Raw genomic sequence first — 72089 nt, forward strand, 5'->3', positions numbered from 1 at the left:
ATAAAAAGATCCTGACATTGCAAGAAAACCTTCACATACAAAGATCCATTGCAATGAAAGAGAAGGTACTCAGTGACCAAATCCATATAAGCAATAACTTTATGATCATGTTATCCACAAAAGCAATTACAAACAGAGATCCGAAACATAACCAGAATAAATAATTAATAAATCTCTCTCTCTCTCTCTTTACCCCTCTCCCTCCCTCACACACACACACACACACACACACACACACACGCGCGCGCGCGCGCGCGCGCAGACGAAAAACAAATGAAATTATCAAACTACACACACAACACAATCAAAAGACGAGTGATAAACACACAGCGACAGTTGGCAACACTACGCGCACAAAACACATATTTAATGCAAAATGTAAAGATCAAGTGATGCGTGCTATGTGTTGAACCAAATGTGGCTGAACGAACGTAGGAAATTTGTCAACTGCAACATGGAGATTAATGAACACATCTCCAAGAGCACGCACATGTTCTAACAGCACTGGAAATCGTAAGTAACACAGAACGATAATTTCACATCACGAAATTTGTGCCACAAAAGTTGATTTTAACCAAGAGAAAAATATGTGAAAATGTAACATAGCGACATATCGTAAGTACCACATAATACATTAATTACATGTATGAAGAGAAACATGTATTAGAGGCCACTGAAGATGATTCACAAATAAACGAAACGAAACGCATATGACAAATAAACAAACTGCCTTCAATTAGTTGCATAGGCAGAACATAACCCCAGGCATTGATAATTGCACTTGTAAATTCTAAAGCTTGTACTGATGGCTGGCGAGTATTATGTATGTCATGGCTTGGTGGTTTCTCATTACTGCCCCATGCAATTATTCCGTCATTTGATGCCAGCAGCTGCGCCCGCCGGTTCTGAGCGTGATGCCTAGGTCTGTTATTACTGTTAAACTTTGCAGCCCTACTAATGTTTCAAATTTAATTCCTTAAGTGACTCAAAACATAATTCATTAAATAGAATGCTGTGTAAGATTTTAACTGGTTTCTTACTTTGTTAGTGTCTCGCAATTTTACTTTGGTCGATAGTAAATTTCGTCGCTGTATGAACTGTTTGCTATGGCCCTAGTAACATTCTGGAGTTCAACGTTAACTGAGCTTTTCAAGGCTAAATGAGAAGTTGTGATTGAGTTTACCTCTGTAATGCTTAAACCCATTCCAGACGTTATCAATTGAAGAAGTCTTTAAGTTCCTGTTTCTCCTTTGCGAAATTTTATCTGAATAAATGTATGTGTTTATTATCTAATCCTGGCTCTCTCCAATCCACCACCTAGCTAGTGGATACTGAATCGTTACATACACATGTGGCCAGAAATGCGCGTAGTTATCTAAGAATCAGATTTTGAAAAAAAATATGTACAGCTGGCAAATTACACGGTGTGGAAAGATTAACAGAAATTTGTTATAAAGTACTAAGACACTATTATGAAAGAGTATTGGCAGTGTGTAACTCGTATAACTGAAGGAAGGGTGTATTCGTAACAAGTCTCCCTGTTACCAGTGGATAAAAAGACAGTCATAATTGTCCTCACAATCTCTGGAAGACATCAATATTTGAAAAAAAAAATTATGGATACTATACACTAGACTCACACTAAAGTCATGGCTGAATTGATAGATTTGGAGATTTTAGTAATCTACTTTTCATTTGTAGCCAGTAGGTGAGAATTGGTGTATGCGAAGTGGGCTCGAGTCCCTATAGCTGCTTTTTCGTGAAGGCGTAAGGGAGCAGTTGATATATTTACTTAACACCCCGACTACCCAGTACGTGCTCTCCATGCTATGTGTTTTCAGTTACGTTTATCACACTTTCTATAGTCGCCTCATTTTTCGATTTCGACAAGACCAGCAATCGTCTCATATCTCAGTTCACGCCATGTAAGTTTACTATCATGCTCCTCGAATCACTGTAGCACAATTCTGGCCTTGTGATACAGCCAGTTATCGTGCTGTAAAAATGCCCTCTTCATTTGGGAAGACATCAACCGTTATTTGCAGATGGACCGCAATAATGTTAAGGTCTTTTGCAGTTGTCACACTGCCTTCGATTGCTACCTGAAGAACCATAGAAGCGTAGATGAAAGCCCCCAATAGCTTAACAGCCCTATTGGCCTGCGACCGTATCGCGGTGCACGTTTCGAGCACACACACACCCCAATGATAGCATATCCTGACACGGCCATCAAAGTGGTGAAGCAACTAATATGGGTCATCCGACCAAGTAACACGTACAGTTTAAATAGGTATTGATGTTTTAGGATGAACCTAGGTACTCTTAGAGGTAGAGGTAGCCTGGTGTGGAGACCCGCGCTCAGGAATGTGAGCTCCGACATACTTGTGCCTGGAGCAGCACTGTTCTCTGTTGTCAGATCTGCCTCCGATTGCTGCAGTGTAGGGAAGGTAATCTCCGACTTCCACGATCAACGGTGAGGTGTGCACCTCCAACAAGCTGCTGTACAAACCATTCACGCTCCAACTTCCATGATCGATGGTAAGGTATGGACCTCCAACATTCTACTGTGCAGAGCAGGCAAGCTCAGACTTCCACGATCAATGGTAAGGTGTGGACCTCGAGTATGTGCTGTACAACAGAGGCCAGCTCAGACTTCCACGATTAATGGCGAGGTTTGGACCTCCAATACCTTATCGCTATATGTGATTTCACTGACCTTCAGCCACTCGCGACAGTAGCACACGAATGGTTGACCAGCTTGTGTGTTTCCGAGATGCTCCTTCCCAGTCGTTGTGCCATAACAGTCCACCCGTTGTCAAAGTCTCTTCTGTTAATACGTTTTCCCATTTGTGACACGTACCGTCGCTAAAATGTGCACAACCCGTATGTCATACAGAATAATCTGCTACGTATCATAAACAATTCCGCATAATACACACGCACCGCGATCTTGCAGAGTGTGTGTTCTTCTTAGGTCTTCAACCATCAGGTTGGTTCGCAGCGATTCGCCAGGCGTTTCTGCTTTCTGCCTTCGTCTCGAGAGCTGCGTAGATGATGCAGTTAATGTCCTCCATGATCTAGGTGATGTATTCCACTCTCGGCCTGCCTCTTTTGTTTTTCCCTGCTACTGCTCCTCCAATGACACATTTAATTATACTCTTCTGTCTCAGCACATGGTCGACTCATGTGTCCCCACAGCGTTCTATTACTTTCTGGGCGCAAGCCTTCTTTTCATTCACTCATTTGATATCTCGAGCATTTTGTAGTAACACCATATCTCGAAGGCTATTACTTTATGTTTTTGTGCTTCTCAGAGTGTTCATGTTTTGCTCCTGTACAGCAGCACACTCCAAACAAACGTCTTTATGCGATCTTTCTTGAGACGTTCGCCTAGGCTGCTGGACGTGAAAAGGTTTCATCTCTTGTTAAAAGCAGCTTTCGTCTAGTGGATTCGGGCTGCAATATCTTTTCCTGATCTTCCGTGCGATGTAACTTACTCCCTCGGTAGCTAAAGGAATCGACAGTCTCCACTCCATTTTTCAGTGAGCATTGGGAAACGATATTTTGTCTGCTCACCACTAAGATTTTGGTTCTACCTTTGTTAACTTGAGTGTGGTTTACATCTAGGCTACCATCGTTACTAACTTATCACTGCGACGTCATCAGCATAGTTCAGCTTGTTGGTTTTCTTACCATATATTTTAATTCCTCCTATACCTCCTACTTCCACCGTATCTTCATCTTTTTCCCTCTAAATGCATCCACTGAACAAGACAGAACAGAGTGAGCAGCTCTGTCGTACACCCTGCCGAGCAGCAACTTCTTGTTGATGATCTCCACACCTTACCACAGCCACTTCTTTTCTATACAGTCTCTGCATTACTCCTCATGCCACTCTCTCTCTCTCTCTCTCTCTCTCTCTCTCTCTCTCTCAGCATCTTCAGAAGCAGACACCTGTCTACCCTTTCAAATGTTTTTTTTCCAAGTGTATGAAAGCAATATCTGTGTCTTGACCCTTCTTTAGCCTTTCTTTAAGCAGAGCATTTCTTCTCGTGTACCTACACCTTCTCTAAAGCCGAATTTCTCGCGTCTTCCGTAATCATTGCATCTATCCAGCATTTTTTGGGGGTTTGAATGAGAGAGGTCAAGATCTTTGAGGCGTGTTTTATCAAACTTTGGGTCCCATATTGCTGACGTGTGTTTTCAGATGCTTTCCTTGTTACTGGCTCTGTGCTACATCTTCTTAAAGTCTGTTTGGAGCTCCCTAGTTTCGTATATAACTTGTATGAGATGGGACAGTTCTTCATGTAGATGTTCTCCAGTACCCTTGGCGAGTTCTGCTGGTATGTCATCGAGACCAGTGGCTTTCCCGGGTTTTAGCTGCATGACTGCAAGATCTAGCTCACCATGCAAGATTTCCTCTTCTTCCAGATCGATTTATGCAGCATCCTCTAGTTCCAGATCGTCATCATTTCCCGCATATCGTTTTCAAAGTATTGGTTACACCTTTCTGCTACGTCTTTTTACTTATACAATACTATTCCATTTTGATTTTGGACTCAGCCGCATTTTGTTTATTTCCAAAAAACTGTTTAACTGAGTACCGCCTTTAAACTCTATCGGCAGTATTCAGAAAACGTGCCACACGACTGTACAGAAATTTAAGACACTTAATCTGCGTAACTACCATTACAGCGATAGATTGAAGCCTAATCGTCCAAAGACAGTCAGTCCTCCATAGGGTTAATTAACCACCTATGGTAAGCTCAATTTAACCACACATAAACAACGCAATATCGGCCCGCCCCTGCAATAAACAAATGTAACTGGCGCTGCCAGCTCAGTACATACGATCCATATACCGGCAACAGCAGGGAAGCCGAAGAGGTATGAAAAGCTGGATCACCGTCAATATTTCTTTCAGAGAGACCGATTTTATAATCAGACCGTCCCCTCAGGTAACGACTTGGCTTGCTGTAGCTATACAGACGCTAAAGCTGACGCCGGATGTATCGTCGGTGCCCAGTTACATCAGTACCTCTCGTCGACCAGACTGGCGTCTTATGATGACGGACGTTGACTATGAAATTGACACCAAGCATGGTACGATACCCGTTGCTACCATAACCATACTGTTGCATGATCCGTCGCAGACAGCAAGAAATCCACTTCTGTTCTTACTTCCCGCCCACACTGCCTCAGACGTCTCTCTCGCATGGCACTCGCTAAGGCCCTTTTTCACCGCTACTCTAAAAACTGATCTTCCTCAAACAAATTTCTGGCACTCCTACCGCCCGATAGGCCTATTCTACCCAGAGGGAGACTACCCTTAAAAAATCGCTAAAATGAGTCCCCATTCACTTTAGCTTAGCTTAGCGTAAGGGGAGACGTAAGCAAAGTTCCAATACTTTGGGAAAAACCTTATAAAGTCCAAAGTTTACAAGGAAATGTAACTAAATATGGAACAGTTGTTAAAGACTGCCATGTGGATCGACACATACGTTTTCAACCTTATTGTAGTCATACGTTTCTAATTATAAACAATTGAAATATTTTCAATGTAAGTACTAATGCCCCTTTTTTGAAAAATCTGTCGGAACGAAATTAATGTATTTTTGTACAAACTCTTGATATACCATTATTAAAAACATCTTTGGAACATATTGCTGGAGTTTTTACAGTCTTCCCAATTTCTGCGAAAAAATATACCAAATCTTATGGATTTTCGCGTACATAAATGTCTTACTATTGTATTAAATGAAACTTCCTTCCACAGAATGTTTCACTGTAGTACTGCGAAACTTTAGTACTAAAATGTCAGAGGTTTGTGAGAAAAAGCTACATAAAGTTGTGAAAATGTAAGTTACGGAAAACCTCAATGAAATATTTGACAGAGTTCGTACTACGCCTTACCTTATGAGGCTAGTGCTAATCATAAGCGTTCTCCCCTTCGTCGTGAAAAAGTCTTTTCCTTGAATTTCCCCTTACGTTAACCAAATTTTCAAATTGATCTTCTGTTATCGATTTCCTTCAGTATCGACAATGTGAAAGCTCCTGGATGAAATCCTTGCCTCTCTGTAGGGTCTGTAGTCTGCCAAGATTAGGAAAGTTAAAATCTATACAGGATCAACATTAATAAAACCGACAAACTGTGGGGACAAATTCCTGACTGGAAATGGAAGAAAAAAGGCCCTATTAATATGTGACCAGAAATGGACGTTGTGAGTGCAACGACTACAAATTGTCTTTGGATTTAGTACAGAGCTGCATCGCATTTATCTCACAACTGATGATCAAATTGGCTCCCACGCGATTGCAGGTGATTGGGATAGTAGCGGTCGTCATAGACACAATCGTAGTTTGGCCTGTACTGGGAGGCCGGCCGTGGTGGCCGTGCGGTTCTAGACGCTGCAGTTCGGAACCGCGGGACTGCTACGGTCGCAGGTTCGAATCCTGCCTCGGGCATGGATGTGTGTGATGTCCTTAGGTTAGTTTGGTTTAAGCAGTTCTAAGTTCTAGGGGACTGATGACCTAAGATTTAAGTCCCATAGTGCTGAGAGCCGTTTGAACCATTTGAACATGTACTGGGGATTGTACTAGGATTTGTTTGTATATCCTACAGAAACGGGTCCTCCAGTGCGCCACCTTCCTGCGCGTTCGTCTGTCTGAAAGGACGCATGATCACGCAAACGCCCAAAAGAGACTTGAAATTTTGTGTGATGTGGTCGGTGTCTATGAGGGTACTTGTTTTGGTAGAGCCGTACTGCATTTCGACTGTATTCATGTGCTTCGCCGTTCACAAATTATATCTTGGTTTGTTCCGAACAGCAATACCGGACCATTCAGTTGCTTACAGTACGTTGCGTCAATCACACCCAGCAACGCACAAGGAAGACACGGCGCGTGGTCAGAGGTACTGCCACTCGTCACCGCCATCGACAGTGGCAACGACGCATTTCTGGACACATGTTAACAGAAGGTTTCTTCCTCCAGTTTCAGTCAGGGATCCACCCTGCAGTTTTTTCGTGCAAGAACTTCAAAACCCAACTAAATACCCAACTATTCCCCACCTTAAGGCTGCATAAAACTGGAAGAAAACACCGCAGAAATAAAGAATATGAGGAAACACAAAACAACCAGGCCCGGTGCAACCTTTTGTTAATTATAATTTTTTATCAGACTTAGGAATGGAATTGGAACGTAATATTGCGGAACGCAAATTTCAATACTGTGTAGTAAATGAAGCTAAAATTTAAAATTTTTCACAATTCTGATCACCTTCGCGTGCGTCCCCAGTTAATATGTCTGGGGCAACATGCGGCCTCAACAGTCTAAGTATGCGGTGTTCATAATGATGTAGATCACAGGTGTATTATGTATTCACACTGTCATAAATACTCAAATCTATTTAATACTATTTGTCATATAAAAATGGTTACTTCTTAGTTAATTACGATTTAAAGAGAGGTACTGTAAGTGTGAAACCCGGACCCGATGGCCCTAACTGAATAAAGTTAAATAAATAATTAAACTGAAATTTCGTTTAACGAGTGCCACAAATTCTACATAGGACAAACTTCAAAATTTAGAAAGAGCACACCAAAGAAAGTGAGAACAACCCATCCACATTTTTTCAACATCTGCAAACGGAAAAACATGACGTAAAACCTATAAACGAAGAACTAGAAATCCTCCATATAACGCAGAAGGGCACATTCGTGAACATCCTTGAGAAGCTGGAGATATACACTCCTGGAAATGGAAAAAAGAACACATTGACACCGGTGTGTCAGACCCACCATACTTGCTCCGGACACTGCGAGAGGGCTGTACAAGCAATGATCACACGCACGGCACAGCGGACACACCAGGAACCGCGGTGTTGGCCGTCGAATGGCGCTAGCTGCGCAGCATTTGTGCACCGCCGCCGTCAGTGTCAGCCAGTTTGCCGTGGCATAAGGAGCTCCATCGCAGTCTTTAACACTGGTAGCATGCCGCGACAGCGTGGACGTGAACCGTATGTGCAGTTGACGGACTTTGAGCGAGGGCGTATAGTGGGCATGCGGGAGGCCGGGTGGACGTACCGCCGAATTGCTCAACACGTGGGGCGTGAGGTCTCCACAGTACATCGATGTTGTCGCCAGTGGTCGGCGGAAGGTGCACGTGCCCGTCGACCTGGGACCGGACCGCAGCGGCGCACGGATGCACGCCAAGATCCTACGCAGTGCCGTAGGGGACCGCACCGCCACTTCTCAGCAAATTAGGGACACTGTTGCTCCTGGGGTATCGGCGAGGACCATTCGCAACCGTCTCCATGAAGCTGGGCTACGGTCCCGCACACCGTTAGGCCGTCTTCCGCTCACGCCCCAACATCGTGCAGCCCGCCTCCAGTGGTGTCGCGACAGGCGTGAATGGAGGGACGAATGGAGACGTGTCGTCTTCAGCGATGAGAGTCGCTTCTGCCTTGGTGCCAATGATGGTCGTATGCGTGTTTGGCGCCGTGCAGGTGAGCGCCACAATCAGGACTGCATACGACCGAGGCACACAGGGCGAACACCCGGCATCATGGTGTGGGGAGCGATCTCCTACACTGGCCGTACACCACTGGTGATCGTCGAGGGGACACTGAATAGTGCACGGTACATCCAAACCGTCATCGAACCCATCGTTCTACCATTCCTAGACCGGCAAGGGAACTTGCTGTTCCAACAGGACAATGCACGTCCGCATGTATCCCGTGCCACCCAACGTGCTCTAGAAGGTGTAAGTCAATTACCCTGGCCAGCAAGATCTCCGGTTCTGTCCCCCATTGAGCATGTTTGGGACTGGATGAAGCGTCGTCTCATGCGGAATGCACGTCCAGCGCGAACGCTGGTCCAACTGAGGCGCCAGGTGGAAATGGCATGGCAAGCCGTTCCACAGGACTACATCCAGCATCTCTACGATCGTCTCCATGGGAGAATAGCAGCCTGCATTGCTGCGAAAGGTGGATATACACTGTACTAGTGCCGACATTGTGCATGCTCTGTTGCCTGTGTCTATGTGCCTGTGGTTCTGTCAGTGCGATCATGTGATGTATCTGACCCCAGGAATGTGTCAATAAAGTTTCCCCTTCCTGGGACAATGAATTCACGGTGTTCTTATTTCAATTTCCAGGAGTGTACTTGCATGCATACAGCAACCACACAAATATAATGAACGAAGAAATCGACCTAATGCACACATTCACATTATAAATCAGGATAACGGGCAAAGTAATAAATCATAGACTCTAAAGAACACATACCCATAGTAACAGCGATAACAACATGAAGAATATAAAGCAGAAAGGTAAGACCAACGTAAATCATAGGCAATAACGAAACTATTACGAAAAAATTAAAAATGTAAAAAAAAAATTTGAAATAAAACGAAAATAAGCTCCAGGCGAAAACGTCATTAGAACAAAGCCTATAAAAATTATAAAAAACAACTGAATTCCACACATCACGTATTTATAATGGTAACTGTGTGTACTTGTAATATCGCTGATCGACTGAGATCCAAGCTGTCAGAAAAGTAGCATACATAGAAACCAACTAAAATCGGATATACTTCCCCTGTGTACACCTAGGATAATAATTCTAAAAAGACAGGACTTGACAGCAACGATGTTACATGCACGGTAAAAATACCTAACGATCTATTACAGCTTTTCTAATCAGAGTTATAGACCAATATATTACGATCATCCCTTACTTATGTATTTACAGAGCACCCGATGATGGCAATATGCCGCCAAGTGAGAGATATAAAATAAAATAAAAACAATTTACGGAGCAGTCTATCTGGCTATTATTCACACTAATCATGAAGTACTTTCAATGAAATGCGGTCCCGCCTAGAATGGAGGCAACCGCCACAACACAGCAGCACACCAGGTAGCCGTCTCACTCCCGGGCAGTTCACGCAAGCCTAGTGCTGTGTTATTGCATAATGTAACAGGTCTAACACTACTCATTAACATTCGACTCAGTGAAGACTGTCATTCCTAGTCTGGCATCCAAAAAGTGTATGATTTACTGAGCTGTGAAAAATCGATCATCGAGCGATAAAAACATAGAGATCACGACCGGGGAACAAAATTTGTTTGATAACGACCTTCGCCGCATATCCAATTCTTTTTCTTGAGAGAGTTATTGCTCAACCAGTGTTGTATTCGTACTGCCTTAGGATACTATGACACTCTTTAACACGGTCCATGGCGGTGCTGAGACCTGTGTCTACTGCTGTGCGGCCATATTCAATCACTCTAGGCTACTATTAGATTAGATTAGATCTACTTTCATTCCAATTGCTCCGTAGTGAGGAGGTCCTTTAGGATGTAGAACACGTCAGAAAAACAATAATACATAACAAATATTTATGACAGAAACAAATAAGTTAATGTAGCCTACCTTCCACAGGTCCAAGTGCACCTGGGTACGCCTTACAGCTCCATATCTGTTTGCAGAATCTCTGTGTGACCATGAAGATGGAACCTGTTCGTCTCTCCCGATTCTTACCGATTATACATCCTCGTCTTGTGATTCCTGAACAAAATATTCGCTGATACCATATGAAAATTGTGGCAGAACTCTTCGTCCTCTCTCATACCTACTAGCAAACCGATATTCTCATGAAACACTCTTCTATTCCTTCCCCTACAACCACATTTGAAATCCCACATAAATGATTTCCCTGATACCTTACATACTGTATTACCATTTCAGGATCCTCACGTACTTTCTCTATATCTTCATCTGCTGCTTGCGACGTTGGCCTGTATACCCGCGCTATCATTGTCAGTATTGATTTACTGTCGAATGTGATGATAACTCTACCAGTGAAATGTTCACAGTAACTCTCTCTTTGCTCTACGTACCCTATTCCAGTTATCCCATTTTCTCCTACTGTTGACACTGCCCTACATTCTTTGGACCAGAAATCCATACTTCTTTTCATTTCACTTCACTGACAACTACTACATCTAGAATAGGACACAGCATCTGACTTTTCTCATTTTCTAGATTCCCTACTACGTCGAAAATTCTGACGTTCCACGCCGACTTGTAGAGCGTTACCCTTCGTTGGTTAGTGAACGATTTTTCCTTGGTCACATCCTCCTTGGTAGTCCCCTCCAGGATTTCCGATTGGAGAACTAGTCCATAATCTTTTGCCGATGCCGAGGTCATTACAATCTTTTTGCACTTACACACCACATGTCCTGTAGGTCCACGCCATGTGTATTGAATTCAGTGCCTTCCATTGCCTTGTGTATCCTAATGCCGTTGATAATTGCTGATTCTGGCGCCTTTAGGGACGGTTTCCCTTTGTAATGGCAAGAGAGAGTCCTGAGCCATTCCTTGTCCTCCGATCTGTTTCAGAAATTAAGTAGTAGTTGGTTTCGAACACGGGACATTTTGATTAGTAGCTCAACACGCTGTCTCCCCCACTCCCTTGTTTTTGAGTGGGATTCGAACCCATGCTATCAATCGATGACGAGTAGGCTCAATCTGCTTCTGCAGCCTACACTAACTCTTGAGTCTGTTGCCTTAGAGCGCTTTTTCTCTGGACAAATTTGAAAACGAAAGAATTTTTGTGAACCTCTGATCAATTGAAGCAAAACCTTTCCATTAATTTCACATTTCTTCTTAGAGACGATTAGAGAGCAATTTAAAACAGTTGGCGTCTACTGCCACATTGCTACCGAAACTGAAACGGTCAAAGTTGTGTTGTGGCATGGCATTGAAGATGCTCTCGTTTGCACCATTTTGCTTTCGAGAGGAAACGTACTTCTACCATTACTACTTACCGTGTCGGTGAACTGTAACAGTAAATGAAATAAGAAAATAAATCAGCGTCTTCTGCCACAATAAACGGTCGTAACTCAGGTGCTATATAAATAAATATCTTCTGCAGTTGGTTTAAGTCGTAAATGGGTGGGTCTGCTGTATTGAACTAAAGCAGAACTGACTATTAAGATTTCTTTTCATATGTACCTGAAGAACTGCTGCGTGTATCTTTCTCTAATATGGTGGTATTGTTTTTTTTTCTTTAAATAACTGCGATATCTTCTTGATAGCTAAAAACGATCTTAAAGTTAAATATATTGACTCAGAAGTTAGATATGACGTAAATATACCTGAAATGGGGATTCACTTCACGTGCGACCAGCAAACTGCATTCCTTTTAGTGAGTCTTACTACTGTTCTGCCCATAACATACGCGAAATTTTTCTTACATTTTGCTCAGCCGCCAAATAAACCAAAAAAGTCTTGCTCACGTTTGTCTTCTGTTGTTAAATGGTAGAGCGTCGTGTGCACTTGTAACCAATTTGTGGTGTTTCTTCGGTCGCGGGATACTGTCTTCCATTTGGTGTTAATACATTTGCAGCTCTTACATGACTTTACGTCGTTCGATTGATGATTATGCTTCTGTGTCTATGCACACGAACCTATGGTCGTCGCTGTCGGCTAGATTGCATGTGGCACACATAGGTGAAATTGCTAGCCGGAGTGCATGGAGTTTACAGCTTGTTGAGATCTCCCTATTCACTACGAAGTACCATCGTGAACTGACAGAATTTAGTAGATGCATTCCTATATGACTGACAAATATTTGTGGTTCAATTTTTGTTCTTGCCTTAGCTCAGGGGGTGAACTACCATCGTATACACGATCCAATCAGTAGCCAACATCTACGAATTGATTTCCGTAGAATACTGTAACACCGATGTTGTGTCTGCAATAATTGGTAGCTGATGGTTGCAGACACAACATTCTATGGGAGCCATTTCATAGATTTTGGCCACTGATGTGATTGTGTACACCATCGGAGTTCACCCCCTCGGCATCATCTAAAGACAGAATATGGTGTACTGATTCACTGGAACTGGTTGCCATTTAATAAAATAACATCTAAACGACAGGTGAAGCTGTTCTATTTTATTAAGTGACCCATAAACGTTCGATGGGAACCATGTCGGGCGATCTGGGTGGCCAAATAATTCTCTCAGATTATCCAGAGTGTTCTTCAAACCAATTGAGAACAACTGTGGCCCAGTGACATGGCACATTCTCATGCTCGATGAATGACTGCAAATGGTATCCAAGTAGCCGAACATAATCATTTTCAGTCAATGATCGGTTCAGCTGGATCAGAGCAGACCGTGCATTCTACGTAAACACAGCCCACCACCAGCTTACACAGTGCCTTGTTAACAACTTAGGTCCTGGCTTCGTGGGCTTTGCGCCACATTCGAATTCCACCACCAGCTCTTACCGACTGGAATCCGGACTCAACTGACAAGGCTACGGTTTTCGAGTCTTCTGGTGTCCAACCAATATGGTCACAAACACACGAAAGGCGCTGCATGCGATGTCGTCTGTTTGCAAAGTCATTCACGTTATTAGTCTGCTGTCATAGCCCATTTAACAGAAAATATTGCTGCAACGTCCTAACGGATACGTTCGTCGTACAGTCCAGATTGATTTCTGCTGATATTTAACGCAGTGTCGATTGTCTGTTAGTACCGAGCACTCTACGTGAACGCACCTGCTGTCGGTCCTTAAGTGAGAGGTGAGAGATCATGCCTGAAAAGTAGTATTCTCGGCACAATCTTGTCGCTGTGGATCTCGGAATACTGAATTAGGTAACGACATCCGAAATGGAATGCCCGATGCGTCTAGCTCCAACCAACATTCACCGTTCAAAGTCTGTTAATTCCTGTCGCGCGGCAATAATCCCGTCTTCAGAAACACCATGAACGACTAGAGGTAGGACGTTCATATTCACAGGACATGTACATATCGGCCAGCGTGTTACAGGTCAACATCGACATCGCGGCGCAGCACCACCTACCGGTAAGTTTGGTTGCGGCTCTCGTTGTCGCTATAAAACGTGGTTAATGGAGCAGTGTAACCAAAGAAGTGCATGATGCCTCGCAGACGTATGTGCGAGCCGTACCGTCAGATCAGTGAGTTTCAAAGAGGGCACATCATTGGCGTGAGAGAATGTGACTTATCCATCCGGGAAACTGCTGCTTATGTAGGACGAAGTGTTTTGGCACTGCAGCGGGTGTGTGAAGAATGGTTCACGAAGGCTGTAGAACACGATGAGATGGGTCAGGTCGCACCACGCACACCATCCCTGAGAAGATCGACACATCATCCGAATGGCATTTCAGGACAGATGTGCGTCCTCCTCGGCTCTAGCGGAACAGTGGAACACATCGTAGACCATCAGCGGTGACAGTCCGTCGACGTCTATTACGGTATGGGTTACGTGTGCGTCGTCCACTTCTCCGCCGACCTTTGATGAATGTGCAGAAACATGCTAGACGGCAATTATGTATGGAACGTCGTCGCTGTGGACAGGAATGACAACAGATAATTTTTAGACGAATCCCAGTTCTCTTTGTTTGAAAATGATGGCCACATTTTGTTTCCCACAGACAGGGGGAGCGGCCCAGGGCAGACCCTTTGCCTAATAGGCAACACGACACATGGTGCACTGAAGTGACTGAAATGTTAATCATTATTGCAGGGCATACTGCTGTACATGTCCTGTGAATATGACTATCTTATCGCTAGTCGTTCAAGGTGTTCTGTTTTCTCTGAACATTAGTGTAGATTGTGCACGCGATACTACCGCCTTCTGTATATGTATCCCATGACTTCCATGACTTTGGTCACCTCATATGCCGCTACAGTCCAAAGCGGCCGGCATACGGCGAGGCAGCAGAGGTTTACGTGCACGCAGAAAGGATATCCAACGACAGCACACATAGCGTCGTCGGCAGAAAGGATGATCTTGTTAAGGTAATATTGCGCTCTCAGCGCTCTCCAGCGGCAGATGTCGGCTTTATTAAAAAAAAATTCAGTTGATTCACAAAAAGGGCTTGTATAGAACTTTTTCGTTAACTCTACTAAATTAACCCTACTAAACGGCACGTTTCCTTTCTTGGCAATATGCAAGTCATGTTGTTCCGTCTGTGGTATACGTAAACAAAAACTTCATTGTCATTGAATATGCAATAACACAAAAATGAAATAAAGGTATCCACTGAACAAGGATATCAGCTTACAAAAGTACATGAAATCGAACAAACTCAGCCCTGATAGAGTTAAAGAAATTACTTCTATTAATTTAATTGGAAAGCCCCACAGTCTTTTAGAAAACGCGAAGATAAAAGAAAAAGAATTGTTTACAGCAGGACGCAAAGCCTCTGCTTATCTATCCTCGGTTCTGTAACATATCGTCTCAAGTGACTTCGCTATGCTGAAATTCAGCTGGTAACAACTTCATACCTTACACTTTTAAACATGGCTATTTCTTAGCAAACGTTTACTACGAGGGTTGGAACTTTAATAGTGGCAACTATTTATTTACAGCTCGTACAAAATAGATACGTGTTTCAAAGTTTTTCTGACCTTTGAAGTAGTCACCAGCATTGTGTACAACCCGTTGCCAGCGATGTGGAAGTCGTAGGATACTCTTAGCAGTGCCAGTTGGGTTGACAGTTCGAGCAGCGCAATCTATTGCCCGACGAATTTGTAGCAGTTCTGAAGCGATTGCCAGTTTAGAAATCGAGTTGAACTCACGAAGGCTCAAGTCAGGGGAGTGCAGAAGGTGGAACAGCACTTAGCAGCCCCATCACGCAAACAAATGAGTAACAGCTTGCACTATACGTGCTTGAGCATTGTCCTGCAAAATGATGGTAAGGTCCTGCTGAAAGTGTCATCTCTTCTCTCTGTATGCTGTTCATTTTTGGAACACAACCTACGACCAGCATAGAGACAGAAGTGATGACACTTTCTGCAAGACCTGACCACCATTTTGCAGGACAATGCTGAAGCACGTACAGTGCCAGCTGTTGCTGATTTGTTTGATTGATGGGGCTGCTAAGTGCTATTCCACCTACTGCACTCCCCTGACTTCAGCCTTTGTGAGTTCAGCTCGATTTCTAAACTGAAGGAAACACTTCACAACATTCGCTTCAGAACTGCAACAAAGTCGTTGGGCAATAGATGGCGCCGCTCGAACTGTCAACGCAACTGGCACTGCTAAGAGTATCCTACGACATGCATATAGTGGCAACGGGTTATACACAATGCTCGTGACTACTTTGAATGTCAGTAAAACTTTGAAACACTAATCTATTTTTTACGAGCTGTAAATAAGTAGTTGCCACTATTGAAGTTCCAACCCTCGTAGTTTGAACGTAGGAGCATGCAGCCAACCAGTTGCAAATAACTGTTTCGTACACTGACATAGGTTTCGACACCTACTAATGGTGTCTCCATCAGAATGAGTTTTTTAGAGCAGGTACTCTGAAGTCAGAAAATAAAATACGTTCCAGCCTTTGCTATGTGCGCCTAACTAGGAACAACGTTAGACTGATCGGTCCAGTGGCTTACCTTGCTGCCACGAAAACATGGCCGAAATGTAAGCCACTGGGCGAGGCGCACGTAGCAAAAGCTGAAACGTGTTTTATTTTATTTTCGACTTGAGCACAGCTGGTCTAAATTCTGACCACTACTTTTTGGTAATGTGATTTTAGGGGTTCTCAAAATTTCATTCTGATGAAGACACACTTAGTAGGTGTCGAAACCAAGGTCAATGTACCAAAAAGTTATTTGCAACCGGTTGGCCATATAACCCTATGTTAGACCTCATATTTTATTTTACAGTCTCATAAAGGCTTCAGTCAGATTAGAGTTATTAGCTGACACTTACTTACAACAAATGTTAAGAAAAAAGACACGTTTTCATTAATCTTCTACCGGTCACTACCATAAAACGGCTTACTCTCACAATACTCGAGTTGTAATTCGAGAACAACTAAATACGAAAATTTCTTTAACCACGCTTCTCGTCATTCTATTAAAACAAATCGTACCAATAACGGGTCGTTCTCTAAACATTCAATGTGCTGGTGCTTAGAAACAGCACATACAGGGTGGTCCATCAATCGCGACCGGGCCAAATATCTCACGAAATAAGTGTCAAACGAAAAAACTACAAAGAACGAAACTTGTCTAGCTTGAAGAGGGAAACCAGATGGCGCTATGGTTTTCCCGGTAGATGGCGTTGCCACAGGTCAAACGGATATCAACTGAGTTTTTTTTATATGGGAACCCCATTTTTTATTACATATTCGTGTAGTACGTAAAGAAATATGAATGTTTTAGTTGGACCACTTTTATCGCTTTGTGATAGATGGCGCTGTAATAGCCACAAACGTATGAGAACCTGGTGTCACGTAACATTCCGTCAGTGCGGACGGTATTTGCTTCGTGATGCATTACCCGTGTTAAAATGGACCGTTTACCAATTGCGGAAGAGGTCGATATCGTGTTGATCTATGGCTATTGTGATCTGGTTTCCCCTTCAAGCTAGACGAGTTTCCTTCTTTGTAGGTTTTTAGTTTGATGCTTGTTTCGTGAGATATTTGGCCCGTTCACTATCAATGGACCATCCTGTATACACATGGTGGAATGTATAACATAAAACCTACCGTAATGGGATTCTACCGAGCACGGAAAATGCAGTATGGTTTCTTACTCTCTGCTTGTGACATAGGTAGCGTTCTTCCTTTCTATAGGTTCTGCTTTAAGAGCCACGTTGCCGAAATATCGCAGAACTTATTTTGAGTTTCAAGTGGCAAAATGGCTCCTCAACCTGAAATACCAGGAAATGACGTCACAAAACTCTTAGAGCGGGACGTCAACGCTAGCTAACTCCCATGCGCCGACAGCTTAAAGCCTGCTAATCCTATGAGTTGTTGAGGGAAGAAAGTAAGGTTTACTCCAGTAAATATAAATGTGATTTGGATTTTTAATCATGTATTAGTTACGGTTATTCCTGTAAATAAACTGTATTATTAAATAACACACGTCCCAGGGACTTCACTGGCGTTCATGAATGACGCAGCGGTTCCTTCATTGCTGATCCGCACACCAGACGGCGGGCGCAATGCCGCTTCCGGAATGTCCTTGACTTTCGCGCCGTCTTATATGTGAGACCGGATACGGGACGTAGCCTTGCAGAAGACGTCGCACTGGCAGCAGCTACGTGGGCACCTCAGCCGAGACAACACCTGCTTGAGCCCTTCTTGTCAGCTGAACAACTTGTAAACTCGTGTCGGAGGCATTTCTCGCAGCTAGTTATGTCGAAGGCACGCAAGATTGTCATCGCAAGTCTCTTCACCGGAGAGCCGAAAGTCGACAACTTCAGTATCGAGGAAGAAGAGTTGCCAGCGCTGCAGGATGGTCAGATACTGTGCGAGGCGGAGTACATCAGTGTCGACCCTTACCAGAGGGCGTACACGCATAAGCACAAGGTTGGGGCTACCATGATCGGATCACAGGTATGTAAGTTTACTGTCACTAGTCGACAGTGGTTAACAGTTGCATTTCCAGTTAGTCTTCTGTGTCACGTTGCGCTACATGTATGGTTGAGCCCCCCCCCCCCCCCCCCCCCTGCCACCACCAACATAGCACAAGTATTCCACAATTCCACTCGTGGATTTCCTCGTCGTAGTGTGGTGAAGTCGATAGTAGCGCTAGATTACAGATTTCTGCTCCTAAACTTCACTTGTACTGTCAGTTGTGTAACTATCTGTGATGAAAATATTGGTAAACGAAAACGTGTGTTCATAGCTCAGTATTTGCTTTTCGAAGCAATTATGAGAATTCACTCGTGACTAATGTCGTACATTTTTTTCACATATGTGCCAGCTTATTTTTGCCGGACTTCCGTAAAAATTAAAATAATTATAGATCGGCCTGACCCAACACAACAGCAATTCGCTTTCAAGTTACGCTTGGCGTCTAGAAAAATGTTTTTAAAGACTTCTCTGTCCTACTAGTTAAAGGAAAGTGCTGCCACAAAACGAAGTATGAACAACTGTTCAACAATTAATTTGTGTTACCTGACCGACAGCTCTAATTTAATTTATATTATCATTAAATTAAAACAGTTTGTTTTTTGTTTATAGTTAATATATTTTAACACGTACTATTGTGATAGCAGCTTTGAGTGTATTGATATGTCCTAAAACCTGACTTCCATGTCAGAAAAATAAAATAAGTGAAATTTTTACAAAATTAGGAAGAGCTGTTTAATGGTATATAATATGTCTCATCTTACGGGAATTTTCGTGATGAGTCCAAAATTGGTCTTAGATTTTGCGAGTCTGTGTTATTTCAGAAATGACATTAATGAAGGCAATACCTTTGGACTACTGTTGTATGTTAAAATATGGTTTTTCCGGCGTGTGCTGAATAAATGTCACTTCCGAAAAAGTCTTTTATTGAATCTGATTATTATGCACCGTTTTCTGTTTTACACGTAATTGATACAATTTTGACATTAACGAAATGAGTTGGTCACCCATGAAACTTATTATACTACTACGATTCTTAACGGCAGTCGACGTTCACTTCATGGTAACAAAATATTGGGTAAAGAATTAAAGTGGTTTTCATATTCGAAATTTGAGTTTACTTACAAGAAACCAAAAGCACCATTTCGTGAAGGTCGTATGGTATCGATTGAATCAACAAGCAGGCAGTCTTCATTTATTTATATAAATTATCTACAAATTACATAAATACCGCATTATATTACGTACAAGAACTGGATATAACGTGATTTAAATTTGTGTTATGTTCAAAGAGTTCCTTGTTGTTGTCATGATCGGCTTTGCTTTGGTAATTGATATAACCTTCAAATGACAATGTGTGACTTAAAAGAACAAATTGATACGATTGCTCCTTATTAAATGCAACGACAAATTTCTGTAATCAGTCACATTTATTTCTCTTTTCACAGGGCGTTTCGGAGAGTTATACCTCCATCACAAGGTGATTTTATGTCAGTCATCAAGACATTGGTGTATTGTATGTACGACTGTTAAGGAACCTTTGGCACTGCCTTTCATTACTAACAGGCGGCCTTTGCAGGCGTATTTACGTGACGCACATTTTATATAAACTGAACCAAGCACAGCTTAGCACACCTTTGCTTGATTTTCATTCCATTTGTACAGAGTGTGTGTGGTGTAAATATGACTGGGAAAACAGAATGTGATCAGTGATCACTGGAAGTCAGTGACACAGGTTGCCACAAATCGTACATACTATCCATTCATGCCTTGATCATTAACTTCAATCTACCTGATGGTAGAAATATAGTTCCTCAAAACTCATTCTGCAAAGAATAATAAATGTGGCTGCTTAGAGTAGTTTATAATTTAAAGACGTAAGTTGCATTAGAAAATATGTCACAGCTTTCAGCTGCTGCCGCAAAAGATGGAATAGAGATGTAATGTAACTGTGACCTGAGCATAACGTAATAGAGTCATTGCATACATTAACCTGTTGGGGTGCTACAGAAAAATGCTGCAGATTAAATGGGCAACTCACGTAACTAATGAGAAGATACTGAATAGAACTGGGCAGACGAGAAATTTTTGGTACAACCTAACTAGAAGAAGGGATCGGTTGAGGGAACAAATTCTGAGGCATCAATGGCTCACCAATTTAGTACTGGAGGGAAGCGTGAGGGGTAAAACTCGGAGACCAAGAGATGAATACATTAATTAGATTCTGAAGAATATATGTAGATTACGTTAGTTACTCTGAGATGAAGAGGCTTTCACAGGATAAAGTAGTGTGGAGAGCTGCATCAAACCAGTCTTCGGACTGATGACCACAACAACAACATTCTTAACGGTCACAGCTGAGTCTAATCTGAAATGTTCGCATTTGATTCTACTTATTGACTCATACAGCGATAATAAGCGACTTAGAATTTAACCATAGGATACACCGTCCATTTAGCACCATTTTCTCTGCTTGCCTGTTTCGTCCAGTAACCCCGTTCACATACGAGAAGCTTAGTCAGTGTCGATTTGCTCAAAGTTTCAGTGTATTTCTCGGATGCCTCATCTCGACAGTGGCTCTTGGGATCTGTAGTTGCATGTATTACATTAAATGCAGTAGTGGATTTTTGTTCTCTTCTGGCGTTCGTCATTGTATTTCATTTCCACTGTATTTAGGTCTGGATTACAACGCGTATCAGTGACCTCATCCGCGATTCTTTAGAGAATCGAACTCTCGTGTGTAAAACAGTTTCAAACGCCAGCTTGCTTTAGAAAAGTGCTCGCACCTCAGAGTGTATGTATACTACTACATAAAGACAACTCGTTGTTTAATGTTGTTACCTAAAATAGCGAAAAGTACTTCCACGATTTTCTTCATATTTCCACGCAGTACTCCAATGATCATTCGGACGATCATAGACTATATATTTTTAAGATATACGGTATATAAATAGATGCATGGTTATTATACAAATGTGTGTGTTTGTGTGTGTGTGTGTGTGTGTGTGTGTGTGTGTGTGTGTGTGTGTGTGTGTGCGTGCTTCAAATCTCCTCTTAAGCCACGGGACCGATTTCAACCAAATTTCCTACACATATACCTTACTGTCAGCTCATAATCGATCTGGTGATAAGGACCACCCACCTATCAAAGGGGCGGGGGTGGGGATAATGAAAGTCTTTAGCACGCAACATGTGAATTCCCACTTTTTATTCTTCCATTAATTGAGAATGAGAGGAATTATTGATCTGCAACGTACTTTATGTACTAGTTCAAACCCTTATGAAATTTTTCCTCTCCGTCAATCCCTGCAGAATGATTTTTCCGCGGTTCAAAGAACTGCATGAGGCATGACATTGTAATTTATTACTTCTTTACTTCTAACAGTACTCGCGATACATTCTACAGACAGTATGTGCAAATAACACAGGATTTAAGTGCGAAATTATACCATTATAGCCGGCCGGGGTGGCCGAGCGGTACTAGGCGCTACAGTCTGGAACAGCACGACCGCTACTGTCGCAGGTTCGAATCCTGCCTCGGGCATGGATGTGGGTGATGTCCTCAGTTAGGTTTAAGTAGTTCTGAGTTCTAGGGGACTGATGACCTCAGAAGTTAACTCCCATAGTGCTCAGAGCCATTTGAACCATACCATTTTACGACACAGAGTTCAGGAGATTTGATGTCATAAAAAGTGAGGTGCTTGAAAGTCTGCCGCATCATTCATGACTTCTAAATTTGTTACTTCTTTGCTACTATCTCTAGTCACTAGAATTTTCACAGATAGTGTTCACACATGCCGCTCGATGCGCCTACAAAATTATATCATTGTGCAACACATAATTCATTAGACATGACGTCATAAATATTAAGCACCAGGCCAGATATTGTGTGATACAGGCGTGGACGCTCAGCAATAAATAAATACCTAGCAAACGACGTGCTTCTCCGCTAGTATGTAATTTATAATGGTGAACGTTATAACAAAATTCTCAAAGAGTTCTTGACCGATTCACTTTAGGGTTTTTACACTATACCATAATGAGAAATCGATCTGACATATGACATTTATGTTATTAATATATACAACATGTAAGTTCATATGTAATATAAACAAACGGAGAATGAATCGCAATACGAGGGAGGAATTGCGCGACTAAACGAGGGCGTGTTTCTAATCTAAAAGATGATGCCTGTTCAAATTTCACGGCTTTGCTTTATATACGAGCTGTAACGGTCGTGAGCATTCGTTACCGTTGAGGTCTGACGTGGTGAGATGATCTCAGTCAAGTATGCCTTTAAGGCGACAAAGATGCCATTATCAACACCTCGCTGAGTTTAAACGAGGTCATGTAATATGGCCACCAGAAGCCGTACGTTGCTTCTGCAATATTGCAGAAAGACTTGGCAGGAATGTAGCAACTGTATCTGACTGCTAGCAGCGGTTATCACGAGAATGTACGCTCGCAAGAGGACTGGCTTCCTGACGGTCAAGTGGCACTACCGACAGGGAAGACCATCGTGTTTGGTGTGTGGCTCCGGCGAATAGTATTGCATCTGTAGCAGCAGTTCATGCAGCTGTTGCCACACAATTACTTCAAGGACAGCTCCGGGCCCAACGGCGTGTAGCGTGCTTTCCACCGACACCAAACCAACCCACTTGCGACTACAACAGCGTCATGGGAGAGCTACTTGGAGGGGAGATTGGAGGTCTATTGGTTTTTTCATCATCATCATCATCATTTAAGACTGATTATGCCTTTCAGCGTTCAGTCTGGAGCATAGCCCCCCTTATACAGTTCCTCCATGATCCCCTATTCAGTGCTAACATTGGTGCCTCTTCTGATGTTAAACCTATTACTTCAAAATCATTCTTAACCGAATCCAGGTACGTTCTCCTCGGTCTGCCCCGACTCCTCCTACCCTCTACTGCTGAATCCATGAGTCTCTTGGGTAACCTTGCTTCTCCCATGCGTGTAACATGACCCCACCATCTAAGTCTGTTCGCCCTGACTGCTACATCTATAGAGTTCATTCCCAATTTTTCTTTAATTTCCTCATTGTGGACACCCTCCTGCCATTGTTCCCGTGTACTAGTACCTGCAATCATCCTAGCTACTTTCATATCCGTAACCTCAACCTTGTTGATAAGGTAACCTGAATCCACCCAGCTTTCGCTCCCATACAACAAAGTTGGTCGAAAGATTGAACGGTGCACAGATAACTTAGTCTTGGTACTGACTTCCTTCTTGCAGAAGAGAGTAGATCGTAGCTGAGCGCTCACTGCATTAGCTTTGCTACACCTCGCTTCCAGTTCTTTCACTATGTTGCCATCCTGTGACAATATGAATCCTAAGTACTTGAAACCGTCCACCTGTTCTAACTTTGTTCCTCCTATTTGGCACTCAATCCGTTTATATTTCTTTCCCACCGACATTACTTTCGTTTTGGAGATGCTAATCTTCATACCATAGTCCTTACATTTCTGATCTAGCTCTGAAATATTACTTTGCAAACTTTCAATCGAATCTGCCATCACAACTAAGTCATCCGCATATGCAAGACTGCTTATTTTGTGTTCACATATCTTAATCTCACCCAGCCAGTCTATTGTTTTTTTGTTATTTTTTTTTATTTTTTCATTTTTTTTATAAAAGCTTGTTCTGACTAGGTTAGGCTAGTTGAGGGCCTGCTGCCAACCTGTTTGCTTGATATAAGCACTAGACGCACACTTGCAATTATGACCTGGGTTGCGATTTCGTATGGCAGCAGGAACACCCTCGTGGGTATCCCGCGCACCCTGACTGCAAATTAGTACGTCAGTCTGGTAATTCAACCTGTCGTGCTGCCATTCATGAACAGCATCCCAAGATATCCAACAAGATAACACTCACCCTCATACAACTGTTGTAGACCAATATACTCCATAGTGTGTAGACGTGTTGCTTTGGCCTGCTGGACATATCCCCAATCGAGAATGAATGGGACATCATTGCACGGCAACTTCAGCATCATTCACAAACCCTTCCTTTATTGACTGGCCAAGTCCAATAGGCATGGAACTCCATCCCACAAGCAGACTTGCGGCACCTGTACAACACAATAAATGCATGTCCTCATGCTTGCATTCAACATTCTGACGGCCACACCGACTGATAATGTGCCAGCACTTTATATTTGCAACGGCTTATATGGCGCTACCATTAACCTATGAGCTTGCAATTTTAATCACTTACACATTTAACCTAGACAAATGTATTCCTGAAATTTCGTAGCTCTAAATATTTTTGATGCGGCAGATCTTTATTTCGACAGTATGTAAATGAGAAAAATTGTTACCAAAAACCTCGAAAGTTTTTGACTGATTTAATTCAGATTTTTGCCCGATACTCTGATGAACATTCGGATGGACATGGGTTGTGTATTTTTTACATACACAATAAATAAGTATATATGTAATACATAAAGAGGGAAGCCTTGTTACCAAAAATCTCAAATAGTTCTGGACTGAATTACTTCATACTACACTCTAATGAACATTCGAACATAGGCTACTTTTTTTTTAGTGTGTATGATATGTAAATATATTTAATACAGAAACACGAAACGTTGTTAGCAAAAATCTGGAAAAGTTCTTGATCAAATTACTTCATATTTTTACAGAAAGACGAAATGTTGTTGGCAAAAATCTGGAAAAGTTCATCATCAAATTACTTCATATTTTTACACGATACTGTTACGAAAATGCGAACAGACGTGCACTATATACCACTTTTTGATATATACGACATATAAATACAAATGCGACTAGTAAAGGGTAAAAGTTGTCACAAAAATCACGGAAAGCTCTAGAGAATATTACTTCACATTTTTATATTTGCATTGTGCATCAACACATTTAGAGACAGACAAAGGATACATACATGATTCTGTCACAATTTAGAGGTTTCATTTTAAATCCGACTGCGAGAAAGAGAGAGCAAAACTGTGCAGTGAAGATGCGCAGTTGTATTTTCTTTCTTGCAATTATTTTCAGCTAATGTGACAGGCCATGTAAATCTTAGACGATTGTTTTCCCCATACAAATTCTTTTTCTTTGTCAAAAAGTCTGAATAAAAATGGTTAGCCGTCGGTTTTACAGCAAACAGAAAGGTTGTGTTTACGGCTTATCGGTCGTGGAATCTGAATCGTCAGTAACTTCGTAAATCCACACCTTCACAGATTAAACATATGCAGAATACTGTCTTTGAAACTACTATCATCACTGATCAAATAGCTGGAGACTTTTTCCATATCCCGTATATCAATGGTACCAAACGATTTACACTTTCATTTTAAGTGACTTCAGTTCCCTATCAAAGTTCCGTTTACAATAACAATAAACAAGGCTCAAGGCCAGAGAGAGGTGTAGGAGGACAGAGAGAGGCGGAGGATGAGAGGAAATGGACGTAGAGACGCGAGGTGGGGAGCTGGGGTGGCGGGCGGGGGAGGGACGACACAGAGAAGAAGGTGGGCTTTATGGTGTGTGTCAAATCGATTAGCTATTGCAAAAGAACGCTGGGTTTGCTTGTAACGTTATGTCTTCCGGACTATGCGTCGTTCAATGATATAATATTTTTGGTATACTCAGTGATATATGTAAACACTGTCTGCATAAAGTGTTGTGAAAGCAGTCAAACGTAAACAATTAATAAATTAAAACGGCCTACTTGATGTGATTGTTTTACTGCAGAAACAGCGAAAATGTACACACATCAAAAAATGTTTAGCATCACCTTGTTTCCTGGAGTTCTGAAACCTGAACAGAAATGGGACTAGAGATCACCATAAACATCATTTTCGCCCTTTTTATTGGACATGAAAAGCACGTCCTCGTGCATTCATGCATGCCTGTACTCGTCGTGGCATGCTATCCACAAGTTCATCAAGGCAATGTTGGTCCAGATAGTCCCACTCCTCAACGGCGATTCGACGTAGATCCCTCAGAGTGGCTAGTGAGTCATGTCGTCCATAAATAACCCTTTTCAGTCTGTCCCAGACATATTCGATAGGGTTCATGTCTGGAGAACATGCTGGCCACTCTAGTCGAGCGACGTCGTTATCCTGAAGGATCTCATTCACAAGATGTTCCTCACCAATATTCTGCTAATATGGTTGCTCTATCGGTCGGAGAATGGCACTCACGTATCGTACAGCCGTTACGGCGCCTTCCATGAGCACCAGCTCTGAACTTCGGCCCCAAATAATGCCACCCCAAAACAGCAGGGAACCTACACATTGCTGCACTCGCTGAACAGTGTGTCCAAGGCGTTCAGGTTGACTGGGCTGCTTCCAAACACATCTCAGACGATTGTCTGGTTGATGGCATAGGCGATACTCATCGGTGAAGAGAACGTGATGCCAATCCTGAGCGGTGCATTTGGCGTGTTGTTGGCCCCATTTGTAACGAGCTGCATGGTGTCTTGGTTGCAAAGATGTATTTCGCCATGGACGTTGGGACTTAAATTGCGTATCATGCAGCCTATTGCGCACAGTTTGAGTCGTAACATGACGACCTGTGGCGGCACGAAAAGCATTATTCAGCACGGTGGCGTTGCTGTCATGGTTCCTCCGTGCCATAATCCGTAGGTAGCGGTCATCTACTGCAGTAGTAGCCCTTTGGTGTTCTGAACGAGGCATGTCATTTACAATTCTTGTTTCCCTGTGTCTCCTCCATGTCCGAAAAACATCGCTTTGGTTAACTCCGAGACGCCTTGACACTTCCCTTGTAGAATGCCCTTCCTGGCACAAAGTAACAATGCGGACGCGATCGGACCGCGGCATTGGCCGTCTAGGCATGGTTGAGCTACAGACAACACGAGCAGTGTAGTTCCTTCCTGGTGGAATGACTGGAACTGATCGGCTGTCGGACTCCTTTCATCTAATAGGCACTGTTCATGCATGGTTGTTTACATCTTTGGGCGGTTTTAGTGACATCTCTGAACAGTGAAAGGGACTGTGTCTGTGGCACAACATCGACAGTCAAAGCTTATCTTAAGCAGTTCTGGGAACCAGGGTGACGCAAAACGTTTTTTGATGTGTGTAATAAGCGATGAGCTTCTTCCGTTTCATCATTTTGTGGGGGATGTCAGCAAGAAAAAGTTTCGTAAGGGATTGATGTTATATGCAGAGCTAGTTGAAATACACGAAGAGCTCTGAGATTCAAATACCAGCACTGCTTTGATGGGCAGGTGGTTCTTACCGCCGCAGCCATTGTTTGCAGACAGTAAGTGACACCCGTTCCGAAGTTTGACTGTAATTGGTCGAGTGAGGAGGGCTGTGAAACATCCGTACATATGTACATACATTCATACACACATTGACACATTATATTATATTGCATTGTATTAAATCCGTGACCTAGAAACCACGGGAAGGCTTTGTCCCGCGGTAGCCCTTAGTGGTGCACTACTCCACAACAGGCCACAGCAGTCCACCCACCCCACCGCCGCCCCACACCGAACCCAGGTTTTGTTGTGCGGTTCGGCCTCCAGTGGACTCCCCCACCCCCCTCACCCCCCACCATCCCCAGGAACATCTCATACCAGACGAGTGTAACCCCAAATGTTTGCGTGGTAGAGAAATCATGGTGTACGCGTACGTGGAAACGGTGTTTGCACACCAATCGCCGACACAGTGTAACTGAGGCGGAATAAGGGGAACCAGCCCGTATTCGCCGAGGTAGATGGAAAACCGCCTGAAAAACGATCCACAGGCTAGCCGGTACACCGAACCTCGACACAAAGCCGCCGGGAGGATTCGTGCCAGGAACCGGCACGCCTTCCCGCTCGAGAAGCAGTGCGTTAGAACTCGCGGCGACATTCGCACATCCCTGTTTATAATATTTGTGGATAAGCCTTTTTCCGTCGTAGTATGAAAATGCTGAAAGCGTCAGATGTAGCCTAAGATTCTAAGCCATCCACACTTTCCCGTAAAATATTTCTTCTGTTTAAGTTGTGAGTCCTACATGCTGTTTCCAGAGACATCTCGACAGTAGTGACTTAGTAACAGCATTAATTATTAGTTCATCGTATAGTTACTGAGAAAAACGAGCAATTATTATTGTATTAGCAGCGAAACATTTTTCGGAAGGTAGTACACCAAGGCTTGTTGCCGACAGTAATATCATCAAACGATGACTGCATTAGGAATTTCTTGTTAAGGCAGACACAACACGTCATCTGGGATGGAAGGCAGCTTCAGGCTTGGTTCTGGGGAGATCGTTGTGACCCATGGTGTTTATGCTGTACGCAGCCCCGCACTCGAAATATCTGTGCTTATATCAGATACCATGGAAATTTCCTACTGCTAAGCTTTCTTAACATAATTTATTCTTGATTATGAGTGAAAGTCAAGTGACAGAAGTTTCAGGTATAAAGAAGCAGATGAAAAACAGCAGAAGAAGATACACTAAACTATTTGTGGTTTGCCGGCCGGAGTGGCCGAGCGGGTCTAGGCGCTTCAGTTTGGACCCGCGCGACCCCTACGGTCGCAGGTTTGAATCCTGCCTCGGGCATGGAGGTGTGTGTCGTCCTTAGGTTAGCTAGGTTTAAGTAGTTCTAAGTTCTAGGGGACTGATGACCTCAGATGTTAAGTCCCATAGTGCTCAGAGCCATTTGACCCACTTTATATGTGGTTTCAACTCTTGCAAAGCAGAGTAGGTCGTGAGCACCTTCTTAGTATTACTAAATATCGAGATGAGTAAAGATTTCCAGATCACCCAAGGACAGCTTTGAGCTAATTAGCTTTTCTTTGTCTACAGTCTGTGCCATACAAGGAAAAATTTAGGGGCAATATGGCCTCGTCTGGGCTATTTCGGAACAGAACAGAATAGACTCAAGGGAAGTATCTTTCTTCGAAAACTTGTGTAAAGTAAACAGATGCCTTCCAAGTAGAAAAAATTTGCGAATGATTTCAGCAGGAAGGGTCACGTGGAGTGGAATAGACCTACCAAAGTGACAGTGATCAAGCACATGTCCGATCAAATCAAGTAACACCTCCAACCACATAAAAAATGAAAACACTAAATAACTGGGGATTTTTCCTCTGTCAACTTATAAGACAGCTCTCGACCCAGTTAGGTACTGGGAGTAAATTTTCAGTTTGTTCGGTATATTGTGTGTGTTTTATCAGTGAAGATGACAGTTTGGTTAGCCAATGCATTCAGTCTTTCGCATCCTTTCCTCAGGTGTACTGTAAATAGAAATAGAGTTGTCATAGCATCTCCAGTCACTGAAATTATTGAGAGTAATATGAATCATTTAATTGAAGGGGTCGGAGAGATATAATCATAAGCCACATCGAACTAGTTTTGAGATACAGCGAGTTTAAAGTTCCAAAGAGGTCTGAAAATGTTTAATACACAATAGAAACCTTATTTCTACTGCAAACACTTACTTAATACTTGCAAAGCATGTTGTTAAATAGTCAACTCTCTGCATGCTATAAAATATTAATTTTAGAATGATTCTATTTAAGATGTAGTCAACGTTGGCTTATGACTATATCTCCCAAAAAATTGTTTAAAGCATAAAGTATGAATCTGTAAGGATTTATTTTAACTACTCTTACACAGCAAGCAGAATATATAATTTTTACACATTAATATATACATATCAGGTATCTGTGATGTATAAATTACTTTATCATTTACGTAGTTACATCAAGGAAGTTCCTCTACCTCATTATTGTACACGTTATTTCCAGTACATGACTAAAAGAAAGCTTGGTTTGCTGCAAGTATGTATGGCATAAGAGACAGTACATCATCAATTTTTTTTCTGGATAATTGGTAGTGGCTTTCTGTACTTTATTGGCAGCTGATATGGATTTGGTTCAACTAGCTTTTCTTTTTGACACGAATATCCACTGAATGAAAGCTCTTATGTCTGAATAAGAGTGCTTTACACTTAGCTTGAAGGGATCTTCAGACTCAGACTTAAATGGAGTAGCTTCACTGAAATGGTGGGGATCTCCAGACGTGGATTCTGTACGTTTTGAGGTCAATGTCTTCAGGCTTTCCAGACTTCTGAAGTCTTCTCTTTCCATTTTAGTTACAATGAAATGTTTTGGACTCGCAGATTTTATTACTTCTGCCCACTCATCTGGAGTGTACACTATTGGGCGTCTGTTTCTTGCATACCGTTTAATGAAACCAAAATCACAATCGCAAGGTAGCATGGTTTGACCTACCACAGGGGAGTTATGCTGGACAGAATCAAATCTTTTGGTAGCAACAAGGGACCTCTCCAAAGCAATAATAGGCCAATTCTTTGTCTGACCCTTGCAGTTGTCTATGATTATGTGGAGATGTTTTGTCTGAGGATTAGTTATCTGCAAGTACTTCAGTAAGCAGCTCCCAACCTCATCTGTACCCCGTCCTCCATCTTTCTCGCTCCACAGAAACATATAATCATTATTTGATCCACAGTCGTGGATACCATAGTTGTATGTCCATATTTTCCTCTTGTAAAATGCTGGACCTGCTGTTAGTTTAGGTGTGGGGAATGTTTGCTGCATGTCCATTGCTACCATATGATGCTCTTTCGAATTTTCTTTAGCCAGAACAGTTAAAGAAGCAATCATATTTTGTCCTCTGTCAGCCTTTTTGAGATGCAGTTCATATTGTTGTTTCTTTTCTGTGACTTCTTCTGCACATAATTCTGGGTTGTTTATAGCAATTAGAAATCCATTACATTTTGAACAGGTGTCACTTTTTGGTAGTTTGAAGCTTACATTAAATTCAGATACGAAAATTTCTCTGAATTTACTTTCAGATACTGCAGGAACCTGCTTTTCCTTGCATTATTCTGAGTATTTATCTCGAAATAAGGAAGCAATTGTGAGATCACAATCCAAATACACTTTATTGGGGTTCTGTTGCCTACTGTAATGACTGATATATTTCGGTATGGCGTTGAGAAATTCTCTAACACTTTTTACAGCTTTGTCTTGAAATTTATATGGGTAGTTTCCATGTTTTCCTGAAAGAAAAAAAAGATGAGCTTATATCCTCTTCCTAATAGAAATATTTGTATAGTACTCAGTTTGAGTACATCCCTAACTTATAGCACAGAGTGACATACAAACCTCTTCCATCTTCTTTCGGCACTGCAAATCCCTGATTCATTTGATGTTGCAAATTCCTCACTCTTCGTGAATGTATCTGTAAGCCATGAACCCTTAGGAAAGCTTCCTTGCAGATCATGACTTCTATTCTGCATACCCTCATATTATAAGAAAATGTAACATCCCTGGATGATATTTTCTTGGAAGTCTTTTTTGGATAGCTTTGAAAGAAATTATGACAAATATAACAAAATGAAATAAATGTACAAAATATTAAACCATTTGTATTTAAATAGTGAACAAACCTCCGCTTTTTCGGTTCCATTTTCATACAGCTCATCAGGTAAGTATTCGGGGCATTAAAGTTTCTTATGTCCCAAAATGAATGAAAAATGTTTTCTTCCTCTGCAAGCAGTTTTGTGAAGCATTTAATTGAACAAGTACAGGGACTTCCTATAGTAGCAGCCTGAACAGTCTTGTGTGCTTTTAAAGACTTATACTGCTGACCAGCATTTCGTCGACGTTTTGCTTTATTTTTCTTCCACTGATCAATATTTCACTTTCTTTTCCGTGAAGGCTTTGGTTTTTCAGATGATTCTTCATTTATTCCACTTATTTCAAAGTATAATATGAAAAGCAAAATAGTCTAAGAATTTGTGTGAGATATAGTCATAAGCCACACAAAACATTAAATTTCGCTAAAATCACATTAATAAGAAAATATTTTTTACACATCTTTTGCCTTTGAAACTACATTATTGCACCATTAAGCAGTAATATAAATGTGCCCATCAAGTTTCATCATTAACACACAGGATGGCTGAGAAATGCGTTGCCAATGTTGAGAGAAACAAAGTCACAAGCCACAGGAAATTAATCACCAGAAATAAACCGTTTTATTTCCTTATCGAAACATCATCTAAGCTGGAACTGCTGGTCAATGGATGCCAAGATTCATCACTGTCAGGATCAAAGGGTAAAGCTCTTCACTTCCACTACTGTCTGTGTCAAATAAGCGTTGAAGACCCGAAGACGCTTCAGACGTTCCTGACCCATCCGCCATTTTGCCGTGGCTTGTGGCTATATATCTTCTGAAACTACCACCAAATGGCACAGCATAGAACTGCACTCCATCATAGCCTGCCATCTGTTGCAGTAACACGGAACTTTTTCAACTTATTGTGAAGAAGACATTGTTAAGAATGCCGCAACATGAATAACTCAATTTCGTGAAAGTTGTGGCTTATGACTATATCTCCCCGAGCCATTCAGTTCCTTAATTAATTGCTTCAAAAGTGAAATGCCGTTAAGCATATCATCCACTCTATAAACATTTCTAAGCCAGAAAAATTATTTAACGAGATAAAAACATAACTCTCTGCCAAACAAACAGTAGTTACTTAATATCGATTCTGTGTACAAAATACTCACCATAGATCACAGTTCGCCTTGGATCACACTGTTTTCAAGTAGACTACGTGCTAATTCTCAATCGTAGCGACCGAAGTTTGATCACTGGTTATTCACAGTCATAACATCCGACAGAGTTCGTATCCATCCTTGCAACAAAACGAACAAATTTAGCGCCTTCCCTCCCTCCCCTCCCCCCCCCCCTCTCAATGACCTAATTTGAGAGTTGTGTGTACACTAATGTCAGTTATAACGTCGTAGTTCATTTAATATATCAGGTAATGAAGAGGCGTGCCAAGCCATTCATTGTCGAGCGAAAGTGAAGTTTTTAGTCAACGCAGGCAGGTAAAGCTTCGCTCAAAACTGCAGTTTGATACAAGGACTACAGCAAATATTTGCAGCAATGTTCGAATGTTTTAGATCCTCTCTACGGCTTGACTTTACTGTGTAACATTCTGTTAGTTTCCATGAATTTTTTCGAGTTACTTGCTTTTCTACTGGCTAATAAAATTTACACTTGAGTGACAATGCTGTAAATTATATAATTATTTATCTTGTAGTTTTCCGGAAATTTAGGCTGGTAACACTTTCATTTATGACTAAAGACGAATGAAAACAGCAAATCAATTCTTGTACGCCTGTCTCATCTGTTAGAAGATTTAATCGAATTTGTATTTATATTAGAATATAAAAAGTGACAATAGGTAAAATTAGCTTTCCGATTTGGCCCGCCCCCACCTTTCCCCAGAAAATAATCCTGTGTGTGGGGCTGTTTATATGTTAAGGATCTGGCAGGTAACATTGAGAGTAGCGTTAGAAGTTACGCAGATTATACAGTTATCTATAATGGAGTAGTATCTGAAGAATGGTACAAAATATTGACAAATCCCGACAATATTTCAAGGAGTTGCAAAGTTTTGCATCTTGATTTAAAATGTTCAAGACTGTAAAAGTACGCACTTCACACAACGCCGAAACGGATTATACCGTGGGTAAAGTATATCACTACTGCGACAGTAGTTTATTCATGAATAAATAATGGGTGTAGTAAATGTCAGAATATCAACTACAATGATCACATAGGCTCAATCGTAGGGCAATGGGGTGGCAGTTACCCGTGGTCGACCTGGGATTTGAGAACCACTCGAAACACTTCGTTACAATGCAAACAATATCTAGGAGAGTGACAAGTAGACAACAAGCGAAATTTACGAGGCAGCTTCCCACGGCTCACTGCGGTGCAACGACGGAAGAGCGAGCCAGTTCAAGGCCGACTGGTTCCTAAAGGCTGCGGCTGCAGCGAGTGCCCTTGACGCGCTTGACCTCTTGACGTCAGCTATAATTTACTCCCAACCGACGGTCAATCTAGAGGTTGGCTGCGTGCCTTTCTCTGCTGCATACAGCGGCGCTAAATATAGGAACCGAACTAGGCAGCGCCTTTCTTAAGACGCTGGATTTAGATTCGGAAGAAACAGAACTCCGATTCCGATAGGGCACCATTCGTTTAGATTCTCCTTTTCTATTCTTACTAATTTTACGGCCATTTCCTTCTCCGGGCTTCTTTGGATTGAACTGCTTCTTAAGAGTTATGTTGTGGAGTCCTAGTTGTATAGCTTTTCCTCCTGATGAACACCACATTCAGTACCGGATGAGGTTGGAATACGGTGTATGATTACACGGTGATAAACTTTTGTCGGAGCTGGCAAACACCACAGAAGTCTACACTTGTTCATCTCCATCGTAAATATGCTGTTGTTACAGGTTTTACGCTCGTAGCGTCACTGTCTTTCATTAACTTTTATGGTAAGAGCAAGACGTCTTATTTGTTAATGAAATATTCTGAAGGTGTGTCTGAACATTTCCTTGCCTACAGTACCCGTTTCTACTGTGGCACTTGGAAGAACAGATCACTCACTATAGTCTTCGAACAGGGCCACTAACAAAAATTAAAATCATTTTGAATATAGTAACTGAGAAACATTATTTATGAACTATAATTACTGCTCTTTGTCAGTGCTGTAGGAGGCGGTGTTTACATAAAATGTTGTAGTCTTCTTTATGAAAACTTTTCATCTGGAAATATCGCAAGGATGGTACGTTGATCGATCAGTTACATCACCATCTTAATCGTCTGACTGGATCATCATCGTAACAGTCTCATCACATTTCCTGTAAATACAACACAAGTAGTTTTCAGCCCAACGACAGTTATGGATGCAATTGTTTCTCTTAACAAAGGATCAGCACAACCGCATATAAGATATCTGAAGGACACTGACAACTATAGCATCTGTTCAAATAGAAATGAAACAGTTCCTTCGGTTTACAAACAATACTATCATTGGCTTAGGAATCAACCACGTTTCATATGACTGTAAGGTAGTAGCGGAAATAACTTACAAGCCAAGTACATTCTGACAGAAAAATCATAGCTTTTATAATTTGGCCATATGACGTATGTACCTGGAAACGTCTGTCTCACAGCCTATACAGTTACTCTGAACAACTGCGAAGTAACACAAGAAGACGTAAAGAAAAAGTGATGACTCAATTTAATCCCAATTTATTCGTATTTCCCGACACATTTCGTGAATGAACTACTGTCTTTGCTTCTCCAAAACACCTTTGTTTATTATACATGTCTGTATTCCTTCTCCGCAGAAGACTGTTACGCCGACTGCCTTATTTTTATTTTGTACCGACTAATCCTCATATTCACGGCACAGTGGAGTAGTAATTGTGTAGGAAATTGCAGTAAGGTTAGGTATCTAAGTGGATAAATGACAGACTACAAATTCAAGAGTCTGATGTTCAATGATCCAATACTTAAACAGTTCGAGTACATTTTCAGTCACTACCATTTCTTTTTTTTAACTGCATGCCATGATTTGCTACGCGGAACTCACGGGCTTCGAACCTGGTCAGGTGATTGCGGGTGACTTGTGTCATATGTCTGCATGCAATATATCCACACTCCTAAACATTCCTAGATCCACTGTTTCCTATGCAATAGTGAAGTGGAAACGCGAAGGGACATGTACAGCACAAAAGCATACAGGTCGACCTCGTCTGTTGACTGACAGTTGAAGAGAGTCATAATGTGTAATAGGCAGACATCTGGCAAGACCATCACACAGGAATTCCAGACTGCATCAGGATCCACTGCAAGTACTTTGACGGCCAGGCGGGAGGTGAGAAAACTTCGATTTCATGGTCGAGCGGCTGCTCGTGAGCCACACATCTCGGTGGTAAATGTCAAACGATGCCTCGTTTTGTGCAAGGAGTGTAAACATTGGACGATTGGACACTGGAAAAACGTTGTGTGGAGTGACGAATCACGGAACACAATGTGGGGATCCGGTGACAGGGTGTGGGTTTGGCGAATGCCCGGTGAACGCCATCTACCAGCGTATAATGCCAACAGTAAAATTGTGGTATGGTGTGGTCGTGTTTTACACAGAGGGGGCTTGCACCCGTTGTTGTTCGCGTGACACTATCACAGCACAAGCCTACATTGGTGTTTTAAGCATCTTCTTGTTTCCCACTGTTGAAGATTGCATCTTTCAACACAATCGAGCACCTGTTCATAATGCACGGCCTGTGGCATTTAAAGAATAAGACAGCAAAATTTCAGGGTTTCTGTGTAACAATAAAAAGATCATTAAGCAAAAGGGAAGAAAAGAATCGGAATTGAAGTTGATCTTTGGCTCTGATATCAAACAAGGAAGACATGAATCGAACTGAGACCTCAGAAATAAAATAGTTCAGTCAAAGTACGTAAACTATAACATAGGTTAAGAAAAGAAGATAATAAAAATTTCAATAACAGAAGAAACTGTCGCATATAAGTAGAAGTGGAAGGAACATGTATGAATACAACAAGTCAGATAACTGAAGAAAGCTTTCCAATACGTATCCAAAGTGGTAAGAGATGTAGATCAGTCCAGGAAGCGTTGGAGGTAAAAAATTAGAGTCGGAACAGGCTCCTCGAAAGTAATTCATGAATGAAGAAGGTGGTCAGGAGGCTGAAATTACGATTGAATTTGATCAGGAAATTAGACACTAAAAATAATAGATGAGTTTGGCTACGTAGGCTGAAAAATAACCGTTGGTGATCGAAGTAAGGAGAAATAGAAGTTAAGACTGGCAATAGCAAAAGAAAAGTATCGGAGAAATAGATATTTGTTAATAGCGAATATAAACTTAAGTCTTAGAAAACCTTTTCTAAAAGTAGCTGGCCAAAGTGTAGCCTTATATGGAATCGAAACAAGGACAGTAAATTGAATGTGAAATTAGCATCTCTTTTTACTTATACCTCATCTCATACTACAGCTTTTAGTTTACCCCTAACACAGTCCTTCATGTTCCAATTAATAAGCCTCACTGCTTTGTATGAACCTGCCTCCGGATTTTAATGTACGTTCTTTTAATTTCCATTAATCTTGCATAATGAAGAGAGAGTCCATTAGAAATTTGGTGTACATTCGTCGTTTCAGCCCGAAAACTTTCTGTAAAATGTTATCAATAAGTGTCCTATTGTTCTGCTACACACTAGTTAGAAAATAGACTATTTAAATAACATTGATTTTTTTTGTCAGGTACCTCAATAATGCATCTAGATTTCTCACAAGTAGCTGACAGTTTCCTAGAGGGCATCTGTAGACTGTTTCATTTATCAGAGAACAATTCTGCATTAATAACTCACAAGTGTATGCATAAAGGTTCTTATCAAGATAAAAACTATTTTTTTCAATAGTTTTGAGTTTGTGTCCAACTTCTACATATGTCACGACTCCTCCATTTCCCATTTTAATTCTACACAAAAATGTTCCAGATCTATACGTATTGAACTAAATCGGTCAAGTACTTATCGAGATGTTTCTTAACAATGTTTCTCCTTTGTAAAACATATACGTGTTTATATATCCAGTGTAATGAAATATATATAGCCTTTGTCCATCCAGATGTTTATTAGGGAATCGTGTAGAAATTTCAAGAAATCGGCCGAGAACTTCCAGATTTTTTTGGTAACAACCTGTCACTTTGATATATTAAAACATATGTGTTTCAATTCAGATAAAGAAATCATATGTAGACTGTAATCTTCTTCTTTTTGCGAAGGTAAAATGTGCAAAATTTCATCAACGTCGAAATAAAACTGTAGTTTTGTTTGAATTACAAACAAAAAACAAACAAATGATCACCATTCTTTACACATATAGATGTAAGGGGTAGTCAACTGAAAATGAGACCGATGGAAAAAATCAAGTAAACTGCTTTTTATTTCAAAAGCAATAGCCGTAACTGTTCATACATTTATTCCACTGTGAGACTAAACCGTCAATGCTTTCATTGCAAAAATATTTGGATTAGCTTAAGGTACCATGATTGTACCCAGGCATGCACCTATTCAGCCGCAGCAAATTAACAGCAGCTAATGTCACTCTTCAGGGCTCCAAAAATTTGAAACTGGGTGGCAAGATATCAGAACCCCTTAGAGGATACTTCCCAGAGTAACTTCTGCAGCGTACTCGAAACAATCTTGGCAACATGTAGCTGTGCATTACCCTGCAACAGAGTGTTACCAAGATTGTTTCGAATACGCTGCAAAAGTTTTGTTTGGAAGCTCTTAATCAGTCTCCTGATACCTCATCTCTCCCCACACGATTTCCATATTTTTGGAGCCCTGCAGAAAGTCATTTGCAGACGCTGATTTCCTTCGAATGAAGAGGTGCATGTCTGGGTAAAATCATGATTCTGGAGGCAACTGCGAACATTTTTCCACGAAGGCACTGACCATGTTGTCTCACAACGGAATAAATTTATTAATAGTTACTAAATAATGGTGGGAATATATTGACGTCGCAGTTCCGTTATACTCTTGTATCGTTTATCAGTACCGGTGTTTTCTTGTTAACTGTTGGGTCATGAATTAATGCTCATTGACCTCGAGCTGACAATGTCCTTCCTTTTTAAGAAAACATTGCTACTAATTTTCAGGTTATTTCTTCGCTTAGATTCTCCTGACATAATTTTAGTAAACTCCACCATGTTAGGGTTTGACTTATGTAGCTTTGATTTCTCAGGACTTAGTTTGGTTAGAATAGATAGTTGCTTATCGCTCTGACACTGTAATACAGAGTTGTGTTAATTCTCCAAAAATGACCGTTACGTGCTGTAAAATCACTAGAAGCAAGTGAACCAGCATGGGGTACGAAATAGACTAAAATAATATGTGCTTATTAATTCTATGTGTAAAATATTAGTTACTCGCTTAATAGTGGACACTGGTCAATTCTGAACACTGCAGACGCCGTGGCACTACCATCAGGCAGCCATGGACCACCACTGGCGTGTGTGTCATGACAGTAAATGATCTATCGTGTTTGGACGCACCCATGACCACATCGTGACCGACGATGATAGATTTGTTGGTGTATCAACGCAGACTCTGTTTTACGAATCTATAAAAAAGGATGTTTCGTTCGCATCCGCGTACAAAACAGTGGTCTTAAAACGATCCTACACACAGTTTCCGAGAGCACAATGCAAAGAAAAGTGCATTCAGTGGCCATATGGAGTTGGGTATATCACAGAAGGTGCATGAAGCTGCATGTCTGCAACGGGCCAAATCAGAAACTGCGAAGAAGTTATTTTTGTTAATGAGTCGCAATGAAGCATTGAATCCGCATGCCAGAGATGTTTCCTTGTTGTATTAAGGGTCGTTTTCGTGCTATGACTTGGCTCCACTCATTCAGACTGCGCTGAACATGTATTAGGCTAATAAAATTCTTCTGGGTTTGAGGCCGCATTGTCAGTTAGCAGCACACCCTGAGGATGGCGACGTGCAATAGTCGCCGAAACGTCAAAATTTTATAGTTGACAATGCGGCCTCAAACCCAGAAGAATCTAATTGAATGTTACGACGGCCACTGAAGCCTACGTTTACATGAATTAGGTTATTTATTTTAAACTGTCGGTGACGGTTTGTTGCCGTTTCTTCAACACATTTGCGATGGGTGTACTGTAGACATTCTTGTCCTCCAAGACGAAAACGTCAGTGAGTTGCTACAATGGATATGGAATGCCTAGAAAAGCCCGTGGCTTCTTCCTCACCGATTTGATATAATTATTACAAGCGATATTACATGGTATTAGGGAGTGATGCCTCCTCAGCGAGAAATCTGCGGGTGTTCGCTCATGTTGCTGTGGTGTACGGTATGCTGTCGAAGCTGAATGACTGTAGGAAAATACAAGACGACTTAGACAATGTCTAATGAATGTTATGATGAATGGCAACTAGCTGTCAAAGTGGAAAAATACAATTTAATGCGTATGAGAGAATTACTATTGTCCTGTTTGACACAGTCAAGTCATTTAAGTATCTGTGCGTAACGCTGCAAAGCGACAGGGAATGGAACAATCATGTGAAAACTGTGGCAGGCAAGTCGAATGGGCGACTTCGGCTTATTGGGAGAATTTTTAGGAAAGAGTGGTTCACCTGTGAAGAAGACCGCATATAGGACGATGGTACGACCTATTCTTGGGTACTGCTCAAGTGTTTGGTATCAGTACCACGTCGGATTGACGGAAGACATCGAAGCAATTCAGAGGTGGGCTTGTAGATTTGTTACCGGTGAGTGTGAATAAAACGTAATTGTTACGAACATGCTTCGAGAATTAAAATGGGAATCCTTGCAGGAAAGACGACTTTCTTTCCCAGAAACATTACTGAAAGAATTTAGAGTCTAGTATGTGAAGCCGAATGCCATGCTATTCTACAGCCACCAATATACATTGCGCGTAAGCACCACGAAGGAAAGATACGACAAATCAGGACTAGATCGGAGGCACGCAGACAGTCATTTTTCGCTCGTTGTATTTGGATGTCGAGCAGGAAAGGAAATGACTAGCAGTGGTACAGGATGCCCTCCACCACGCACCAAATGGTGGTTTGCGGAGTGTCTATGCTGATGTACATATATAGAAAATACGAGCGCTATTCATCAACTAATTTCCTTGAATATTCTCATGTTAAGAAATGACAAGGAGCGATCTGTGTTACTTGGTAAAAAAAGTTTCTCTAGTCAAAATCACATAAATACTTCTTTATTTTGGACAACTGGATTGTACAGACTCTGCATATACGTCGTCTAAGGTGGATCATCAATGAACGGAACATGTCTAGCTATCGTAAACCGATGTGCTAATTTGCAATTTCACAGTATATGCCGATTTTTAAGACTTAGCAATAGTGTGTGACACTAAATATACGGATACGACCATGTGCACAAGGTATCAGTTGATAGTCAAGTTTTTGCTTCTTACGATCCTTTGTATAATATGCTACTTTTTATCTTCTGATACGATAGCTTGCATTGTGGTTCCAACTCAGCAATGAACACGTTTTGAAACTAAAATTGTTGATCAGCAGAAGATGCAGCCAATGTCTGTTGGAAACGGTTCTGTCGAAAATAAAGAAGACTTTTTGACAAAGCTATTTCCGTTTTCGTACAGCGTGCGTAATAGTGGTGACAGTGGCTCCTCGGTGAAACGCACCTTGAACCTGTAGGTTGTGAGCAGCGGAGAACTAAGATCAGCTGACACCTTCAGCTGCTGACAGGCGTTGATATATATCAACGGGTACAGGGGAAAATGTGTGCCCCGACTGGGACTCGAACCCACGACCTCCTACTTACCTGGAAGATGCTCTATCCGTCTGAGCCACTGAGCCAACAAGGGCACGCAGGATAGCGCAACTGCTGGGACTATCTCGCGCAAGTCTCCCGCGAGACCCAGATTCTCACCTCACATGTGCGCACACTACATTCGTGGTGTCCCTATCCAACACATTCATTACTTGGGGAAAGCATTCTTACCAAGTCCGTAAGAGTTCGGTTAATATGTGTGCATGCAAAGAACAGACACCATATCCATATAAGTATACAGTCCTGGCAATACCGGCCATGACCTTCTTCTTCTGTGCGGATGCACACATACTACCCCAACTCTTACGGGACTTAGTAAGAATGTTTTCCCCAAGTAATGAGTGTGTTGGGTAGGGACACTATGAATATAGTGTGTGGACATATAAGGTGACAATGTGGGTCTCGCGGGAGGCGTGCGCGAGATAGTCCATGCAGTCGTGCTAACCTCCGTGCCCTTGTTGGCTCAGATGGATAGAGCGTCTGCCATGTCAGTAGGAGATCCTGGTTTCGAGTCCGGGTCCGGGCACACAATTTTCACCTGTCCCCGTTGATATATATCAATGCCCGTCAGCAGCTGAAGGTGTTAATGTAATTCTAATTTCCTTCTAGACGGCTGCAGGTCATCAATGATGTCTGTTCTTTTGGTCATGTCCGAAAGAACAGACACCATATCGATATAAGTATATTCTGTAATAAGGTTCTTTCTGGCAAAAAATTGTGTAGCTATTGAAATTTGTTGCGCATTTCCCAAAGTTTATAGACGAAAAGTATTGAGTGAATGTGCTGTAAGACAATCGTGCCGTATGTGCAAAAAATGGATGAACCAATGTCCATGGTGAACAGAAAAGTAGTCAACTGATTATCGAATGCAAATCTGATTCAACTGATTGACGAAAGGGTTAGAGAAAACCATCTCGGAGATTTCTGTTAATTTTTCACTGATTACTCTTACTTTCCTTAGCAAAGAGAATACTGTAGCCAACTTAGATTCCATCAGAACATTTGCGCCGAGAAAAGGAAAAGGAATTCAGCACTTAGTCGCTGTCCAGTATTGTAACTAGATGTACTTAGAATCTGACTACGTTTGTGATAAAGTCGTAAAGTAACATGTGCTGTCACGAGCTTAACTAGTCTATACGACTCGATTTAAACACAGTGGAGATGGCTATTCAATAGCTGAAATCTAGATCTGCAGTGCAATATAGGTTGGATAGCGACTCTTTGGTGAATTCCTCTTCCTGTTTTGACTGCAGGTGATTTGGGCTACCAGAGATGAAATGCCAGATTTGTGCCTAAAATTCTTTCTGAGGAGCAAAATACACAGCCTATGGCAGCTATACTGTCGTTGGTCCTTCATTACGAAAGAGAAGGTGACGCTTTTCACGATCGGACTGTGGCAAGAGGCATGACGTGGGTGCTGTATATGAATGTAGAAGCAAAACTACACTCGATGCACTGGGTAACCGCTAAACCCCACAAAGTGTTCGACGACACTTTCCAGCAAGATACTACTGGCAACTGTCTTCCAACTCAGAAATGGAATATTAATAGTGGAGTTCTCGGTGAGATGTGTCACAATTCACGCTCAAAGTTACTATATCACACAAAAAAACACGACAGGGGACGTTCGAAACAAAGGTCGTGGCATGTTGAGCGATGGCGTGATTTTCCCACATGACAACACCTGAACGCATGGACGTACTGCGGCCAAAGAGTGAGAGTTCAGATGGCGAAGTATTCGGTCACCCTCCCTGCAGTCCTGAATGGCACTTTACGATTACGAACTAATGACAGACATGAAGTGGCTTGGTTCAAAGCACTTTGGCGTTGACGAAGAGCTGAAAAGCAGCATCAAAATATGTCTCCAATTGCAGTGGCAGAAAACGTTTCAATGGTCTGGACACTGTCCAGAAAAGTAAATTACTATGGTGCTCACAATATTGCGAAACAAACACTGTCAATTTATTCACATTTTTTAAAAATAAAAACGCAGTTGAAACTGTCAATAGCCCTGTTTTTTTTTCTCGCTGTGGTTAGTCTGAATAAACGCTTCCACTGTTTCCAGATTCTCAGTTTGCTTGCGGTTTCATTACAGGTGGCGCGTATCGTCGAGAGCAAGTCGCCACAGTTCCCAGTGGGGAGGTACGTGGTCGGGTCTTGGGGCTGGCGTGACCGCACAGTGGTCAACGTGGCGGCGAAGGGTGACGACGTACAGTCACTGATGCCTGTGCCCGACATTGGGGACCTGCCGCTGTCGCTCTCGCTAGGGGTGCTGGGAATGCCGGGAGCCACAGCCTACTTCGGACTGCTCGACATCTGCCAACCAAAGCCGGGGGAGGTGGTGGTCGTCAGTGGCGCAGCGGGTGCTGTGGGCTCCATAGTGGGACAGATAGCACGCATCAAGGGCTGCAAGGTCATCGGCATTGCTGGCTCTGACGCAAAGGTAAGCATTTTGTGTTTGTACATCCCACTGCATTTTTCCCTGTTTCCATTCAACTTCTTCCAGATAGTGAAGACTGCCTCGTTAAGGACCCAAAATATTGCAGTGGCAGGCGTGAATGAAATAGTCCACCACTAGTGTCAGTAGTGAAGATGGTACACGAGTTGTCAGATGTGTGATAGGGGACAGTTGCCAGTTTTATGATTTTTGAGATCTTAATTGTTACTATCTGTTCCAGGTCATCTGTTGTTATGGCTCAGTCTGGTTAAACTCATGTTTATAATACGTACTGGAACTGCAAATACATCCTACTCTCCTGTCCCCCCTGTCGGTCAATCTGTTGCTCCCCATCTCTTTGTCCACCTCCACCTCTTTCCCACTCTCTGTGTCATCACCTTCTGCTGCTTTCTCTATTCATCTTCCACTCCCATCACTCCACTTGTTTCTGCCGCCCCCCCCTCCAATCAACATACCACTGTCAATCACCTTCTCCCCAACTTTGCATGTCTATCTTCTCCTTCCCCCTCCCCTCCATCTTCTCCTTTCTGCTTCCTCCCATCCCTCTGTCTCTCTTCATTCCTATCTCTGCCCTTAAGTCTCCTTTAATGTTATTGCAAATTCGGATTCACTAGTAGTTTTCTAATCATAAACCAGTAAAACATAAATACAACCTTCCTGTTTGATGTTTCACCATTACATTTCTTATATATATTTATATTAAAAATATATAACCTATGTCTGTTCGAATGTTTGTCAGAGTTTATGTAAAAATGTAATGTGCGTCAGTCAAGAACTTTTCGAGTGTTTTGGTAATAACGCTACCAGTTTATTTATTACATACTAATTTATTTCTATATAACATATATTTAAAGAATAAGTATATAACAACATAATTGTAATCGAACGCAATGTTGTTTAAAAATTTCGAAGCAATCAATGATGAACTTCCAGCGAGTTAGATTTTTATTTAGATTTCTACTATAATTATCGATTTATAATTATATATTATATGTAACACGCTGTGAGGCTTATGAAACTCACGTGTATTCGAGTACAGCATTGTGCGCAAATTTCAAGCTAATCGGTGAAGTACTTCCAGAGATATGTGATGTTCAGTAAACTAACTTGAGGATTTTGTTAATAACGTTTCCCATTTATACATTGTTTGTATATATTTGTAGAACTTACAGTGCTCCAATAAATATACAAAAACAAGCATGTATTGGAAAGCACAGTCATGTCAAAATTTCAAAGCAATAGGTGAAGAACTTTCGGAAATTTATGATTTTGAAATTTAAATATTTGTTTATGTAGATAGCCTAAAGTGTATGTTACAAAATTATTTAAACAATACCATCCTCAACAATAGGACTTGCTCTAGTATTGGATTAAAAGAATGGAAATTCTGAAGAGAAAAACACTATGTTTAATTTTCTAAATATCTGCAAGTGGAACAAATTAGGAATCTTGTTTTCTAACTCATTAAACCTGTCTCAAAACAATTTAGTACCAATTTGTACCTAAACGGTATCATTTATTCGCTCTTCTTCTTAGGACTTAGTGGGGTGGACTTATCCCTGTGCTCAGTGTATATGAAAAGTGGTATTTTACGTGTGTGTTTATGTTGGTGGCATGAGGTTCTAATTATTACTGTAGCTGTGAATGTCAGTTACCTAAATATTCCCATCTAAAGGTTGTTATACTTATTAACAATCGTCAAATTAAGATAATACTGATATCCCTGTAAATACTATACTGTGTAAATACTATACTCTGTTAATAGCATATTCTTATGCAATTCGTTGAAACCACTTGTCAATTCATTTATTTTTTCCTCTGATACCTGGTACACTACTTATCGTCTGTACACTTGTACTTCCTCTGATGCCTAGTACACTACATATCTTCCGTAAACTTGTAATTTATCATACTATTAAACAATTTTCTCTAAAACAGCTGTTTCATGTGAGTTGAAGGTGATGTCCACCATCTGCCCTGCTAATGCAACTGCTGTGTAACATTCCCTGTACTGGTTCATTAGACAGTTGTACAGTGGCTTAACAACCGATAGCACAGACTTAGATTGGTCAAACACGTAAAAGGAAGTTAACATGAAAACTTCTTTCCATAGTATCTTTATAGTACACTTGGCTATCTTTATAGTACACTTGACTACAATGTAGCTTTTTCTTACCTGTTAAAAAGACATATACTCTTCTATAGAGCTCGCTTCTGTACAGACGAATTTGCAATTACAGATGCAAAGCGTCTCGCTTTTGGAATGAGTTTCCTAAGAGCGGGTTAAAGCATGATGTTCTCGAGCCACAGCAAGTCTCCATTGGTTTCACTGGATCCTTGAACCACATGGTCTGTTAGCTATTGTGGTGTACTTATCAAGGCTCGACAATTTTACATTCATTTTATTCTAAACAAAAAGAAATGAAACGAGCACCAACCCAAATAAGAAAGCAAACTCAACAAATCTTCTATCCAGGCAACAATATAAATAAAACCTATTGAGAGAACAAAGCAATCTCCTTAAGTTTTTAACACACAAAGCAATATCAGGCAATCTGTATATCCTAGCCAAGATAATTGGCTGTTAGTTTGTATTTGTAATTATATGACTGCGACCTTTAGTTCTGTCACTGATGTGAACTTTCAAAAATACATTTGTCACTGAATTAAAAAAAAGAAATGCTAATAGCACCGGCTATTGGTTAGTCCATGTAGTTCGAAACTAAGAGCACCATCTATTGTATTGTTTGTGTATCGTGCAATGATTATTTAACATTTGAACTATTTTTGTGAGCTGAGCAGATAATTTTAGACAATATTTTAGATTACGGTATCTTTTCCTTCCATGATCCGATCATCTATATAATTAAAAATATAAATGTTCGTTTGTTCAAAATCGTATACCTCCGAAAGTTCTTGACCTATTGTTTTGAAATTCGGACACATTGTTGCATTCTAATACCGGCGCCTTTTAGATACCTGTTTGCTTACATATGTTAAAGAAATATGTTCCTAAGAACACCCTTGTATTAGAATACAATGATGTGCCAGAATTTCAAAGCAATTGAGATTTTTTAACAGCGGTTCCCTATTATTAAATTTATTTGAATTTATGTATCACATGTATTTAAAGGATGGTAAATGAAAACATACAGGTATACCAATGGAACGTTGTGTCAAAATTTCAAAGTAATCGGTCAAAAACGTTCGTAAATTTGCGATTAAGAGCATCTGCATTTTCTGTGAAAGCGTAAACGTACATGTTTGTTTCTTCAAAATCTCAAATCTCCGAAACTTTCCCACGGATTGCTTTGAAATGTTGACGCAAAATTGCATTCGAATACTGTCGTGTTTTTATATGCCTACTGCAACGCCGTCTGGTATATACGTAAATGTATATGTAATAGAAAATGAAACATTACAAAAATTTAAATGTTGATTGTTCAAAATCGTAAATTTCCGACAGTTCTTGACCAATTTCTTTGAAATTCTGATACAAAATATCATTCTAATAAAGGAAAGCTTTTAGGTACCTAACTCTGTAATATATGTCTATTTTAATACGTATGATATGCACATTCACACACACATGTTATATACACAAAATGTACAAGGTGACAAAGGAAAACGGGAACATTTCCTCAATCCAATAAAACTAGAAGTGGTGAAGGAAATAAATTGCGTTCATTGTAATTGAAACCGTACTAGTTTGCCATTTACGAAACACTAATAGTTTTCAGGTTTTTTAAAAATTAGGTCCTTTAGATGACGTCCTCCTGTACGAATACATTCGGGAAATCTGCTGTTGGGATTCTTCATTGACCGCTGCAACATCTCAGCTGGGTTACTGTGAACTGCATCCCGAATTCTCTGTTTTAACTCATCCAGGGTTCTTGTTCGAGTCGTGTAGACTTTGCTCTTGAGGTAGCCCCACAAGAAAAAATCACAAACGGATAAACCTGGCGATCTAGGGGGCCAGGGAATGTTACCGAATCGTGAGATCACACGGTTGCCAAACAATTCTCCCACATATCCCACTTATTGCCGCGCGGTGTGTGATGTCGCTTCGTCCTGTTGAAACCAGGCTTCTTGAAAGATTCGAAAGTTGTTCAATGCAGGTGCAACGAAATTTCGTAACATATCCTCGGAACGGCGGCATTAACAGTTATTGTGTTTCCCTTTTCATTTGCGAGAAAATACGGTTCGATAATACCATGTGATGAAACACCACATCATTCTGTCAGTTTACTAGCGTGTAAAGGGAGCTCCTAACTGTCATTAGGATTTGTGTTTGCCCAGTAACGGTAGTTCTGTTTATTCACGTAACCTGTGATACGAAAATGTGCCTCATCTGACATCCACAACTTGTTTAGAAATTCACCGTCATTGTTTGTTTTTGTTACCATTTGTTGAAAGAATCCTAATCGTAACCGGTAATCGTTGTTCAAATGGCTCTAAGCACTATGGGACTTAACTTGTAAGGTCATCAGTCTCCTAGAACTTAGAACTACTTAAACCTAACTAACCTAAGGACATGACACACATACATGCCCGAGGCAGAATTCGAACCTGCGAACGTAGCGATAGCTCGGTTCCAGACTGTGGCACCTAGAACCGCTCTGCCACTTCGGCCGGCGGTAATCGTTGTCCTTCGGTTGTTGCACCATCTGTAGTTTGTACAGATGAAATTTTAAATCAGGATGAAGAATTCTGCGAACACTCTCCCGGGACATTTAACCACTGCTGCTTAATTATGAATTGAACGCCATGGGCTCCGTAACAGAGACTCTCGTACAGCATCAATGTTCGCTGGAGAACACACACTTCTTGGTCTTCCTGTTGATTTCTTCTTAAGGGCAGATCCAGTCTCTTCAAAGTTATTAATCCAACATTTTCTCACGTGTTTCGACGGAACGGCATCATGACGTCTTAAAGTATAAAAACGTCGAAACACCCTCTTCGCTGCTAGCAAACTATAATTGTTTTTATATCCCGTCATTCTGTGTCACCCTGTACCATTAAGATTTGTTGTCCGTCCCGATACCGCCGCCACGGTAGCTCAGAGTGTTCGGTCAGAGAGCTGGTTGGCCTCTGTATAAAAAAACTGAGTGGAAAGATCAACAAACGAACTTTAACGGATGTCATGTGAAGTCCGCAACGACCAAACTCAACGATCAACAACGAAAAAAAAAAAAAAAAAAAAACAGTTAGCTGAGTGGTCAGCGTGACGGAATGCCGTCGTACGGGCTCGGGTTCCGATTCCCGGCTGGGTCGGAGATTTTCCCCGCTCAGGGACTGGGTGTTGCGTTGCTTTCATCAACATTTCATCCCCACCCGAAGCGCAGGTCCCCCAATATGGCGTCAAACGTAAAAAGAGCAGCACCAAGACGGCCGGACCTGCCCCGCAAGGGGCCTCCCGGCCAGTGACGCCGAAACCTCATTTCCATTTTCCATTCATATTTGTTTCAAATTTTTGCACATTACTGTAATAAACGTTAAGATAGTGTATGTATACAAAAGTGAAATATTGCTAACAAACAGGAAATCTGTATTTCTGGTTGTGGCATATTGATTTATAAATAGAATGCTACTAAAGAATCTGAATCGGCAGTAACAATAAGAAAGGGTCGAGAACAGAGAGAGGGGAGAAAATGATATGGACAGAAGGGTAGAGGAAATGGAGATAGAAAATGGGAAGGACGAGTTGGAAAGAGAAAGGGGGCAGGAGGGGATGGTGGGAGAGGGGGATAGAGAAGATGGACAGACTAAGGGAGGAGGAGGTGATGGACACAGAGGGGGGGGGGGAAGGGGGGAAGGAGAAAGGGTAAGATGGACAGAGAGAGGAGAAAGAAGGAGATTACGGCGTGTACGTAATTCCACATATGTTAGAAACTGGTGCCTTCTCTTTTCTTTCTTTTCCATTCAACAACACTGAGCCTTAGTAAAGTGTAGCTGGGTACAGCTAGTGATGAAATAAAGACTATATGTTTCCCCAAGCTACTAAAGTAACCTATTAAACCTTAAAAAACTCACCTATTATTTTCGGAGATTAGTGTGTTCAAACAGACAGAGAGACAGGACGTTTTTAGCAGTTTTATTGTTACTGTAGGTACAGATGTACATTCTTCAAGATACTTACTGTGTATTATGCAAGCAGTTTTTCCTATTGTGGCATATCAATAATTTTATTTCACCGTCTTGCTCTACCTGCGTGATAAATTTCTCTCTTCCTGCAGGTCAAGTGGCTGAAGGAAGAGCTAGGGTTCCACCACGCCTTCAACTACAAGACGGTGAGCGTAGACAAGGCCATTAAGGAGGTGGCTCCGGACGGAGTCGACGTCTACTTCGACAACGTGGGAGGGGAGCAGAGCGACGAAGTGATCAGGAACATGCGGCACCGCGGCCGCATCTCCGTCTGCGGCTGCATCTCCGCCTACAACGCCACCAAAGTGCCGATGGCGCCCGTCATACAGATGCACTTGATCAGGAGCGAGCTCAAGATGGAGGGCTTCATCGTGGCTCGGTGGCTGGACCAGTGGGACAAGGCTTTCAAGGAGATGGCGCCGTGGATCAAGGAGGGGAAACTCAAATACCGCGAGACTGTCACGGAGGGGTTCGAGAAGACGCCACAAGCATTCATCAATATGCTCAGAGGCGAGAACGTGGGAAAAGCCGTCGTCAAGGTGTGACATCGTTCGCCTGTGTAGTTAGAATTACAGGCCACATCTAAAACTAATGCATGCTAACACCAAGTAATTTTAGGCACGTAATCTGAATTAATCATCAGCACGAATCACTGCAGGTTTCCAGCCACATCGTGTTTTGGGGAAATGAATAGCATTGCTCACTTTGATAATCTTTTGTATGCATTTTTTTCATAACCTTGATCATTCTATGCTCTGCAGGTGAATAATGTAAATACCAATAAAAACCACCAAAGCTGTATTTCAGATACGTTTATCATTACGCCACAGTCAATGCCTCTCTTAAATGGACACCTCCAGGTGACCTGCAGTTCAGCAAGACAATTTTACTGAAGCTGCTGATATTTCACCCTTTTTCTCGGTCCACGTTCTCCTCCTTACCCCTTTTTACGTCCACTTCCTCCTCTCCCCCCCCTTGTCCTCTTCCCACCTCTATATCTACATCTGACCTTGAGAATTGTTTATTGTTATTGCAAAAAAATACGTTTATTGAGAACTGAAATCACTTAAAATGAAAGGGTAAGTCGGTTGAGATCATTGGTGTATCGCGTACAGGAGACATTTCTCCAGCTGCTGGCTCTGTGAGGACCGATGCTTCAGTAACAGAATTTTGTGTAGGCTTAATCTGTGAACAGGTAGGGTTGTTAAGTGTCGAACGATTCAGCTTCCAAAGTACCAATTATAGGCCGAAAAGCGATAATCACAACTTCACTGTTTTCTTTTAAAAACTGATGACGAGGACGAAAGCAAAACAGCACGTTGCTGTGCATATAGCTTTCGTTTAAAATTATACTCAAGGAAGAAAAATATACATGGGAGACACAATTTAGCTAGTGGGTGGAATAACCTGCCATCGTGGATGGAACAGACTGCTAGAAAATGTGAAACCGCTCTTTCTCGCAGCACAGCACAACATTTCATGTCTTTAATAGAAAAACTGTAAAACACTGTTTAAATAAAGTATACAGCCTATGTCTGTCTTAATGTATATTATAATATTATGTAAAAGTTTGACCGAATTCAGTGAAGAATTTTTCGACAATCTTGGAATAACTGCAAAGACAAATTTTAATTGCTAATGAGCATTTGAACAAGTAGAAACTCATGGGCCCACACATGTCCGTGTATTACCACATTTTGTGGCCTGCAAGTGCTTGACATCGCGAACGTTAAGAACCTGACGGACTAGTTTCTGTGCTAAATAACTCGGATATGGCAAAATGCATCAAACCTTACGTCTTAATAGTTATCTCTCAGTAAAACCTGCTCTGCAAAACGGTTACAGGCTTTTCAGACTCTCTCTCTCTCTCTCTCTCTCTCTCTCTATATATATATATATATATATATATATATATATATATATATATATATATATATATAAAGAGGTGTGACAGGTGCGACAGGCAGCCAAGAGTAAAGTTAAGTAATCGGCTGACATTCCGACCCAGTGACGGCTGAATGACCGACCAAACCAACAATATAATCAATTCCCTTCGGCACGACCAACAGTACGACAAAGGAAAATATCAGCCAAGAACGAAGATACCAGCAGCACTACGTCTTCAAAACTGGCGTCCAACATCAGCCAAGGCACAATAACCATTCTTAAGGAAAAAAATATGAACAAACAACTAAAATACTGTCGAACTATATGCTGTACCGGACAGCATCAACATGGCGAGGAGAAACGCACTGCCAGGGCAGGTAACTGGGGCGTTAATGGCCACAAGGCAGAAAATACCGCTGATGCACTTCACTGATAAGTAACAACCAATTTAATATTTAAAGACCATACAGGAAGACGGCTGCAAAATTACGCCGACTCCAGAACACAATACGTTGCTGCTAGCTGGAAAGCCCCAGGAAGCAACAACCGGCAATGAAAGAAGAGATGTTACAGCAGCTGAGGTTTCATAGCACGTTAACTCATCAGTGTCCAGGTTCTGTGGGAATCGAACTTTGTACCTCCCACAGCTAGCACCTCACTACCAGACTGTGCATGCACACCGCCAGCAGCAGTACTGGCCTCACGCCTCAGAGACTTCCTCGCTGCTCTGTCTCAACCGACTGCCACACACACCACCACACGGAAATATAGCGGTCACACCAAACATGGCACAGCAGTACTAGTATCGATAAGCGCTGCTGCTGCCACTGACGGAGGCAACTCAGCAACTCATTATGGTAGTAACTCAGGGAAAAATACGAGACTCGATTGTGACAAAATACAAAAGAACAAACGGAATCAACACGAGCCACTCAATATACTAATTGGTTAGTGTCGAATTGATTTAATCTAAAATATATTACTTCCAGTTTTGGCCACTAGATGGAAATCTTGCGCTGTGCAATGTTGGTATGACATTCATACTATTATTGGACAAGCTGTAAAGTGAGTGAACGGTATGGCTATCGGGAACAGAGGCCATGCACTGTTAGTGAAACTGTTTTATGTAAATGGCAGCAATTGGAGTGCACATTAAAATAAGATCGCTGACTGAAAGTTCTGAGGAGAGGTTCGATGGCATTAAATGGTTAAATTAAGATGATAATGAAATTCGAAAACACGGGTGACCCTGCTGTGGGAACCGAGTAAGGGAGTCATCCTATCCTGGTGGAATTTATTAACGAGGTTGCTGTTGCTGTAACTGACAAGCAGCAAGTGTCCTGGGTAGTGTTAGTGTTCATGCAGCGTCACGAAAATGGTTCATCCCACAGTCAGCAGCATGGAAGGTTTAGCAGTCTTTATTACACTGATACCCTGTACAAGATCCACACAGTTCAACTACTGAAATCACGTGATTCACAGTAACATTCTGAACTTGCTCTTCGATGTTGGGCATATACCAAGATTGATGCCATGTGGCCAGGCTTCTTTTTATGAAGTGAAAGGTGCATTGTACACTACAGGATGCAGTGGATACACAGAGCTGCCGAGTTTTGGATACTGTTAAACAGAGTGTCGGATAGGAAGGGCTACTGCACTTGCTGTATATGACTGTGAGGGTTGGCGTGGATTCACAAGCACCTTTGCTCCAGGTCCATTCTTCTTCGGAGAGTATATACCCAGAAGGCCTCTGAAATGTTCTCTCACTTTTACACACTATCGATACCTCCTTGTAATGCATGTGATTCCTGCTTTGAAAGAGCAGAACTATGTGGAACCCACTGTTTTCATTCACGATAGTTAATAATAGAACCAACATTATGCCTTTCTCACTTGTTTGATGTTTTCTGCCCATGTCCCATTCCTAATCCATATACGTATATGGAAAAACTTCTACTCGTCTTTCTTGCATCCACAAGGCCAAATTTGCACCTGTTGGCGAAAATTACGGAATTGAAAATAAATATTTTCATGCGTAATTCGGTTTTACCAAACCCTGTTGTCATACTATAATCACAGCCCACACCACAGCACCAGAAATAGCTGTACTTCAATTACAACCACCCGGTACATTGGCCAGTACCTGGAGAACTTTATGTGCACTGTGACATTGACTTTTATGCGTGTTTGGCACCAGACGCGGCGTTTCTTTGCGGTCATCAGATTTTGGAAGTCTCCTTGCAGTTGTAGGATGCGTATCGCGGTCACGTGTTGCAGGAAGGATTGGTAAATGCTACAGGATTCACAGAGAACCGGAAGAGCGCTTGGAGGGAGCGTGGGACGGTGTGGGTATATGCGCTTCGTCGCAGTGTTGTGCTTTATGGAGTTTGACCGGGTCTGTTGTGGTACGTGTCATGAAGGCCTTCAAGACATAGGACAAGTGACGGCTTCCGAGTTCGGTAGGAATGAATTCCGTGTAGGCATCATAGTTGTAATGGGAGTAGTCTTGGATGTGTTTGTAGAGACAGGAGTCGGTACACAGGTACATCAAGATTTCAATCCGGCATTTACAAAATTACCGTCAGCCAATGTAACAAATATTACATCGTCCAAACAGGCAGAAATTTCAGAACCAGACAAGAAAATTTAAACGGCTACAGGCTTCATAAATGTAACATATCGGCAGCAACTCACACTACAGACACAGGCCACCCTTTGAAAATCGAAGACAATCTCGAAATCTTACACAAAATAGGAAAAAGTAAAGGAATGGATATCATGGAAGAAATGGAAATTTTCATACATAATACAAAGCATGGAGATAACATTTTTAATGAAATAACCGAATTCAAAGACTCAAAATACTTCGTCTTAAGCCAGTTCTAACTCAACAGATTCCAGATTTGTCAATGTAAATAATTGACTACAAATCTGTCAGTACCAATAATATCGATACAAAACCTCGATAGAAGATAGAGACTCACATGCTGCAGTCCGCCATCTTGTGTAGTGTGCATAATGTCGAAGCAATCTGTGCAGTGAATTACGTTGGCAGTCAGTGACAAAATACAATGTGCAATGGTGTAATGTCAATCAACCAGTGATGCAAGTGAAGCAGCAAGACGAAGAAATCGTAAGTGATCAACGGTCATATAAAAGCCTTTAACACTATTTTCGTAACACATAACTGATGCAAATGTATCTGCATCCTATACAGGCTGTGATATCATACATACAAGTAGTCAACCACATGGAAGAAAACCAGCAGAACACATCACTGATTTCGATTTCTAGCCATACACTGCCCCCCTCCTTCCCCCCAAAATACCACACCAGACAAAGAGTTCTTGATTAATCTAGTTTAAGACTGTTTCTTTTTAAGTAACATTTCTCTGTATGTATGTATGTATGTATAAACGCCTGAATATGAATAGAACATGTTCGAAACGCGTTGTATTATGCTAGATATAAAATAAAAAAATGACTGGTAGCAGAAATTAGAAATAAATAATTAACGGTAGTCATAATTGAACTGTCGCTACTTGGAGCAGTGTAGACAAAAGAGTATTTGCTGTAAGGGTACTCAACTTTAAAGGAACTGATGTTCAGACTGCACGGTGCAGGATTTGCGATGTTAGTAGCGTTAGTGTCTTGAGTTGCCCTTTGTCGCCGATAGAGGTGCGGCAACGGATGGTTTCAAACACAAGCATTGGTGTGGCTTACAGTTGCAGACAGCCAGCATCTGTCCGAACGAGGTGAGCAGGGTGGGACATTACTCATAAAGCTGTATTACCACAGCAGCAGCAATAACGTTGCCGCTCGTCGCGAATATCGACACATTAAAGGAATACACAGAGGTCCTCTTTTTGCACTGCGATTGGGAATGTTCGAATTAGTTGGCGATTTGGGAATTAATCCTGAGAGAGGTTGACCTTCCATTGTGCCAAAAATTGTTAAAAAAATTGGTGTTGCCATGTCCAAGAATTCTGGATGCATTGTGCGATCTCCTAACAGTGCACAAGGTGTGTCACGAGAACTGAACATTCAGTGCTCCACCGTTCGAGAAGTGCTGCGAACAGATGGGAAGTGGTATCTTTAGTGCAATTCCAGGTTGTTGTGGATGCAGATGATCGTCACATCGAGCAACGTCTGTAACCTTGAACGTAAACATGGCGCACAGTTAAGAAATGTCACCCTATCATGTAAAAATTAAAGTGTTTCTATCAACGGTTTATCCGTTATTTCTCTTCTGCGCGCCCATACAAATGTTTCCATAATGTTTCTTTCCTACGGTCATTTGTTTATCAGGGAGTTCCCCTCAAGTAGCCAAAGTTTACTGTCCTTACGGGATCGTGTACCCGAAACACTTTACCTTATCATGTGCCCAAAAAAACACCAGGCACCACTCCTCCTCGCAGTGACCAATGACCATAATGCCTTGGTTCATTAGTGTAAGTTCACACTAAACAACGTTGGTAAGGTGCGGCCAATTTCGCTCTCTGTTTCCCGTAGTCCTGAATGAGAATGTCGCTCGAGTTTACCGTGACTTCATTGGTAAATAGCACCATTGTCGGGGGTTGTAGCTGGTGAATGCAGTGCTGTAAATAGGCCTAATGCTGACCAGAATTTACTGTCTATACTTTCTGCAGATGGTACGGAAGTAGCTTTCACTCGCTGACAGCATGAGGTGTGAGCAAGACTTTTAACACTTGGCCGCTTCCTCTTCGAAATATTCTTAAATGTCCTCTTTAGAGGCAACTGTTCGAACCGAAAACGTAACAAGTGCAGGGTACTCTCTTTTCTGTGAGTAAACGCCACAACGTAAGTTAAAACAGCTACTGGCAAGAAGTACAGCATTTACTTACTACCTCTCATTCTCTTGTAATTTTCTGACAATTGCTATAAACGTCCAATGACACGAAAAATTTCTGTTGAGAAACGCTTCCTTATTCAACCTTGCTGCAGGTCAACTACTTTTTGCCATATCCAAGCAGTATATTTGGTTATTTCGTTGCTTCTGTCCTTGTGCACAGTGGCACGGATAACGTTCCAGGACTGGTACAGATCATTAATGTTTTTGGGGTATTTGTGAGAAAGGCTATGTTACTGAAGAAATTTTTACATCAACATCTGATTTTTTTTAAGATTTCACGCGGCTCATCCCCTTATGCATTTAATCCGTCGCCATACTAATTCTGATATTTTGTAGATAGAACAAATAAACTGGCTCATGTTTAGTATCGTACAAACAGTGTAGCTTGGTTCTCCACCTCATGCAATAACGTGCTACAAAGTCCGACATTACTAACCTACAAGTAATCCACTTTGTTCTCAGGACAGTCTATCACGTAGGAGAAAGAGTAGTCTTTGGGAGTGTATACTACATGAGTTACTAAAGGTACCTCCAGCGTTCCTACATTTTTCCGTGCCAACACAACCAATTACACCTGCTTCAAGTTATTCGGTAGCAATCGAACAAGTTTACACTGTCCCTGAAAACTATATACACAATGGAGTTTCATTACAAAAAAAAATTAACGTATTTAAGTTCCAAATCACACCAAGTAAAGAATTTGAGTATAGGAACACTGAAGTAAAAGCAGTTGTCTATCATGTGAGCATAAAAGAAATAAAAGTTTACAAGTCCACACTCGAGAGTAGATTACAATTAACAAGAGGTTTTTCCAATCGGAATATCAATAGCTCTTTAACAAGACAAATATAAGGAACATCCTGATTGCTAATAACATTCAGTATAATAAAACTCTTAACCATGACAGCAGAAAGTGTGATAAAATGTTGCAAGGTATCTCTAATTACTAATACACACACTACAAAAAAGAAAATAATTATCTATAGCATAACAGTTTCTCTTGACTTCACAGTGGATAGCTGGTTAGAACTATTAACTAATTATTTATTTCGCTAACTAGGTTCCAGGCTAAAAAATCGGAACAAAGGTCGGAAAAATTTATAACGGAAAGAATTGGACAAAAGGCGTCGTTTTTACATATCAGTCAGAATACTATAAATTAATATGTATAATAAATAGATGGAGGTCACAGTTGTGACTTTTGTAGAGTCATAGTTATCCGCAACATTTGTATATCTGCGAAAATTCTTTAAAATCGCTGCAGTCAAACATTATAAGCAACAGTGGGAACCTATTAAATGTTTGAATAAAATAATATCTTTAATTATGTCGTAATACGTTAAAAAATTTTCTGCGATTATCAATAATAGCTTGTCTCTAGTTACCGAAGATATCAGTAAAAAAGTGAAGCCGAAGGTATTTGCTCCAAAAGCGTTAACTGGATCTATAGCTCGTCCGAGAAGGATGGGGAAGCCTTTCGCAGCTGTTTGATTTGTGGGACAATTTATCATTTGCTACACAATAGCAACAATGTTTCACTCATTCTATACTTTTAAATAGTGAATTCTCTGTGAGGAATACAGAGGCGTTCTGTACATTGAAAGCATCAAATATTTCACAGGGGGCTGTACATCAGACGGTTAAAAATGGTGGGTTTTTAGGAGCGGTCGGCATAAATACACAACTAGGAAGCAAAGCATGTTAGAAGACCGCTGAAATTGGATGTGAATGACTTATAGGTCGGGTTCAGTCGATATCATCCTCTTTATTAATGATATAAAACGAAGCGATCGGGTAATTCACAATGCATCACACTGAAATGACATTTGTTTCACTTGTCATACAGAGACAGTGTATATTTTGGGAATAAAATTCCGCTTACTATCTGTATTTCGGTCTTTTCTTTACCTGCTCGTGTTTGAGAAAGACGCAAGATACGATTACTGTGAGGTATTTAACTGTTATTCCGTGTTTCCAGTGATTTTCTCATCAATAGCCTAGTATTGAATATCTTCGCCTATTTAAGGTTAAGATTTTACATTCCTTTTACACTAGTTAGTGTGGAGAGAGAAAGAACACGTTACACACATTATAATGTCCCAGAATGTCATTGGTATGGCCTAGGCGTGATGGTGTGGGCAGTCATTATGCATAAGGGCCGAACACGGCTGCACATCTTTGAACGACGTGCCGTTATAGCAGAGCGGTATTGTATGGATATTATTCTAGATGCTGTCCGTATGTTTAAACCTGTGTTAAGTCCCTACTTTCTGTTTATGGACGACAGTGTCTGTCCACACAGGACTGATGAAGCGTCGGACATATTATAAAGCGAAGATATTGAACGTATGGAACGGCTTGCGTACTCACCAGACCTAAACTCTTCTGGACAGTCCGCAGCAGGTGGTCGTGCGGTAGCGTTCTCGCTTCCCGCGCCCGGGTTCCCGGGTTCGCTTCCTGGCGGGGTCGGGGATTTTCTCTGCCTCGTGATGACTGGGTATTGTGTGATGTCCTTAGGTTAGTTAGATTTAATTAGTTCTAAGTTCTAGGAGACTGACGACCTTAGATGTTAAGTCCCATAGTGCTCAGAGCCATTTGAACCATTTCTTCTGGACATGCCTGGCATGTTCTTTGCAGACATGTTTGTATCGTGAAACAACTGAAACCTGCCTTATGATAGGCGTGGGCCGTTGTCGCTTAAGTACTCTTCAACAGTTTGGTGGCCAGTATGAATAACAGGAGCAAAATGTACATTAGTGCCCGAAGAGGCCATATTCCTTACTGAGAGTCCGATGTCGACCATTATGTTGGGAGTCCGACCTATGTCAAACATGAACGTTATTTACGTCTGTTACCCTGCTTTCCCATGTACTGACATCTGTACCATTTTTCACTACAAATATATCACTCTGCCTCTGTTACGCATGTACTGAATTTCATGCAATTCATCATTGCGTGAGATTATTCCTGTCCAAAAATGTTTCTGTTCCTTAGCAAATGTCAAACAGAGTAGTTACCACTCCGATTATCCGGCGTCTTAGCTGCTGTTATGTCCTGCGGAAATGGGAGTACGTAAACCATGTCCTCCTTCACACATCACCAAAAGAAAAAAACTCATTGTTTCTAGATAATGCCACCTGCGGGAGGGGGTCGGCACAACTTGAACGGCACATAATTCGACCCAGCACGAGCTTCCTGAAGTTCCAGGCACCAACCAGACATGAATACGGGACACTGTCAGCCAGGCAGCCAGTCCCAGGAAACACCTGATGAAGATGTCGAATTACAGGGTCGAAATATCGTGTCGGGAAGACTCGGACCATCGGCAGAACACCCTATGTCAACGGGATGACAATCAGTTACTGGGAAAGTCTAAGAGATTACGTAACAAGACGTTCGTTGATGTGGCTGTGTACGATGTCTTGCCAAAGTGGCGGGCTCTGTCGTCGAAGTCGGGTACCTTGCAACGACTTGCTTAAAACTGTCAGTTCTACAGAAAATATCCACTCTCCTTGCGGTCATTTCTTCTTCTTCCCTATTAGGAAGCAAATCAGTGTTGCTCGATGCTCGACTGGGTAAGCTGTAGTAGAGGTAGCGGCACTAATTGTATTGACAGGTCGCAGTATAAATTTTAGTTGCAGCTTAACTGATCTATTAAAGGATAGGTAGTTTCTGAGCGGAAACTTTATAATCAAACTTACCCTATTTAACACTTATAACATGGAAACTAATTACTGTACGAGGACAAACATGTTAGCATTAATGTCGATGACATGGGGAAGAGAAATAATGTAGAATCAATTCAACTGAAACACTTTTAATGTGCTGCTGCGGTACATCACACCATAATACACAGGAACCCCTATTGCTGCAAAAGGGGCTCAATATGGCGTCTGAAAGAGCAGGATTGCATTCTGCACAGCAGAACGAAGCATGTTCTTGGTATTCTGGCTGCTTCTGGTGGTATGCTGCGCTTCAGATCAGCGCATGTGTGAATGTTCCCTGATTTGGAAACGGTCGACTCATAATTCGATCGTTCCCAAATGTGTTTCAGAGTAATAGGTGAACTTCACGAGCAACGTGCGGTGGGGCCCATCTTGCACGAAAACTGTTGAGTTCAATGCGTCTCTTTCCTGCAGAGCGAATAAGACGTACTGGCAAAGCATATCAGTAACGTTGACCAGTCACACTGCACGTGTTTGGTCCTTGAGTGCCAACCTGTTCAAAAAAGAATGGGCCAATAATAAACATAGCCGTGAAGCCACACCATACAGTGACACTTCCACCATTCGAGGTACTTCACGCACAGTGACTGGAGGTGAAGTTCCCCACAATCGGCAGTTGTGTGTGATCACCTCACTTATAAGGAAAATAATGACGTGTCAACAAGTGCCCTGCAACTGGTGAGGTGTGTGAGACGATGTAACACGAAGACTGATCACGGCACGTGGTGGCCATAGTTGGAACAGGATGGTGGCGCTGTGATGCATGGAAACCATACACTCCATTCTCTGGACATTAACCCTTTTACTACTCTGGACGTGTTAACGCGCGTGCCTTTGTACCCATCCCTGTGTGATCTGAACATCTGTGGAAAACATCCGCTTTCGCTTGGATATTGTTCGAATGCTGATGTTTTTCACAAAACCAAATAACAGTTTTGTTAATCGATGCAACGATTCACACGAGGTGTAGAGAGAGAAGCCTTATCAAGAGTACATACAGTGGAGTACAGGGAGTACATGTTTAGCTTCACACTGTTGACTTTCAGTCACGTACAATATTTTGTAAATGTCATCATACGTCGCGATTTACTATCAAAGGACTACTCTGATGTCATTTACGGTCACATGCTGTTTTTATGTTCCTAGCGATAAAAGCCTATATCTCGATACAGATTTCCAGGGCACGAGTTTATGTGTAATGGAGGTGTGCGATAAACCGTATCGTCTCTTACAAGGGCACACGTCACAGGACCGCGTGCGCGCTCTTTGCTGAATGAGTTTCGCTGTTAGCTGATTTGCCAGCAAAAATCGGCCACTGCCATTGCTACGATTTCCGTGGAAATAATATAGAACGGGTTGTTACCTATACGTTTAAATGACGTACTTGTATACATTTTGGTGTACGACATTGTGAACGATGCAATTACCTGCTGTTTAATAACAAACGTACACATATTTGTCTTCTGTTTACTGTTTTTGAGCCCGAATTTCTCTGTAGTGTAGAAGTATTAGAGGAGAGAATACGATTTCCATTTTTACTTTCAAAATATGGTTCGCTGTCAGTTCGACTTTTACGTTAATAGGCAATGCACCAAAGATATTTGAAGCTGCCTGTTTGACACACTGCAGAGCCACTATAGGTATTTCTTCTATTCTAGCAGATGAGGACATAATCCCATTCTAAAATTATAGGATTATTACTGGAGATTTCATTAGCGAATGTAGATTGCGAAAAGTTGTTTAGATTACTTAAATACATGGAAAAGAGTACATAATTGTGGGTGAACAATATTTGTTATTCCCACTGCTTGACCCGTGTAGTCGAGAAATAGTTATGTTATCGTCAGGACACTAATCAATGAGGTGTATTTTTCCGTGGTACTTTCCTTAAGAGACACCAACCACGGTCTTTGAAGGTGGATAGTGACCGTATATACAACTTCATAATCATATGTAAGTAAAAGAGTTTTTCAACGTGCTCGATAATGTTTTGAGGTGTAGGTAATACTGACAAATCGTGTTAAGTTTGTAACTAGAGCAATAAATATCATTTTAGTTTCGAAGAGTTACATATATATTAATACACCGCGCAGAGATTTTTGAAAGTAGACAGTTTAATGGGTTTTTGCATTAGAATTCCATGTCTCACTTCTAGTGTTCATGACGGATACTACACACTGATCGTAAATATAAGCTTGGCAATGATTTTATTTTAAAGAAACGACACTGAGACATCTGTCTTCCTTTCTTTTTTAATTTATTTTTGTTTCGCCGTTTTAATTTGTTATCCATCCCGTCTTTGTCCTGAACTCTATTATTAATTAAGTAATGATAGTAATTATAATACTGCACTTAAAAAGTGTAACGGTAATAATAGAGATTAAAGGATGACTTGCAAATAGCTTAGACGACTTGGAATAGTAGTATTAGCTACGTATTATTAATAATAGCGATATTACAACAACAGCTACTACTGCTAAAAATCAATACAAACAATAAAAATGGTAAGACAGTGCAATGTGCTAATGTAATCATGGGAATTGTGATGTTATTACGCAAAAGCTTATAAAAGAGAGAAATTTAGATCGAATGCCCCAGGTACGAACATTCTGAAATAGGCAGAAACGTATTGTGAAACGGAGGCCGAAGGTAATACAAAGGGATAGAAGGTGCGTACAAAACAGCAGAAGACGTTGTTGCTTTAGAAGATACATTAAAGCCTGTCTTTTAAAACCAGGAATGTGATTTAGTTCTCTGAGGCTCTGAGGAAAATTATTCAAAGGGCCTAATCCGGTTACCTATAATGTTTTAGAGAATGGTGCTCGCATCATGAAGTGAAGCAAACTGTATCTTTGCCCTCTACTAAACTGTTCAGTTACGAGTCTTGAGGCTGAGTGACAGGAGTTACTGTATTAGTCGATCGGACGACAGAGTACACAGATTTTGTGGATGTCTCTGCGATTCTCTCCACATACCCAGGGTAGATTGTCATAATATGGCGAAATACGGAAAAAATGATGAGAGTCAGACGCATCGTGCGATGCCGCTCTCCACTAGTTCCAAGCATCTTGAAGTTACCTGACAAACACCTTGCAGAGTAAATGACCTGTGATCAAAAACAGAAATCACAAATGCGTATACAAGCTTCATTTTGGGGTTGAGAGCAACAGCTTGATGTAATACTTACGGCCCTTAGAGGTGTTACGATTCATATTGCTAAACACCTAAAACAGTCCCAGTTGCAATTCGCTTGTCTAAAAACTTACTGAGGAAACAACATTCCTATTTTTCATGTTTTATAAAAGTATTGAACTAATTTAAAATTTCACATCCCGTAAGAATCTAATCATTATATACAAAGGTGACTAAAGTCAGGAGACAGCGATATACATTCATCGGATAGCAGTAGTATTGCGCACACAAGGTATGAAAGGGCAGCGTATTGCCAGAGCTGTCATTTATACTCAGATAATTCTTGAGAAACGGTGTCCGATATGATCATGGTCGCACGATGGGATTTAACAGACTTCGAACACAGAATGCTAGTTCAGCCACGGCGGTTCACCACGGTCTGCGCTGGATCCGACGGTCTTCAATTAACGACCGAGAGCAGAGGTGTCTTTTTAGAGTTGTCAGTGCTAACAGACAAGTAACCGCAGAAATCAATGTGGGACTTTCGACGAACAGGAGAATGTGGCGAAATTTGGGCTCAATAGGCTATGGCAGTAGACCGTCGCAAATGCCTTTTCTAACAGCACAACGTCGTATGCAGTGCCTCTCCTGGGCTCGTGACCATATCGGTCGGACCTTAGACGATTAGAAAACCGTGGTTTGGTCTCATGAGTCCAGATTTCAGTTGTTAAAAGCTGATGGTAGGGGTCGAGTGCAACGCAGCCCCACGAAACCGTGGACCCAGGTTGAAAAATGGTTCAAATGGCTCTGAGCACTATGGGACTTATCATCTATGGTCATCAGTCCCCTAGGACTTAGAACTACTTAAACCTAACTAACCTAAGAACATCACACAACACCCAGTCATCACGAGGCAGAGAAAATCCCTAACCCCGCCGGGAATCGAACCCGGGAACCCGGGCGTGGGAAGCGAGAACGCTACCGCACGACCACGAGCTGCGGACGGACACAGGTTGACAGCAAGGCACTGTGCAAGCTGGTGCTGAGTACAAAATGGTGTGGGCTACTTCGAGACTATATGCAGCCATTCATGAACGTCACGTGCCCAGACAACGATGGAATTTTTACGGTTGACAATGCACCATGTCGCAAGGTCAAATAGTTCGTGAATGGTTTCGAGAACATTGTGGACAGTTCAAACAGATGTTTTAGCCACACAGATAGCCCCATGTGAATTCCATCGAACATAAATTGAAAACAGTTGAAAGGTCAGTTCGTGCTCAAAATTCAGCACCGACAACACTTTCAAATTATGGACGGCTATAGACGCAGTGCAGATCAATATTTCTGCAGACGACCTCAAACGACTGGTTAAGTCCTTGCCACGATGAATTGCTACACCGCGCCGGAGTAAATGAGATCCAACACCATATTAGGAGGTATTCTATTCCATGACTTTTATCAATTCAGTGTGCAAGTCCTTCGGCAAAATAGCTCACCGCTAAATTACCATCACGATATTTGTCGTTTGGGAATGACTGCACTTATTGGTTTCCAACAAATTTTACCGTGAGGATGAAGTATTTTGCGGCAGTACTTTTGTATAAAACGCTCTCCGACTTCTTACTGCATCAGCTCAGGGTAAATCTTTGAGCTTTCGATGACAATATCGTTTGGGCCACATCCAATGTGTTTAATTTTCTCAAAGAACATCCGTTGTACGCAGTGGCCAGCTATAGGAGTCATCTACTTAACTAAATATTTAGCTAGCCCGTAGTAAAAAAAATTTTCTTAATGGACTACCTTCCTTGTGGACTTTTAATCAGTCTGGATGAGATCTCACTTATTATAAAAGTTCCAGTAGTGACATGGTGAAATTGTTCGCAGGTGTTCCGACATGTTTTTAAGACCAGCGGCAAATTTTATAAAATGACTTACAGAAAAGCATTGGTTCCTCCGTTGTCTAAAGCAAAGACCAACTTTTTATGGAACTTTTTTGAGAACATACATTAAGCTTCATTCTATTGGCTTGTTGGCTACACGTTTACTGTGTGGCGACGTGGCATACACCCTCTTGAGCACTTGTTTGAACGTGTAAGCAGCAGTTATCCAAACATTCAGTTCACTGTCGACACAAAGGAAGAAGGACAGCTGCCATTTTTAGATGTTTTTGGCATACCGAATGACAGATTGACGTCTCTGTCACTCAATGTGCAGTAAGCACACCATCATCCACTCGAGAAGAGAGCAGTTTTAAGTACATTATTGCATACAGAGAAAACTTTTTCTAACGAGGAACATATTTTCCAGCCTCCTTAGAAATAAAGGAGATGCGTTTATTTATTTACTTTATTTACTTGTTTTGGGCCATCAGTCAACTGACTGGTTTTACTAGGCCCGCCACGATATCCTCTTCTGTGCTAATCTCTTCGATTCAGAGTAGCACTTTCCATCTATTTCCGCGATTCTTTGCTGGACGTATTCGAATCTCTGGCTTCCTCTACAGCTTCTACCTATACAGTGCCATCTAGTACCATGATGGCCGATCTCTGATGTCTTACCAGATGACCTAATCATCCTGTCCTTTCTTCTTGTCAATATTTTCCACATATACCTTTCTTCACCGATTCTGCACACAACCTTCTCGTTTCTTACCTTACCAGTCAACTTAATTCTTAACATTCGTCTGCAGCACCACACTGCTTCGATTCCTTCTGTTCCAATTTCTCACCATCCATGTTTCACTACCTTACAGTGCTGAGCTCCAAACGTAGATTCAAATAAATTTCTTCCTAAAATTAAGTCCTATAAATCATTCTAGCAGACTTGACCAGGAATTCCCTCTTCGCCAATGCTAGTCTGCTTTTGATCTCCTACGTGCTCTGTCCGTCATTGGTTTTTTTGCTGTGTGGGTAGTAGTGTTCCTTAATTTCATCTACTTCGTAACTATCAATCCTGATGTTAGATTTCTCGCCGTTCTCATTTCTGCTACTTCTCATTGCTTCGTCTTTCTTAGATTTACTCTCAGTCATTTTCTGTCCTCATTAGACTGTTCATGCCATTCAGCAAATCATGTAATTCTTCTTCGCTTTCACTGAGGATGGTAATATCATCAGTGAATCTTATCATTGATATCCTTTCACCTTCAATTTTAGTTGCACTGCTGAATCTTTCTTTTATTTCGATCATTGCTTCTTCGATGTATACATTGACCAGTAGGGACGAAAGACTACATTCGTGTCTTACATTTTTTTTTTTTTTTAATCTGAGCACTTTGTTCTTGGTCCTCCAGTATTTTGAGGCTTTGCATCCCCATTTCCGGGATTTCTAAGTTCCTTACCATGTTCGAACTTCTGACAGTTATGGCCCCGTCTCATAGAACATTATCCTATCGTTAGTTACTCAGTCCTTCTTGCATGGACACCTCCCCCTTGGCAGTCTCCTTCTAGAGACCCGAATGGGGGACGATTTCGGGATCTTTTGCAAATGGAGAGATCATCAGGACTGATTTGGAATTACAGACCTGTGGACATTTTCCGCTTTATGTTGTATATACACATTTACATACCATATATGATTAAAATGTGGATGCCATACCCATCTGAAAGTTTACTAGGGTGTCGTGTTTTATTTGAAGTAAATCGGTCAGGAACTATTTGAGATATTTGGTACCAAAGACGGATGCCGCAAGTACGTACAGGTATTCACATTATTTCGCCTAAACCCTGTATGTACCTGGGTACATTACGTGCTCCTACCACACGCCATATAAGGTTACTACTCAGCGTGAACCGTCTCTTATGCGAGAAGAGCACGCAACCTACTCCTCTTGGTCCAGATCCTATGCATTTCCCCTGCGTGCCTTGCAAGCCTATTTAATAAGGCTCGATCTGCATCGCTCATTGACGTGGATCCTTCTTTATTGCGGCACAACACAGCGGTCATCTACGTTCGTGAAGCTGTAGTTGAGGACCTTGCCTGTGGTTCGGAATGCTCCTCCTACACGTCAAACTAAAATGTGAGCAGTACCAATCTCCTGGGCTTTACTTGTCACACTTCCTCCTGCTTCCATTTTCGCTACGATTTTTCCCGCGTGGCTTCATCATCGAGATGACTGCGGATACTATTGTTGTGAAGAACCCAACCGCAGTGCACCGTAACGGCTCTTTGACTGTCACATGTTGTCTTTTTCTCCTTCCTTCAGCTACTCAACTTCCCCGTGTTGCTGGGCTAGCCCCGCTTCAAGTTATAGTCACGCTGACCTCTCCCAGTGTGAGCTCCAGCTTTCTGTGCACGACTGAGAGACTTCTGACAACAATCTCCCGCATTTTCGTTCATTTCCACATAGCGCTAAGTATGTTGTATTACTTTACCTGCATCGCCCTTAAGTTTTTCACCTGAAAAATTATCTAAAGAATAGGGGTAGATTAACGGTTATTGCGTGACACTTTAATCTAGAACAGGAATAGAGCGATGGAAGAATTCGATATGAAAGTGTGTAATCTCCCCCCTCCTTCCTAATTCCATCTATTGCCAACATTAGTCTTTTATGAAGATTTGAGAGGAGCGATGATTACAATAAACTTTCTAATTTACTTAGCTCGTCATGTAGAGTTGGCTCCAGTTTATCCTGTCTAGGGGTCTGATTCTTGAAGCTGAAATTGACTCACTTTAGGTCCTAGCGGTTTGATTGTTCTAAATAAATTTGAAGATTTTTGTTGTAGAGTTTTTGTTTTTATGTTAGGGTATTTCCTCATATTTTAGTATATCATACAGTCTTTTGATTTCTCACGTTAACAAAGCCGAAATTACATTGCTCACCGAAAATATAAAAAACCCTCCGATCCCATTATAGGCATGCTTAGGACTCCCACGTTCTGCGCAATTAACTATAGTCCAAAGGGTTTACAATTTCTCTTAAAAAATTAATTTCTATTAGTTTCTGTTACATTATAAATTTCGATTATTATTTCATGAGTGAATCCAGAAATAAACGTAGTAAACAGTAGAGTATTGCGTAATTAATAATAGAAATTATAAGAGTGCCAATAGTTCGTAATTTCAATTTTTTCCAAAAAAATAATTTTAATTGTACACTCAGAAGTATACTCTGTTCATCATAAGGAAAAACCTGGTGTAAACATTATACCATGTATTCTTCCGCGTTTGCTTGAATCTCATTGGATTTCGTTTCACACAGAGCGGAAGCCAAGTTGTGAGCAGTACAGTGAAGTACGATCATAAGGATGCCTTTTACACTGCATTATACGCACATAGATTGAGCGATAATGCGCGGGAAGACAGCTTTACCGGCGCATTTAACTTGGACAACAGCACTGGCCAGCCAGCGGTCCAGCGACCCTGCAATGATGTGAGCAGCTGCAGTTCAGACGTAAAAAGAGACGAGCAAAGAAACATCACAGCTTCGAATGTCGTTTAATTTTTAAATTGAAATAATATTCGGAGAATCTCCGGCAACACCGCGCGCATGTTAGGTGACCAGACGGAAAGCATAAAATGCTCTGGTTCTCACTTGACATAGTAGTATAATCTCAAACAAGAGTGACGAAAATTCCTAAAACGCAGGGTGCTTTTTTTCTGAGCGAGACATTGTATTGTGTATTGTGTTGGTTCAAATGGCTCTGAGCACCATGCGACTTAACTTCTGAGATCATCAGTCGCCTAGAACTTAGAACTGATTAAACTTAAGGACATCACACACATCCATGGCCGAGGCAGGATTCGAATCAGCGACCGCAGCGGTCGCTCGGTTCCAGACTGTAGCGCCTAGAACCGCGCGGCCACTCCGGCCGGCCCTATATTGTGTATTTAAACCGGAGACCTAGAAACGACGGATAGGCTTCGTCGCGCTGTAGCCCTCAGTGGTTCACAACCCCACAACAGGCCACATCAGTCCACCCGCCTCACCGCTGCTCCACACCGAACCCACGAACCCAGGGTTATTGTGTGGGTCGGCCTCCAGTGAACTCCCCCCCCCCCCCCCGCCCCCCCTCCCGGAAATACCAGACAAGCGTAGCCCCAATTATTGGCGTGGTAGAGTAATTATGGTGTACGTGGAAGGGGAGACAGTGTTTGAGCAGCAATCGCCGACGTAGGAGCGAGCCACGGGCGATGCAAAAGTATACTGCAGGGATATCACCGAACCGTTGAATACTGTAGCCACTTAAAGTATTAATTACAGTCAGTCGTCAGGTAATCTCTTAGCTCCCTCCTTATCCAAATCCGAGAAATACATTTCAATACGGAACTGTCATTTGCTACGTTGATAACGAGTTGATCAACTACAGAATGCACGAAGCCACCCAGGCGCCTCATTTTCTCCTCTTCTCTTATGACATGTCATTCTATGTCCGCCAACGTTCCGCAGTAACATGAAAAAGCTGCGTGCGTTAAATCTACTACGTCTGGTAGTTTAACAGTATTGTTATTTATCGGGCTAAACCCCTAATACTGGCTCCAGATCAATTGTGTTGGTTTCATATTGTAATGGTACAGTGGAAAATGTAAAAATGCAGCATTTGTATAGTGTGCTCGATGCTATGAAAATGATTGTTTTTCATGTTTCAACGACACATCTGCGGTATAAAACAATGGACGTAGTCCAAATTAAAAGTATTCAGTTTTTCATTTTTGCCTTAAAAAAATCAAAGTGTCATATTTTCTTAATTTAAGCAACCTCTATTAACAGGATTTCATAAAATGTCGATAACTGAGAATTTGAAATGAAAACAGGAATTTCGCTTGCAATATGTAATCAAAAACAAGAAGATGAGCATTATTCTCGAAAAATGATGATGAATTTTACAATTATGAGATGTAAATAATTCAAATTGAACGAGAAGAAAAATTGGCTCATACGGGACTTAAACCAGTGCACCATGTGCTGTAACAATTAATGAAGTTATTACGCTACCGATTCCGCAGTAGTTTACCTTGCTTTGGTGTTGCAACTGTATCTAATACAGTCCATCGGAAAACTTCAAAATGATTTTATCTGTAAATTTATGACAAACATTAAGAACAATCTACTTCTCGGCACTTTCTAACAGTGTTCCACATGCGTCTTTCACTACGGAATAGGAAACAGCCTCAGCCATTTTCATACTGCGCATTAACAGCGCGACAATTTGCTCTCAATAGTGCAGAGGCCGTGACTATACGCGATTTTTGAAATATAATGTACATAACCAAAGCGTAATTAAGAGAAACGTTGATTGCTGTTAATACATTTGAATATCTTAAAGTTTCATTAAAGGTACCTTAGTAATATTATATCCAACACTTTAGTAGGACGTACTTCCAACAGCGTAACAACAGCGGTGTACGTATGCTACAGCTTCTGACCAGTTGTGGTTTCTGTGTTTGTTTGCATCAGGTTTATTCTTATGATGAAAGGAATATAGTACTTGTCAATCATAACATTAAGATTAATACTGAAATGTCCCCTTAGAAAAATTTATGAATGACTGCGCTGATAAACCTCTTACATTATTTGCTTTCCAAACAGCTGATCAAAACTGATAGTACTCAGACATTACTCTCTTTACTTATTCTGATCAACACTAATGTGACACACAATATTTTTAGCGCAACTCAATCTGACGTTTAATAGTCCCTACAAAAGAAGGGCCCTGACTAACAATAACCTATACCTTTCATGAATCACTTACCTCACAAAATTCTTCGTTACTCAAACTACTGCGCCAATACTGCCAGCTCAATAAAAGATTCTAACTACTGAAGTTACTAACTACTGATAGGCATAGTTAGCAAATGAAAGATTTTGATAAAGAACAAACAATGTATTTACCTTAATAGTGTTCAAAAGGCATTATATATATATATATATATATATATATATATATATATATCCATCAGAGACACTAAATTTTAAGACTGGATATCAGTTCATGACATTCAGTCTTAAAATTTACTGTCTCTGATGGACACACGTCCAGATCATCCGCTCTCAAAACTCCGCCATCTCTCTCCCCACATCCACCACTGCTGGCGGCTCACCTACAACTGCGCAACGCTACACGCTGTTAACAGCCAACTGCCCAACACTAAAATAGCAAATTCCAACAATGCAAACCAGACACAGACTGCACACAGCAAAGTCAGTGATTTTCATATAGAGCGCTGTGTGGCGTTACCAATATAAAAACCTAAACAGCCTACTTACATAGCCCTCATGCTCCCCACAAAAAATTTTAC

The 72089-nt window shown here is 41.5% G+C and overlaps 1 protein-coding gene across 1 annotated transcript; it reads left to right on the plus strand.

Annotated features, from left to right (window-relative positions):
• Positions 1-18054: 18054 nt before the first annotated feature.
• Positions 18055-51040, plus strand: LOC124780330 (prostaglandin reductase 1-like). The gene is made up of 3 exons (XM_047253772.1): positions 18055-18391; positions 43728-44075; positions 50327-51040. The coding sequence occupies exons 1-3, from the start codon at positions 18191-18193 to the stop codon at positions 50777-50779; spliced, it is 1002 nt and encodes a 333-aa protein (XP_047109728.1). The 5' UTR covers positions 18055-18190; the 3' UTR covers positions 50780-51040.
• Positions 51041-72089: the final 21049 nt, after the last annotated feature.

The sequence above is a fragment of the Schistocerca piceifrons genome, chromosome 1, assembly GCF_021461385.2.
Source record: "Schistocerca piceifrons isolate TAMUIC-IGC-003096 chromosome 1, iqSchPice1.1, whole genome shotgun sequence".
NCBI classification, from domain to species: Eukaryota; Metazoa; Arthropoda; class Insecta; order Orthoptera; family Acrididae; genus Schistocerca; species Schistocerca piceifrons.

Coding starts and splice junctions, on each gene's coding strand:
- LOC124780330 (XM_047253772.1), top strand. CDS start 18,191: ATGTCGAAGGCACGCAAGATTGTCATCGCAAGTCTCTTCACCGGAGAG. Junction 18,392..43,727: donor CTACCATGATCGGATCACAG/GTATGTAAGTTT, acceptor GTTTCATTACAG/GTGGCGCGTATCGTCGAGAG. Junction 44,076..50,326: donor TTGCTGGCTCTGACGCAAAG/GTAAGCATTTTG, acceptor CTCTTCCTGCAG/GTCAAGTGGCTGAAGGAAGA.